General features: G+C 42.1%; 1 protein-coding gene across 1 annotated transcript; it reads left to right on the plus strand.

Moving 5' to 3' along the window:
* The first annotated feature begins 1554 nt into the window (after positions 1–1554).
* On the plus strand, positions 1555–46302 carry RAD23B (RAD23 homolog B, nucleotide excision repair protein). The gene is made up of 10 exons (XM_061426418.1): positions 1555–2038; positions 19224–19305; positions 22371–22450; positions 25296–25564; positions 29743–29798; positions 33877–34004; positions 37172–37304; positions 38881–39008; positions 39705–39875; positions 44482–46302. Exons 1-10 carry the CDS (start codon positions 1973–1975, stop codon positions 44593–44595), a joined length of 1227 nt encoding a protein of 408 aa, XP_061282402.1. The 5' UTR covers positions 1555–1972; the 3' UTR covers positions 44596–46302.
* Positions 46303–72089: the final 25787 nt, after the last annotated feature.

Here is a 72089-nt window from a genome sequence, read left to right on the forward strand (position 1 = left end):
CTGCCAGGCTCCTCCATCCATGGGATTTTCCAGGCAAGAGTACTGGAGTGGGGTGCCATTGAGCTATCAGGGAAGCCCCTAAATGTGCAGCAGGATACGTAATTAAGAGAGAGGAATGCCAGGCACCTAGGAGCATGGACTCTGGAGTCATTCTGCTTAGATTCAGATTCTGGACCTGCAACTTAGCAGGTGGGTGACTCCATGTACCTAACTCATCATCTCTATACTTCAGTTTTCTTATCTGAATTGGGCGTACTACAAACAGCTATGTACTTATGGGCTACTAACTCTGTGCGTTCCTGGTACAAAGATTTTACATACATTATTCAACACTCCCCTCCAATAATCAATGAAGTTGAGTGCTATTATTATCCCCATTTTACTGATGAGAAACCGAGCGCATTCATGGATTCCAAAAATATTTACTGTGCCTGCATTACACGCCAAGCTTGTTTCTTCGTGCTAGGGGTGCATCACGCAACACAACAAAATCTTTGCCTTTGTGCAGCTTGCCTGTGATTTACTGAAGGGAGAAAGATGATAAACCCAATACATATGTATTAATGGGACGACAGAGGATGAGATGGTTGGATGGCATCACCGACCCGATAGACTTTAGTTTGAGTAAGCTCCGGGAGTTGGTGATGGACAGGGAAGCCCGACGTGCTGCAGTCCATGGGGTCGCAGAGAGTCGGACACGACTGAGCGACTGAACTGAAGTGCTACAGAAGACACAGCAGGGTAACGGAACTCGGGAAGTTGCCGTTTTAAGTCGGGTATCCAGAGTCGATCTCCCTGAGAAGGCGACATCTGAGCAAAGATTGGAAGTGAGAAGTCGAGCCACCCAGGTATCGAGGAAAAGACTCAGAGCGGAAACAGCAAGGGTGAAGGTAGACTCTCAGGTTGAGAGCATTTGCTGAACATCCACCAACAACGTCTAGTGCAAGCCGAGAGAATAAGATGTAAGAGGTAGGGGCTGTGTATCCAGCTCTAGGAACTTTGACTTTTACTCATGAGACGAGGTGCCATTGGACAGATCTGCCTGGGGAAGTGATATAACTTGATCTTATATTTAGGCGCAAGGTCCATTAACGTGGTCTGGCGCTGAAGTCAGTGATCTCAGGGTAAATGAATCCCAGCATAAGGGTTCAGCCACATAGAAAGCGCCCTGCAAGCGCTGGCCCACTACGCTGGTTGCCCGCGACCCTTTCACTTAAACCTCGCCCCGACCTTCCACCCTCTAGTTCCCTAGTTCCAAGGCTCGCCAGCCACTCTGTCGTGTCTCCACGTAGCGCTTCCCAGGCTACGGATTGCGCAACTCAGGCAACCGGGCGGAGTCTGCACGTAGGCGGAGCGACAGCGGGCGGGAGAAGGCCCCAGAAACAGACGAGACGAGGAAGCCCTGAGCGCCCCCACAACAAGACGCCCACTGACTGCGCCTGCGCACGCGCCATCCAGGCGGCCGGCATTCCAGAGCGGCAATCCACCCCGCCCCAATTCCGGGGCGGAGTTCTTGGCTGCGCCTGCGCACAGCCTCGCCGCACCCTACGCCTGCGCGCTCCGCCAGCCCGGCCCCATCCCCCAGGTTTTTAGGGTGGTGGGGGGAGGGTGCGTCTCGGCGAGTCACGATGATGGCGGCCACCAGCCTGTGGTGAGCTAGCGGATTCTCTGCTGCTTTCGCAGAGCCCCTCGCGCTTCCGACAGACCCACTGGCTGGTAACCGGGCGCGTGAGGAAGCACGGTGGCCCGAGCTCGCGAGGAAGGCCGCAGTCGCGGAGGCAGCGGCGCGGCCGGGGGCCAGGGCTGGGGGAGAGGCCGCTCTGCAGGGCGAATGTGACAAGCCCCCACCCCCACCACCTTCCTCCCGAGTGCGCGAGGAGCGCGGGCGACCCCGGGGCCCCGCCAGGCCACAGACCCCGCCCAGCGGCCAGCACCCGGAGCAGGCCCGGCAGCGGAGCTGCGCGACGGCACCATGCTGGTCACCCTGAAGACCCTCCAGCAGCAGACCTTCAAGATCGACATCGACCCCGACGAGACGGTGAGTGCGGCGGGGCGCGCTGGGCCCGGCCCGGAGCGGGGCGGTCCGCGCGAGGGGCCGGGAAGGCCTGGGCTGGGGATGGCGCGGCGGGACCGCGTGCGGGGCCTCGACCTCAGCTTCGAGCGGAGCTTGAGCAGGTAGAGCCGCGGTGCACCCGAGAGGGCATGGCGAGCGCAGGGTCTAGGGACCCGGGCGCTTATGAGGCCTGCGGGCTCCGGGCGCGGGTAGGGCCAGGGACCTGGCAGCGTGCGGCCCAACGAACCTTCAGAGTGGGCTGTGAGTTTTGTGGCAGGAGTGAGGGGAAGCAGTGGTCGGACACCGAAGCCCGGGTGGCATATGGCGTGAAGCACACGTTAGCGGGGCACCGGAGGCCTCGGCCTGGGCGCTCTCGGTGGAGGGGCCAGAGGGGGAGGGGAGGTCAGGGTGGCCTGGGCGATCGAGCTGGGCTCCCGGGTGTGGGTGCACAGGTTAGGGAGGGAGAGGTAGGCGTCGCCACTATACCTGCGTGGACCTGGTTAGGCGCTGAGGTCTTGGAGGTGGTAACTGGAGATAATGAGCCTTAAATAAAATGGTATCAGGTTCCGTCAGCCGCAGAGTGAGTGTGAGGGGTGGTGAAAATGCATTTTTTGCCCTCTTCGCCGCGGAATTGGTGACCCTTTTATTTGCATAAATGTTGAATCGTTTCTCTGCAGTTCTCCCGCCACCCAGCCCACACCCATACGTAGATTGCACTTGGAGGCCTTTTTGGTGGTGAAGGTTGTTGCATTAGAGCCCTTCCAATAAATCCAGGCGCAAACTTAACTCCAGATTAGCAAGTTCCCTGTGTTAGAAGCCTTGAACTTGTAGCATCGGAAGTCTGCACCCAACCTCCAAATAACAGCCTTTCAGAGGAGAAATAAAATAAAAACTCCGAATCTCTTCTGTAAACTCTTGGACGACTCGAACTTCACGTGTTAAATTCTCATGTCATCCTCTGTATTTGTGACTGCAAAAAGCCACTGTGTTGAAATCAGTACAATTTTATGCCAAGATCTAAAAATTGCCATTCAGTGTAAACTTCTTGTGTTCTGGAAGTGTGAGTCTGTACACCTTTGAGGTTGTCACAGTGTTGTATTTACAGCAGCAACTTTCTGCCCGTCTGTATTTTTCAAAATAATTGATTCAATTTTGGTGGATGTCGGGGACCTTCAGTTCAGTCGCTTAGTTGTTTCCGACTCTGCGACCCTATGGACCGCAGCATGCCAGGCCTCCCTGCATCACCAACTCCGGGAGCTTACTTACTCATGTCCGTTGAGTCAGTGATGCCATCCAACCATCTCATCCTCTGTCGTCCCCTTCTCCTTTTGCCTTCAATCTTTCCCAGGATCAGGGTCTTTTCCAGTGAGTCATTTTGCATCAGGTGGCCAAGTATTGGAGTTTCAGCTTCAGCATCAGTCCATCCACTGATATTCAGGACTGATTTCCTTTAGGATGGACTGGTTGGATCTCTTTGCAGCCCAAGGGACTCTAAAGAATCTTCTCCAATACCACACTTTAAAAGCATCAATTCTTCGGCGCTCAGCTTTCTTTATAGTCCAACTCTCACACCCATCCAGGTCTACTTGGTGTTGGTTAATTAAATAAACCTGAGCTCCTATTTGCAGCTCTAACATAATTTGCTATATACCTGTTCTACAAAGATGTGAAGATTAAATAGTATTTAATTGGTGGTCAGTAAATGGAATTGATTATTAATCAATGGGTGCCTTTGAGGGAGGAAGTTTTCTACATCTTGAATTATTTAAAAATGTAGTTCCCAAGCTTTTTGAAATTGTGGCACAAAATGATTTTAGCTCAAGGCACTTAATTATATGTGTAAATATGCTACATGATAAATTCTTAAAAGGTGCAAGAGATACCAAGTTTCAATGAGAAATTCAGTGTCCTCAAAATTGACAACACCTGTGGATCGCTGTTACTAACATCAAATTCTTCCTGAATATTCCTTTACTGCTTATTGTGTACTTATAAGTTACAGGATGGAGGTGAAAATGCAGCTGTTTAATTAGTTTTCAGCCAAATTTTTCCATAAAATAGCTATTGACTTTAGTTTTTTGTAATGTTGGTGCTGCAGGAACTTTACCAACTGGTATTCACAATTAGTTCCAGAATTATTGAAACCTAAAGGTTTGGGGGGGGGGCAGTGTTTTATATTTCTGGTTTATTGAAGATATGCAGTGACTTTCTACAGCTCCACTGAAACATTTATGTTCTACTAGATTTGTATTGCTCTTTAGGCATTTTATGCATTCATTATCTTAGAGCCAATATTGTGTTTGTATAGATAATTAGCTAAGTTGCTATTTTCCAGTTTATTTATATGAATTATAAACATATACTTCTGAAGGTAGATTTTCAGAAAGCTTAGTTACAGAGTTGCTTCTTCAGTTTTTTGTTGCTGTTTGTCCAAGTATAATTGTGCTGCTGTTTATATAAATGTAAAACCTAACATTGTTAGTCTGGGACAAGAAATGAAAACATTTAATCAGGATATTCTGGAACATTTACTTTAAAATGACTTGTGGGTTTTTACTTTAATGGACTTAAATTTCAGAAATGGGGAAAACATTAGAGCTATTTTAATTGCATCTTTATAGTGATTTTTAAATTAACATTTATTTTTAATACCGTATTTGAGAGCATTCCAGTAAGAAAAGACGCAATGAAAATTATATAATTATCAGCAGACTGTAAGTATCCTGTTTGTGAAAACTAGATAGCCAAGGATATTAAGAAAATAAATTTAAAATAAAGGGGAAAAAATAGGATTTTAGTGAGACTTTTAGGGAGATTCACATAAAATGAACAGATTTTGGTGTCTGAAACCTATGTGTTGGCCACTCAGAGGTTTGATTTTTTACCTAGAAGTAACTAAGGAACCTTAAATTACTTAAGTAACTTGAAATGGCTGGTGTAGAAACTCTTGTGAGCTTGAGAGGAGTAGGAGCAAAAATGTGTGAAAGAGGACTGAGAGATAAGAGGAACCATGGGAGTGATTCGTTTGCTGAACAAGTAAATGTTCAGTGAGCTTTGACTGGCAGAACCAGAGGAAGGCAAGGACACGGGACACATGGTCTGGGGCTTTTGGGGAGACATATTTACATAGTCTTAGCTCAGTCGGTGGCTATAGCATAGGAGACGGACACAGTAGAAAAAGCAAGATTTGTTTTTAAGGTGCTCTTATTTGCTTTAGTTTTTGAATGTTGAAAGTCCTCCCCTGCCTTTTTGTTTAAAACCAGTGAAACCTTAACATTGCCATTTTGTGCCATTTATTTGACCGTTACCGTTGCACTGCCCTTAGTGTTAACCATTACAAAAATCTTTTTATTATTAGAATAATAATTCATCTCCTCTTATAAAATAACTGGGGGAAAAACAACAGTGAGTTTGAGGCGAGACATTAAGTGCACAAGCTGAAATACTACATAAGTCACAACAAAGCTATGTGTATACATTGGAAGTTTTTGATAAGACCGTTGCTAAAGTACAGTAGTTTTAATTAGTATAGACAGTGTATTTGATCTGTACAGTAATCTGCAAAGAATTATCTCACTTGGTGATACATTTGTGCTGCAAAATACTGCTTGAGTACTAGTTCTGTATATAGGATTTACTAGCCATCATTTTTTAGCACATTGTTCCCATCATGACTAATTGTATTATAATAGAGTTGTGCTGGAGATAGTGCCTTATTATGGAAGTTTCCTAGATTATTAAAACCTTTAAGTAGTTAACGTATTAAAATACTATATCACAGAGGTAAAACTAAGGTTTCTTGGCATTTTGGTAAAACAAAATACTGGAAGTACCTGGGAAATCTGGCATGGCTTGCATCTGTACTTAGCACACAGGAAGCATTTAAGGGAGCTTTCCAGGTGGCTCAGTGGTAGAGAATCCATCTGCCAATGCAGCTGAGCTGGGTTCAGTCTCTGGGTCAGGAAGATCCCCTGGAGAAGGAAATGGCAACCCCTTTCAGTATCCTTGCCTGAGAAGTCCCATGGACAGAGGAGCCTACAGTCCATTGGGTTGCAAAGAGTTGGATATGACTTAGAGACTAAACAACAGCAACAAGAGTTTGGTAAAGATCTTTTGAATGAACTAAATACATTTTTTGGTGAATTGCCAAGTCAGTGATCCCTCAATCTTTGCATGTTAATTTATTTAGTATTGGTTGAATACTTACTAAAAATGTCAGGTTCTGCTCTCATGGTGTGTACGTTATAGTGGGATAAATCAGTTGAAAAACAAGTTTTCAAAACCAGATAATGGTAAGAGTTATGTAGAGAATTGAAATAGGGTGAGGTAATGTGATAGTGCATGACTAGGTGGCTACTTTTAAATGGACTGGTCACAGAAGACCTTTCTAAATAAGGTGACATTTAAACTGAGATCTGAATAATAAGCACTCAGAGATGGGGAGAGTGTTTTCTTTAGGGAAGGACTTTCAAGGGTGTGCATTGGGAATCAAAAAAGGCCTGTTTTGTTGTTCTAGTAGGTGAGGGGAAAGAGAGGTGAGGGATTAGAGTTAGGCAAGAGGCCAGGGCCTGTAGGGCTTTGTAATAAGCTGGAGATTTTCATTGTAAAATAGGAAGCCTTTGGGGGCTTTTAAGCAGAGCAGAAAAAATATTTCTTTTATGATTTGGAAAGGTTACTTTGCTGTCTGGAGAACAGACAGTACGAAGAGCAGTGAGGCTTGCACAACAGTTTCAGGAGTTGAAGTTTTGACTAGGGAAGTAACAGTAGAGATACAAAGAGAATTGGAGGGATTTGAGATATGGTTGGAAGGGAAGAGCTGATGATGGGTTGTAGTGGGGGAAGTTGAGAAATAAAAGATTAAAGGTTTTAGTTGTATAACTTGTGTGAACACCATGTTCTTTGCTAAGACATGGAGGGTTGAGAGAGGAGCAGGTTTAGGGATTGGGGTGGGAACTCAAAGACTTACATTTAAGACACCTACTAAACATTTAGGTGGAAATGACAAGGAGATTTGCTATGAATTTTAATTCCAGAGGGAAATTTGGGCTGGGGTTAGAGACATGACAAGCCACATGTATGTTTGACCTCAGTCCATGGGAATGGATGAGATCATCTTGCCTCAACCTTTTTCAGTGCCCATTCTGGACAAAATTGAGCCCAAGAGCCTAAATTACCCGTTAGAGCTACTAGAGTTGAGGAGCCTTGGTGAGAATGGAATGAAATGGGGCTTAGGGCTGAAACTGGGGTGCTGTTCATGTGAAGACTGAGTAGTGAAAAGGTCAGGCAGTCAAGGTGCGACCTTTGAAGGAGGAAGAATCCAAGAGAAGAAAAAAGTTTAAAAGATGAGGAAAGGGTCAAGTGTATCTGCTACTTGCAAAAATGTAAGATGAAAACAAGGAACATGACTTGGTTTTGGCAACTTGGAGGTCATAAGTGACCCGGGTGAGTAGTCTCCTTGAAGCGGTGGGGCCAGAAGTTAGATTTGAGTGAATTGAGAAATGCATGGGAGACACATGAAAACAATCGCAATAATTCTGAGTGTCACAGCCTGTGGTAGGCATTGTTAAAAAAAAAAAAAAACCAGAATTGTGAAAAATATGTAATAATGTGTGTTTTAAAAAGAATTGGAGACCAGCATGATTAGTAACTTATCTGGGGTCACAGTCAATGGCCTTGGTAGTTTCACTGTCTTTGAATGATGGTCTTGTCCACAGTCTGATCTCCATTCATTAATTGCACATCCGGTGACCTTTCCTTCTACTTAACTCATTTATTCAGACCCAGGAGTGGTAACTAGCTCTTATCATGGCAAGTAACTGGAGCTCTTCCTCTTGTCCACAGTAATCTGTTTTTGGTACCTCACTTTAACGTTCCTCTGTTTCCAGTTCTTAGGAGACTTACAATCCATTTTATCCATACTGCTTTTCTCTGGCCCTCTCCTCGTGTTACTGCTTCCACTTTTGCCCAGCTAAAATAGAGCCAGTGGTTATAATCACTCCCTTGCAAGGGTCAGGTGTGGCATGTCTCTTGAGCCAGGCCGCCTAACTTTCAGTCCTGGCTGTAGCACTTGCCACGTGATGTGACCTTTGGCAAGTTACCCAGTTTTGTGCCTGTTTCCTCATCAGTAAAGTTAAGAATACAGCCACAGAAATACTGCCGTCTCAGGATCGTTTTGAAGGTTATGTGAGTTTGAGAAAATACACAGTATGTTTGGTGACAGTGCTTAACAACATGGTCCCACTCTCACTCCACCTGACAGCCTCTCTTGATTGTGGAGATAGCTTTGTATTGTGGATAGTGCTATCTAAGGCCAGTTCCTTCACTTTCCCACGACATCCTAAACTCTCATTTATAAAGGACGTCACTCCATTGGGTCTCCTTTTCTTCATCATTGATTTTTCCATTTCTAGAGTTATCTAAACACTCCTTGTTTTAATAAAACCCTCCCTTGTCTCCACATTTGTCTACAGTCCCGTTTCCCCCTCTTCCTTACAGCAGAACTTAAGGGTAGCTCTTGAATCTGTTTGCTTTTTTTTTTTTTTTAACATCTTGCTCTTTCAAATACATCATACTGTTCCTAAGCTAGAGGACAGCTTTTCCCCACTTTGTAGTTGCCTTGTGTCTTTGAGTGTGGCATACTTAAATCTGTTTTCTCATGGGTAAAATGGGAGTAATAGTAATTTACCTTCCTCATAGAGTTGGTGTGAAAATCAGATGAGATCATGGATCTGAAAATTTGGGTAAATTGTGAAATCAGAAATCTATGCAATTTTTAGAAAAACAAATCCTGTTTTTTATCAGTGTTCCATTCATTGTGATCTGTGTTTTCACTGTCCTTTTTGAACATGGTTTGTGTGAGATATCTTTATTTTCTCAGCTTGATGTAGTCAGCAACTTCAGTGTTGAGAGAAGTATTCTGTCATTTTAGTCCTGGAAATTGAGATTATTTGATAGTATATAAAATTTCTTTTGCTTTTGGAAAGAAATGTTATAAATTTAAACTTGGTATAGAACAGTGAATCCTGCTGCAGGACATCACACGTCTGTTCCCTATAAGTTTGGATAAATACATTCCTTGTATTTGGCTCTCTGACAGCTAATTTTATAGGGGGATGAACTTTATAAACCCTTTAACATATACCTATTCCAGCAGAGGAAGTAGACCAGCTACAAATGACTAATATGTATGCATAGGTCTTCGATACTTGAGCAGGTGGATAACAGTTGTTGTCTCTCCCTCTGTCCTGTCCTCTGCATGTCTGGTTGTATTAGGTGGGTGGCTTTATTTGTCGTGTATTAGATCCGTTCTCTGCCTGTATAGGGACTTTAAAATTTACAAGTAACTTGGGAATTTCTGCTTTACTGTCTTCAAAGTCTGTGTCCGTTTTGATCTTGATGAGACCATACTGTTAGGAATGTATTTATAATATTGTAGAATAGATTAAACTGGCGTAAATAGATAGGCTTTTTTTTATTTAAAAAAAAAGACAGAAAAGAAATTAGTAGCTGCTGTTGGTTACCAGGGGCTTCCCTGGTGGCTCTGACAGTAAAAAGTCTGCCTGCAACGCTGGAGACGCAGACTGGGAAGATTCCCCTGGAGAAGGGAATGGCTGCCCGCTGCAGGATTCTTGCTGGAGAATTCCACGGACAGAGGAGCCTGGAGGGCTATAATCCAACAGCTCTCGGTTGTAGAGTTGAACGCAACTGAGCGACTAACACTTTGAGTACTTTGGCTTTAGGAGCCTAATTATCATAGTTTCTGTTGGGGGAGAATGGATTATGAATTTCAAATTATACTTAAAATAGTAACTTTTAGATTGTAACCCTAATTTGAAAATTATTTTTTCAGTTAAAAAAAAAAAAGATTGTACCACATTTTTTCTTTCCTTTGGTCCAGTGGGAAGAAGTTTCCTGCTGCATTAATGTCAGTTGACATCTTCATAATCAGTTCTGTTTTTAGAATTACCTGAAACCCGCTTTGTGGGAAGGATTCAGGAAATACTCTCGGGTGCCTGCACTAGTCTCCCAAATGGAAGGATACCGCCCAGGGAACCAAAAAGGAAAAGTTTTGCCCATAAACTGTATGGAATCCTTTTGTAAATAGATTTTGCTTTAGGTCTCTGTTTCCTTTTGCTAATGGGGGCTTCACTGGTGGCTCAGATGGTAAAGAATCTGCCTGCAATGTGGGAGACCCAGGTTCGATCCCCAGATTGGGAAGATACCCTGGAGAAGGGAATGGCAACCCATTCCAGTACTCTTTTCTGAGAATTCCATGGACAGAGGAGCCTGGCAGGCTACAGTTCATGGGGTTGCAAAGAGTCAGACTTGACTAAGTGACTAACACATACATAATGGTTAATGGCTAAAACTTACTTGCTGTTACTAATTTTTTAATTTGCTAGGCTATGTAGTGTTCGAACTATCCAGAATTTTCAGCTTTAATGAGATCTCATAAATTGCAGTGTATTCTTGTATAATATTAGTAATGGTTGGAAGAGGGTACCATGAGGTGTTTTTTCTTTTAAACTACTTACATTTCCCCTCATTACTAAAAACAATCGAGACTTGTTATAGTAAGTAAAGTGTATAAAGAGCAAAAGGCTTTAGGCCCCTGGTCTAAGTAACCATTGTTGAATTCTGTCTATGCTGCTTGTCTTTTTTTTTTTTTTTTTTCAGAAAAATGTGTGCATATAATACATAAAAACAACAACACTATGTATTTAAAAATCCATTGCTTTTGTCCTTAAGGTGAAGGTGAAGACGCTCAGTCGTGTCTGACTCTCTGCGACCCTGTGGACTGTAGCCTACAAGGCTTCTCCGTCCATGGGATTCTCAAGGCAAGAATACTGGAGTGGTTTACCATTAACTTCTCCAGGGGATCTTCCCTACCCAGGGATCGAACCCGGGTCTCCCGCATTGGAGGCAGACGCTTTAACCTCTGAGCCACCAGAGGAGCCCTTTGTCCTTAAAGATAATTGTAAATATTTCTTCCAGTCATTTTAATGTACATGCATTCTGTTAATTTCTTTATATAGTCACTGTTCTTATTGAATTGTTTAACAATACAGCTATATGCATGAGCAATAATGTATTTTACCATTTCACCGTTGATGGATATTTAGGGTTGTTTGCAGTATTACAATAAGTAGTGTACTACACATATTTCGTTCATGTATCTTTGAAGTATTTCTGTGAACATCCCTTTAGTATTGATTCTTAGAGGTGGAATTTTTGGGTCAAAGGATGGCAGATTGCCTCAAAAATGCCTGCATCAGTGTTCACAAATCTCAACAGTATTTGTTGTTTTCAAATACTAAGTCTGTCTGAATAACCAGCCAGGATTCAAATAGAGATCTAACACAGAGTAAATGAGTTAAATATTGTGAGGCTCTTTGTACACTGCCTGACACATGGTAAGTATGTAGCACCCATGAACTAAGTGATGTGTAGGAAGACTGACTTGTAAAACATTATACTACTATGGAGATAAGATTTAAAAGACATTACTTTTATATCTGAAACATACAACTTTAATTCGTGGAAATAACTACTTTTAATGGTGGTTGGCCTGAACTAAGATAGTGTCATGGGATACAATATAGCGTTCACATTTTTCAATGTGATAAGTTAGATGATAAGTTGGAACCACTGGATTTAATGTGAGGAATATTGGAGAAGTGAGAGACAACTACCTCAGAACAGAATGGGATGAAAAGGATAACTGATCTGCTTTTGTGTTGGCCTTTTTCAATAAATTATTATGATTGTCTCCTTTTGGGTAAAAAAAGCAATGTTAGCTATGTCTAGTAGGTGTTGAGTATGTTTTTCTTTTAAAATGCACAATTTCATAAAAGAGAAGTATGTGGCTAGGAAAAAAAACTAGATTTATTGAGTCTTAACCATATTCTGTCTCTAATCAGTGATAAACTAACATCCTTTATCTAGGGGGAAATAAGCAGCAAAATGAATATCCCTGCTTCAGCCAGGAGAAACTTGTTGTTTACTCTGATCGTAGTGCTTAGTATTAGGCCCATCTTTTGAGATGACTTAGTGGAAACATTGACACGGGGCTCAGCACAGTTCAGTTCAGTTGCTCAGTCATGTCTTACTCTTTATGACCCCATGGACTGCAGCATGCCAGGCTTTCCTGTCCTTCACTGACTCCCAGAGCTTGCTCAAACTCCTGTCCATCGAGTTGGTGATGCCATCCAACCATCTCTTCCTCTGTCATCCTGCCTTCTCTTTCCCAGCATCAGGGTCTTTCCCAATGAGTCAGTTCTTTGCATCAGGTGGCCAAAGTATTGGAGCTTCAATTTCAGCATCAGCCCTTTCAGTGAATCTTTAGGACTGCTTTCTTTTAGGATGGACTGCTTTGCTTTGCTTTCTTTGCACTCCAAGGGACTTTCAAGAGTCTTTTCCAACACCACAGTTCAAAAGCATCAATTCTTCAGCACTCAGCTTTCTTTATGGTCCAACTTTCACATTCATGCATGACTGTTAGAAAAACCATAGCATTGACTAAATGGACCTTTGTTGGCAAAGTAATGTCTCTGCTTTTTAATATTCTATCTAGGTTGATCATAGCTTTTCTTTCAAGGAGCAAGTGTCTATTAATTTCATGGCTGCAGTCACCATCTGCAGTGATTTTGGAGCCCAAGACAACTACAGTCTCTTCAACTCTTCCCATTGTCTCCCCATCTATTTGCCATGAAGTGATGGGACCGGATGCCATGATCTTAGTTTTTTGAATGTTAGCTTGTAAGCCAGGTTTTTCACTCTTCCTCTTTCACTTTCATCAAGAGGCTCTTTATTTCCTCTTCACTTTCTGCCTTAAGAGTGGTGTCGCCTGCATATCTGAGATTATTGATATTTCTCCTGGCAGTCTTGATTCCAGCTTGTACTTCAACCAACCCAACATTTCACACAATGTACTCTGCATATCAGTTAAATAAGCAGAGTGACAATATACAGCCTTGCCATACTTCTTTTCCTATTTGGAACCAGTCTGTTGTTCCATGTCCAGTTCTAACTGTTGCCTCTTGACCTGCACACAGATTTCTCAGGAGGCAGGTAAGGTGGTCTGGTATTCCCATCTCTTGAAGAATTTTCCACATTTTGTTGTGATCCACACAGTCAAAGGCTTTAGTGTAGTCAGTGAAGCAACAGTAGATGTTTTTCTGGAATTCTCTTGCTTTTTCTATGATCTGATGGATGTTGGATCCATTAATTTGATCTCTGGTTCCTCTGCCTTTTCTAAAACCAGCTTGAACATCTGGAAGTTCACGGTTCCCATACTTTTGAAGCTTGGCTTGGAGAATTTTGAACATTACCTAACTAGTGTGTGAGATGAGTGCAATTGTGTGGTAGTTTGAGCATTCTTTGGCATTGCCTTTCTTTGGGATTGGAATGAAAACTGACCTTTTCCAGTCCTGTGGCCACTGCTGAGTTTTCCAAATTTGCTGACACATTGAGTGCAGCACTTTCACAGCATCATCTTTTAGGATTTGAAGTAGCTCAGTTGGAATTCTATCACCTCCACTGGCTTTGTTCATAATGATGCTTCCTAAGGCCCACTTGACTTCACATTCCAGGATATCTGGCTCTAGGTGAGTGATCACACCATCGTGATTATCTGGGTCATGATGATTTTTTTGTATAGTTCTGTGTATTCTTGCCACCTCTTCTTAATATCTTCTGCTTCTGTTAGGTCCATACCATTTCTGTCCTTTATTGAGCCCATCTTTGCATGAAATGTTCCCTTGGTATCTCTGATTTTCTTGACGAGTTCTCAAGTCTCTCCCATTCTGTTCTCTATTTCTTTTCATTGATCACTGCGGAAGGTTTTCTTATCTCTCCTTGCTATTCTTTAGAACTCTGCATTCAGATGGATATATCTTTCCTTTTCTCCTTTGCCTTTTGCTTCTCTTCTTTTCTCAGCTATTTGTAAGGCCTCCTCAGACATTTTGCCTTTTTGAATTTCTTTTTCTTGGGGATGGTTTTAATCACAAGCCTCCTGTACAATGTTGCGATCCTCCATCCACAGTTCTTCAGGCACCCTATCAGATCTAATCCCTTGTATCTGTCACTTCCACTGTATAATCATAAGGAAATTGATCTAGGTCATACCTGAACGGTCTAGTGGTTTTCCCTGTTTTCTTCAATCTAAGTCTGAATTTTGCAATAAGAAGTTCATGATCTGAGCCACAGTCAGCTCCTGATCTTGTTTTTTGCTGACTGTATAGAGCTTCTCCATCTTCAATTGCAAGGAATATAATCCATCTGGTTTCGACATTGACCATCTGGTGATGTCCATGTGTAGAATCGTCTCTTGTGTTGTTGGAAGAGGGTGTTTGCTATGACCAGTGCATTCTCTGGGCAAAACTCTGTTAGCCTTTGCCCTGCTTCATTTTGTACTCCAAGGCCAAACTTGCCTGTTATTCTGGGTATCTCTTGACTTCCTACTTTGCATTCCAGTCCCCTATGATGAAAAGGACACCTTTTTTTGGTGTTAGTCTTGGAAGGTCTTATAGGTCTTCATAGAACCGTTCCACTTCCTCTTCTTCAGCATTAGGGGTTGGGTCATAGACTTGGATTACTGTGATACTGAATAGTTTGCCTTCGAAATGAACAGAGATCACTGTCGTTTTTGAGGTTGCACTCAAGTACTGCATTTTGGACTCTTTTGTTGACTATGTTAGAGAAGTTGTAACTACATTGGCTGCTGGACATAACCTTTCCCAGAGAAGCCATGTGCAAGAGTTGCTACCTTTTCCTCCTTCACGACATCTGAAAAGAAGGCTTTTCTGTATAAGCTGTTTCAAAATGGTGCTCAGCTTGATTGGGTTATAGAAGACTTAAAGTAGTCTAGAAACCATCCTTCAGCAAATACATTCTGGTTGAAATGCCTATAGTATATCCGGTGAAGGTTTCTAGTAGAGAGAACTGGGCTAGAGATACAGGTGACATCCGATTGGTCCTTAAAACTAGAAGTAGATGAGGTAAATTATCCTGGAAGAGTGTGTAAAAGAAAATTCAGTCAAAAGCATAGCCTTGAGTAACACTTAAAGGTCTGGGCAAGGGAGGGGATTTCAGAATGGAGGGAATCGAGGTAGGAGGAAACCTGGAGGAGTTCAGTGTTACGGAATCCAAGGTAAGACAGTGTGAAAGGGAGAAATGGCTCAGTGCTGTCAGCTGTGACAGAGATCAAGGAATCCTGTAGAGAAGGATTAAGACGTGTCGGCTGCTGATGCTGCTAAATTCAGGGGTACTGGGGAGGGCCACCTTACTGTCAATGTAGGAGTAGCGCTGCTGCAGAAAATAAGCAGCAAAATGAGAACAAAGTCTATGCTTCAGTTTATCCACATTGTATTGCACTCTTGAGTAAGAAGTATGCAGTTGTGAGTAAGTAAAAGCAATATGTAGTTAACTTTTTTGAAAATTGCTTGAGTCTAAGGGGAGGAGAGTGTAACTAGCAGGGGACAAATTGGGGGAGGGGGTTGTTTTTAAGATGATAGAGAATTAGGTCTGTGTAAATGTGAATGGAAATGAACTGGCCTTGAGGGAGAGGTTGAAAATAAAAGTGGATGAGGGGATAGGAAACAGAATGAATCTAGCAAGGTACTGGAGAATACTGGAGGGACAACAGGAATTAGATTTGAAGAGAGGGATACCTTTCATTTAGTAGAGAAGAAAACGGAGATTAGTGAATGGATGGGAAAAAACCCCATGTGTCAGTTTGGAAACAGCCAGTTGAGAGTGTGAGCTCCTGGGGTGTTGTCTTGAATGTGTCTTGAATGAAGTAGGATTCAAGTGGTCATCTGCGGGGAGGGTGCAAGTGTTGGGAATCAGATTTAGAGGAGAGTACAGATTTGAAACAACAACGTCGTGGAGGATGGAAGAGAGGGCTAACCAGGGGAACAGAAGGATTGGGGATGTCTTTCCTTTTCTTCAGTAACATTTAGAAGACTGTGAATGTGGATAGGTAGCTGGTTAGGTGTTAAAGGTGAGATTTGTTAGCTAAGTAACGTAGAAGTGTATGACACCACAGAGTGGTTGAAGTCAATTTTGAGTACTGAAAACTTCAGCTGTGTTGGCCCACATGTGGAAATGTGCCTGGCAGGAGCAGTAGGAAGACAAGTGTGTGATGTTAGGAAGTGACAGAAGCAGTGGCATTATTGTCTAAGCTGAGCAGAGCTGGAATGAAAGGAGAGGCTCAAGGGACCAGAGTCGTAATGAAGTGCAAGACCAGGTGTGGTGAGCAGTTACTGAGAGAGTTGATGGGAAGAGATTAGCACTTTTATTATAATTTTGAAGAGCATTTTGGGGATGATGAGATTCAACCTGTGTTCTAAATGGCTGTGAGTAGATGACTTAAATGGATTGGAAGTGAAGATCATTGGGTTGAGGTAAAGGAATAATGCCAGAAGCTTGGATGGGTCAGTGAACCTGGTTCCAAAGTCTAGCTCTGTTTTCTTTGATGTATGACCCAAAGTGGTATTGCCAGGTTCAATCTACACACGCAATCCCACACACCCTCTGCCAAAATACTGAGACATTTTGGCAGATTGTCCACAAAACACTATATCATTTGATGCTCTCATTCTGAAAGTTTATCCCTCTCTTCACACTTAACACCAAAAATTATTCAAGACAATCTTTTCCAGTGTGACCGTTATTGGATTAATGATAATCTGACATTAAAATTTGTGCTTCTGGTAATTAATGAGGTTCAGCTTTTCTTTTTATTGGGTGTATAGTTGTGAATTGCCTGCCTTGTCATTTGTGCATTTTTCTATTGCTACAGGAACCATTTTCTACTATTTCTCTTAATTTGTTTTATGCGCATTTTCCTTTTGGTATGTGTCTTGTTATTTCTGTTTGAATTACATGCTTCAGTTCAGTTCAGTCGCTCAGCCGTGTCTGACTCTTTGCGACCCCATGAACTGCAGCACACCAGGCCTCCTTGTCCATCACCAACTCCTGGAGTCTACCCAAACCCATGTCCATTGAGTCAGTGATGCCATCCAGCCATCTTATCCTCTGTCATCCCCTTCTCCTCCTGCCCTCAATCTTTCCCAGCATCAGGGTCTTTTCACATGAGTCAGCTCTTCACATCAGGTGGCCAAAGTATTGGAGTTTCACCTTCAACATCAGTCCTTCCAATGAACACCCAGGACTGATCTCCTTTAGGATGGACTGGTTGGATCTCCTTGCAGTCCAAGGGACTCTCAAGAGTCTTCTCCAACACCACAGTTCAAAAGCATCAATTCTTCGGCACTCAGCTTTCTTCACAGTCCAACTCTCACATCCATACATGACCACTGGAAAAACCATAGCCTTGACTAAACGGACCTTTGTTGGCAAAGTAATGTCTCTGCTCTTTGATATGCTGTCTAGGTTGGTCATAACTTTCCTTCCAAGCAGTAAGTGTCTTTTAATTTCATGGCTGCAGTCACCATCTGCAGTGATTACATGCTTAGTTTGTTAATTTTCATTCAATAATAAATGTTTAGTGTTAGTCTGTGATTACTTTTTAAATCATGTCATATAGGTATTAATGTATATAGAGTTCTCATTGTTATTGCTTAATATTCTTAATCACAGTTTTGATTTCTTTGAAGCAGTGTTATTTAGTAATAAAATGATTGGAAGGGTGTTTTGTTGTTGTTTGCCCTACTTTCCCTCTTGTACTCATATATATTTAGTGGTTGAGATTCTTGTGACTGGTTTCCACTTTGGGAAATAACAGAATAGCAGTGATGCTACTGACCCACTTCAGGAAGATAAGTATAGCAAGGGTGATTTATGTGACATTTGCAAAATACTCTGCTCTAAAGCTTGGAGTCAGAAGATCTGGGTCTGGATTTCAGCTGCTGCTGCTGCTAAGTCGCTTCAGTCGTGTCCGACTCTGTGCAACCCCATAGACGGCAGCCCACCAGGCTCCCCGTCCCTGGGATTCTCCAGGCAAGAACACTGGAGTGGGTTGCCATTTCCTTCTCCGATGCGTGAAAGTGAAGTCTCTCAGTCGTGTCCGACTCTTAGCGACACCATGGACTGCAGCCCACCAGGCTCCTCCGTTCATGGGAGTTTCCAGGCAAGAGTACTGGAGTGGGGTGCCATTTCCTTCTCCAGTGCATGAAAGTGAGAAGTCAAAGTGAAGTCATGTCTGACTCTTCGCGACCCCATGGACTGCAGCCTACCAGGCTCCTCCGTCCACTGCTTATATTACAGTAACAGTGTGATTTGGGGAGGAGCCCTCCCTTTTGTATCCATGACAGTTTTCCACATAAAGCTCAGAACTATCAACTTGTACAATTTTCAGAAGTATTCTGGGAATTGAAAGAAATGAGATTTTCCCCCTTGATTCTTGGGCATTAAGAGAAATTTAGTTTTATGGTGTCTCTCTTTTTTAACTTCTATGCCACCCTACTTAGGAAATAGTTTACATTTGTTTTCTGAGTACTTTATGATGAACCTGTTGTCATGTAATTTTAGAGACAGAAAACCATAAAGATCATCCGTTCCAGTCCCTCTTTATAGATGAGACTGGTGAGCAACTTGTTCAAGATCAGTTAAGTAATATAGTGGCTCTCAACCTTGGCCAAACTTTGAAATCATATGTGAAGCTTTTACAAAATAATGATGTCCAGACCCACACTCAGAAATTATGTTTTAATTGGTCTTTATAGAGTTCCCGCAGGTGATTATAATGAAACATTAGCCACTTTTAAGGTAAATAATTTGCTTTTTGACATTCACATTTAACTTACTTTTTATCATTGTAGACAAGACCACCTTATTTCTTAAACCTTTTAGATTAGAGAGCTTTTCTTTACTTTCCTACTCTGTGGGAAATAAACCCATAAACTTTATAATGAGAATCATAGTTTCTGCTTTTGAAACATTTATTTTGAATAGATTTTTAAAGTCAACTAAGAAAGTCTTTTAAGGAAAAAAACCTGTGTAACAGATGGTAAAACAGTTTATACTTAACCATATCTAATAGTATGGGTTATCAATAGAATTTTTTAAAATAGTATTATGAAGACATGATCTTTTAAGTTTTTGGAATCAATAATATGTATAAAATTTTTATGTTGCATCACTTGTTCAGATTCTGGATTTTCCTTTGTTTATATTTTTTTCAAATATTTTAAAATTTTTCCCATAGGTGAGAGCACTGAAAGAGAAGATTGAATCCGAAAAGGGTAAAGATGCCTTTCCTGTAGCAGGTCAAAAGTTAATTTATGCAGGTATGAATTAAGTACTGAAATTAACATGCCATTTTCATGTGTACTGTGATATCTTTTAGTTTTAGAAATTGCCATCTTAAGAATTGTAGCATATACAAATTGATTCTGTCAGAAACATTGTAGAGATAAAAGCAGAGAATGAACAGTCATTTGAATGTTCTTTTATAATATTCAGTCCTCTTATTTTTCACATTTGCTTTATGTATTTCTCCATCCAGTAATGTTAGTTTTGCTTGTTAGTTTTTTCTTCTGTAAGCATTGTGTAACTGGCTGTATTTGTTTTTCTTTATTTTTTGAATTAAAAAATGTTATTGGATTACTTTGTGTGACATTAAGTGTAAAGTGTACAAAGTGTTAACTCTGATACATATTGTAATATGATTGCTGTTGTAGTGATATTTACCACATTACAGAATTAACAATATTATTGTCTGTATTCATTATACTGTGCATTAGATCTCTATGGCTTATTTAATACTCATTACACATTTGTACTCTTAAACACAATAACTCTTATCTCCCCCATGCCCCAAACGCTTGGTAACTACCAAGGTAAAATAACTTTTTTTTTAACAGTTCAGAGTTTTAAATTCCACATGCATTTCCACATATAAGTGATATCATACTGTGCTTGACTTATCTTGCTTGGCATAATGTTCACAAGGTCCATTCATGTTGTTGCAGATAGGAAGTTACTGTCTTTCTCATGGTTGAATAATATTGTATATACCCAAAGAAGTGAAAAACGGGATTTTGACAAGACATGTACACTCCCATGTCTATAGCAGCACTATTCGCAATGGCTAAGATATGGAAACAATCCAAAATGGCCATCAAGGGATGAATGAATAAAAAAGACATAACTCATACACACAATGGGTCATACAGTGGATCTCTTTTTAATTTTTTAAGGAACCTCCATATTCTCCATAGTGGTTGGACCAATTTACATTCCCACCAACAGTGTATAAAGATTCTTTTTTCACCATAACCTCACCAGCCCCTCTTGTCTCCTTCATCAAGCTATTCCAACAGATGTAAGGTAGTGTCTTGCTTTGGTTTACATTTCCCTGATGCTTAGTGATGTTGAGCATCTTTTCATCTGTCTCTTGACCATTTCCACATCCTCTTTGGAGAAATGTTGATTTATATTTAATCTGCCAGTTTTTAAACAGATTGCTTTTTTTGTTATTAAGTTCTTTATGTATTTTGGATATTAGCCACATAACTGACATGGTTTTTGAAATTTTTCTCCCATTCTGTAGAATTCTTTTCATTTTGTTAATTGTTTATTTTGCTATGCAGAAGCTTTTGAGTTTGATGTAGTCCATTTGTCGAATTTTGTGTGTGTGTGCTTTCTTCGTGATTCCCCAAAAATTGTTAGTAAAGCCACAATTTCTGGCTTTCTTCCCTGTGTTATGGTAACAGTCCTTATGTTTTAAGTTTTGATCTATTTCAAGTTAATCATTATGAGTGGCACAAGATAGGGGTCCAGTTTTATTGTTCTGCATGTGTTTTCTTTAGTTTTCCCATCAAACTGAGCACCTTTTGTAATCTGTTGAAATGTTGTTTTATTTTTCGTCTATGGGGTCTTGGTTTTGTGCGTGGGCTTCCTCTGGTTGTCGGGAGCAGGGGCTGCTCCTCGGGGTGTGTGGGCGTCTCGCCACAGTGGCTTCTATCATTGTGGAGCACGGACTTCAGGCTCAGGGGCCTCAGCAGTTGCGGCGCTTGGGCTCAGTAGTCGCGGCTCGCAGGCTTAGGTGCTCCGTGGTATGTCGGGTCATCTGGGACCAGGGATCGACCCAGTGTCCCTTGCACTGAAAAGTGGATTCTTAACCACTGGACCACCAGAGAAGCCATAAGTTTATCTGTTTTTAAATAAAATACCAAAAATGACTGAAGAATATAGAAAACCTATGTCAAAAGACACTACAATAAATGACAGGGGGAAAAAAGATTATTATTCAGATTATATGAAGAGCTCTTGACAAATCAGTAGGGAAAAGGATGACCCAATTAAAAAGCAACAAAGGATATGAATAGGAAGTTGCAAATTAACTAGCCTCACTGGTAACCAGGAAGATGTATGTTAAAAATAGACTTAATAGGTGAATTTTGTGGAGAAAATTCTTATCTGTGTTCTTTAGAAGAAATACTGAGCACTTTGAGTGCGGATGTCAGTAAGATGGATCTTGACTTACCCTGGATTCTTGTCTGTTTTTGGATAGAGATTTTGTAGTACTTTCTTAACTGAGGTAGTTTAGAGGAAAATACCAGCCCTGTGATGAGGACTCAGAAGCCTGAAGAGGCATGGGTAGTTGGTGGCAGATATAAAACTAGAATTTCTGGTTCCTACTCTTGGCTGTTTTTTTCATTCCTATGCAGACAGAGACACTATTCCCTTTTGTCTTAATGCTTGCTGCTTTTAAGTCAATAACTTTTAAAATGGAAAACTAATTTCAAGGAAAAGGAAGCCTGAAGGAATCTTGACCTTATGTCTGTCATTCTGCATGACTGAAGTCATACAGTCCATGTGGCTTACTCAGTTCTGTATCTTGACATTTCTGTGTCCCAAGTCATTATGAGTACTTACTTTTTATGGCAGTGAAACATTTCTGTGTTGCAGGTATCCAGTATTTGTGGGAGTAAGAAGTACTTTTCTCCCTCCATCAAGAAGGTTTATAGGTTATTCCCAGTCCGGGTTGGGGGTAGATCTTTGAGCGTCTCAAAATTGAATTTTATTTGTTTTCATGATCTCCTGTTTCTCAGGACCTAGTTAATATCTCCTTACCTAGCAAGTCTTTTTTTTTGAATTACAAATAATTTTTAAGAAGTGCTTGGGATTCAGATATCTACAGACAATGTATGTGCTTGCTGTCTTTTAGTCAGATGCTCATGTCTTCTTAACTAATCTTGTATCCATTTATGTATATCTTGGCTGATTGGTTAATGTTTCTCTTTGGGGAAAGTTTTAATTGATAAAATTAATGTTTATGATTGTTTTAACCTCAGTGTAAGACCGTTTATGGTGCCTTTAATAATATGTTTTTTTCTTAATGTACTAGGCAAAATCCTCAATGATGATACTGCTCTAAAAGAATATAAAATTGATGAGAAAAACTTCGTGGTAGTTATGGTGACAAAAGTAAGTTTCAGCCTCCTTGTATATATCTTTATCCATGTGAGTTTAAAAAAAAAGATCCCAAGTCTTTCTTTACACTTACTTTTTAAGTGAAAACAGTATATATACATCCATAGTGGCATGCACTTAATAGTTATTAAGTGTGTTAACAGTTTGCTTTGAGTCAACCATAATGTTAATAGTTTTATGTACTTGCAGTTTGAGCATAATTTTAAATATGTTGAAACAGTTGATACATGTGAAATGTCCTGTTAAGCATTATTAGGTATTGTTGGATTAGTAAAATCACAAAATATGTAGTTAGAGAATGTGATTCTTCAAATGTTTCGTATTTTATAGTTTTTATTAAGAATGCCTTAAAAGGACTTGGCTAAATGATGTACTAGACCTAACAAATGCCTGAAGGCCAAAAAGGCATATAGACTAAAAATTTCAGTGATATTTTTTAGTCAATGAGATAGATTTTTAGAAACTAGAAAAAGGGAAAGACAGAAAGATAAATAAATATGCAGTAGAGTGTTAAGACAGTAGAGGAGTGGTGATACTTATGACGCTCATTTTTAAGATTGAATTATGATCTAAATTCTGAGCTCCTAATAATCTAGGGATAATGCTACTTGCAAGCACCCAAACTAAATTTAAATAGGTAATTGCAAACCAGTTTGTCAAAGACTTTTTAAGTCTCAAAGGAATATATGCAGTAGAAAATAAAGAGTTGAACAAACGGATTTTAATTACTGCATACTTTTGTAGTAAGAAACAAACAACAGCTCAACATTTCATATGTATTGGGGTTAATTTTTTAAATAATTTGTTATATATATTTAAGCACTTAATTATTAAAATATTAAACATTAAATACAGATTAACAGAATCATATGAGGAAACTTTGTCTCAACTAGTTTTTTCAAAAACTGATAAAATGCACAACATAAAATGTACACATTTAATCATTTTTAAGTGTATGGCTCCTTGGCATTAACTACATTCACATTGTTATGTAGCCATCACCACCATCCATTTCTAAAACTTTTTTCATTTTCCCAAACTGAAACTCTGTACCTGTTAAAGAGTAAATAGCCATGCCGTGCCCCAGCCCAACACCACTGTTACCTTTTCTGTCTGTGTATTTGACTACACCTTATACCTCATATAAGTGGAGTCATACAGTATTTTTCCTTTTGTGATTCCTTTTGTGACTTGTTTATTAATATTTTCCTTCATAAAATGTCTTCAAGGTTTGGCCGTATTATAGCATGTGCCAGAATTTGTCCTTTTTAAGGCTGAATAATACTCCCTTATTTAATTTTATCATACATAGTATGTCTGGTAGCCACAGACATTTGGGTATGTATTTGTTATGGTTTTATTTCCTTTAGTATTATGGTAACCTTGACTGTTAAGAGCATAACTAAGTAAGCAGGCTGGGTCTCAGAATAGGTGCATGCGTTTGAAAAACAGCTACTTGGAGCCAAGCAGATTCTTATTTTACATAGGCCAGCTTTTAGAAGGGGAAGAAGACTGCTACAGTTAAACAATTTGGAAGCAGTGAGAAATTCCCTTATTACAAAGAAGAGAGAAAAAACTATTAATATCAAAAGTTAAGCAGAGGACCTTTGAAAAGCAGATGGGTTTGGTACTATTTAGAGTGAGGTTTGAAAAGCTGTTTGTGGCAACAGAGACCTTGAGGACATGGTATATTATAGTATTATATTAATCACTATACATATATATATATATAACATATATATGTATAATCAGTATTATATTGATCTTAAGGGAAATAGTAAATGGACATAATGCATTTAAATTACATTCTTATCTAGTTGGAGTTATAGAACATTAATAATTTGCAGGAAATTACGTTGGCAATAAAAATCGCAGAGCCAAATTCAAGACTCTTACTATAGGTAAAAGAGGGGGGCTACGTCCCATCCCCCTACCTGCCCAAGACGTTTTTCCCAATACACTCTATACCAGCTCAGTTAGAATAAGACACAAGTCCACTCTTTTACAGTTTGTTGATTTATACCTGGGGCACTTATGTTGAATTTTAATCTCATCTTCCAGCAAATCAGTTACCTTTTTACCTTAGGAAAGTTATGAACTAAGTAGGTCGTGAGCATTGATAGGCCTTCGGAGAAAGATAAAACTCATATAGTGTGATTTTTACACATATGTAACTGCTTTTTGCTTGGTGGGAATGCTTATGGCTCTGATTTTAGTTCAGAAAGTGCTGAGCGTGCAGTTATAACGTTACTTGGCCTCTGTTTAACTATATATACATCTCAGAAGTAATGTTAGTCTCTTTGTACTTAAACCCATTGGCTTCTGGTCAACATTGGGATTTTCTTCCCTCTTCTAAAATACAGCAGATTATCTGGCATGTTCATTAATCATACTTCTGTTTATACTTTAATTTCAAGGGAGTTATTTTCATAATGCTTTCAAATGAGGATAAATACTTGAAAGTTGTAACCAAGAAACTTCAGTTATGAAGTTTGGGGGGTGAATTATGTGTTTCTTTTATTTATTTTTTTGGATACACACATTCTTTATGTTTTAAAATATTTGCTTTTTGGATTCTTTTTCATAATGATGCTAAGACTGAAATCATTGGCTAGAACTAATTGAGATTGATAGTTGATATATATATGCTCTTAGCAGCTTTGAATGTGTAACGTAAATAATGATTCAGATTGCTGCTGTTTATCGCTCGTTATGTCACCTTACAAAATTGCTTTCAATCTAAAAATTTGTATTGTTATGTTTGTTTATAGCATCCAGAGGTCAGGTAATAATGTAGTATTTTATCATAATGCATGATTTTGCTTTGTAATGTGTTTAGCCTAAAGCAGTGACAACACCAGCACCAGCTACAACTCAGCAGTCAAATTCTGCCGCCACCACCACAGTCAGTTCCTCCACAGCGCCAGCTGTGACTCAGGCCCCAGCCCCTGCCCCCGCTTCGGCTCCCACTCCCACACCTGTGTCTGTCACTCCAGCACCGACGACAGCATCTTCTGAGCCTGCGCCTGCTAGTGCAGCGAAGCAGGAGAAGCCTGCGGAGCGACCAGTGGAAACCCCAGTGGCCACCACCCCAACGTCAACCGACAGGTACGAACGGGGCTCCAGGAAATTGCATAGGAGGGTGTTCATAACAGGTACTTCGTGTGTGTATTTATTTTGATTATTGTGTGGATCAAACAAACTTTCTATCTAAACTTTGAACCCTGACTAAAATAGTATGCTTTTTATGTCTGTTTAAATTTCCATAATCTGGATTTTTTTTTCTTTCTCTCCCAGGGAGAAAGGAAAAAAAACTTCTGTATAGAAAAGTTAGGAAATACAAATGATGCAAAAGAATAAGAATCATAAAATAACCTGACAGTATATTATAGCTTGACATACAAACAACTTGACATTGTCCCCCATCATTATTTGTTGTATATTATTTTACTATGGTCACATCTGTCATCTACATCTTTCCATATCAGTAAGTTTTTCCAGTTGCTACATAGTATTGTGTTCAGGTCTGACATTTGTTTGGTCTTAACCTTAGAAAAGAAATTAACATCTTTGGATTTTTCCTCATCTGTAAAGTGTGGATGGCAGTAAAAACTACATATTACAGTGCAAATTCCACTCCTTAATATCTACTGTAGAGAAACCAAACTTGTGCACAGGGCTGTATTGCTTGTGATTGAGGACAGATTGGAACTAAGTTAAATTCCATTAGTAAGAGCATGACTTGACTTGTTATTTGTTCATATTAGAGAACTGTGCTTATTCATATTGAGCGATAGTTGCTTAGTCATGTCCAACTCTTTGCGACCCCATGGATTATAGCAGCCAGGCTCCTCTCTCCATGGAATTCTCCGTAGTGTGGCAGTAAATAGGCAGCATCAACATTACTGGGAGTTACTTTGAAATTAATTGTTAGGCTCCACCCCAGACCTCTGTAAATCAGAATTCTCGACTTGAGGGTCCTAGAAGTCTGTTTTTTAACAAGCTCTGCTAGTGAATTCTAGTAGAGTCCCCTAGGGAGATAGTGAAAGAGAAGCCTGGCCTGCTGCAGTCCATGGGGTCTCAAAGAGTCAGACACGCCTTGAACGACTAAACAGTAAAACTGGTGAACTCTTAGGCTTCCTAAAGTTTAAGAAACTCTAATATCCAGTACTGTAGCCCAGGTAAAGTATGCAGTATATATGCATATTAGATAAATGTGGTTTCAAGGCTTTGTTAATCGAGTGAAAAGAAGCAGATTGCAGAACAGTAGAGTCAGTAACCATAAACCAAACAAAAACCACATGACAGTATTCATATTGTCTGTGGGTTAGCATGTTAATGTGTAGAGAAACAGTAGCAGAGGGACCTCACGCTAACTGATAAGATGGTTTCCTCTGGGGAGGGGGAGGAGTGTGGAGTTAGAATCAAGATTTGAGTGGTGGTTAAACGGTATCTCCGTGTTATCTGTAAGGTTTAAAAAGAAAAAAATGTGCAAAAATAGCACAAATTGTTCTATAAAAGAACATTAATGAAGGGTCTAATTAATTCTGCCACGTAATAAAATGTATTATGCACGGTCAGTCAGTCAGTCAATTCAGTCGCTCATTCGTGTCCGACTCTTTGCGACCCCATGAATCGCAGCACGCCAGGCCTCCCTGTCCAACACCAACTCCTGGAGTTCACTCAGACTCATGTCCATCGAGTCAGTGATGCCATCCAGCCATCTCATCCTCTGTCGTCCCCTTCTCCTCTTGCCCCCAATCCCTCCCAGCATCAGAGTCTTTTCCAATGAGTCAACTCTTCGCATGAGGTGGCCAAAGTACTGGAGTTTCAGCTTCAGCATCATTCCTTCCAAAGAAATCCCAGGGCTGATCTCCTTCAGAATGGACTGGTTGGATCTCCTTGCAGTCCAAGGGACTCTCAAGAGTCTTCTCCAACACCACAGTTCAAAAGCATCAATTCTACAGTGTCAGACTTTATTTTTGAGGGCTCCAAAATCACTGCAGATGGTGACTTCAGCCATGAAATTAAAAGACGCTTACTCCTTGGAAAAAAGTTATGACCAACCTAGATAGCATGTTGAAAAGCAGAGATGTTACTTTGCCAACAAAGGTCCATCTAGTCAAGACTATGATTTTTCCAGTGGTCACGTATGGATATGAGAGTTGAACTGTGAAGAAAGCCGAGCGCCAAAGAATTATGCATGGTAGTGATTGCAAATTTAGAATGGCTCTTATTAGAATGGCTACTTGATGAAATAGTAGTCTAGAAACAGACCAATATACATACAGGGACTTAATATAAGATAAAAATAATTTCAGACCACTCTGGGAAATGCTGTTGGGGTAAATGTCTAGTTACCTGGAGGTCATCTTATAAAAATAAGTTTTATGGACTTCCCTTGTGGTTTAGTTGTTACGGCTCTGCAAGCAGCATCGGTTTGATTAACTGGTAGAGGAATAAGATCTCATATGCTGCACAGTGTGGCCCAAAGAAAAAAGAGTAAATAGATTTTAAACAGAAAGATTTAATGTAGAAGTGAAATCGTAAACTAGAGGAAAACATGGGAAAAACAATCTTAACACAAAAAAGTCATGAAAGAAATGATTAATAAATTTGAGTACAGAAAGAATTTAAAGATTGGAAACCAAACAGGTTCTTATTAGTTTGATTTGATCAATTAAATGGAAAGTCATGCCTCTCTGGGAAAAATTGAGGCAGTTGTAGTTCTTCTGACATGCAGTTATTCCAAAACATAACATTAAGACACAAGTCAGTATATAGAAACTAGTGGTGGTGGTTGTCTCTGGGTAGGGTCCAGGGCAGCAGAGTTTCTTTCCATATATATGTGTGTGTGTATAGTGTTGAACTATAGTTCAAAAACTTCATTTTGAAGTTTTACCTTCTAAACATTAGTTAATGGAGGTACATTAAAAATTATACCAAGTGCTGCTGCTGCTGCTAAGTCACTTCAGTCGTGTCCGACTCTGTGTGACCCCATAGACGGCAGCCCACCAGGCTCCTCCGTCCCTGGGATTCTCCAGGCAAGAACACTGGAGTGGGTTGCCATTTCCTTCTCCAGTGCATGAAAGTGAAAAGTGAAAGTGAAGTCGCTCAGTCGTGTCCGACTCTAGTGACTCCATGGACTGCAGCCCACCAGGCTCCTCCGTCCATGGGATTTTCCAGGCAAAAGTACTGGAGTGGGGTACCAAATGCTAGTTTTACGCTTACCAGTTATGTTGAGTGTTAGGATGCCAGGCACTTGGGCAGAAGTAACCCTGCCCACAGCACCTGGGGATACAAGGATACTCTAAGTAATTTATGAATTCAAAGTGGGGTATTTCCGTTGTCTTGCTGTGCTGTAGGGTTTTCTCAGAACTGAAGTCTACTGAGTTTTGTTTGTAAAATTGGGACACAGGTATATGTGTATATTGTCTCTGTGTATGTTGTAATTTAAATTGCTAACTGCTGTCTTGACCAGTTTTGTGAACCTCATTTTTCTTTGGCCTTCTCTTCCTGGTCTTTCATCATCGTATTCGTGTCTACTTTGTTTTCTAGACTCATCTTCTTCACTTGCCTAACAAAAACTTAATTTTTTTGTTTTTTTTTTTTAATATATTTGGGAGATCAGGAGATGCCTCCTCTGCTTTTTTTTTTTTTTTAATATTATTTGGCTGCAGCAATTCTTAGTTGTGGCATGTAGGATCTTGTTCCCTAGCAGGGATCAAACCCAGGCCCCTTACATTGGGAGCATGGAGTCTTGGCCACTGGGCCACCAAGGAAGTCCCATGAAAACTCAGTCCTTTTAAACTGGTTTAAAACTTGGTTATAGCTCGGGTCTGTCCTGCCTCTGCATTTTTTTTTTATGCTATGTTCCTTGCTTGAATACTTTCTTGCAGTTTCTGTTTTCGGAACTTAACTATAAGATCTAAGTGAAATTCTACTATATAAAGACTTCCCAGGCCTTTCCAGCCAAATACAGTTTCTACATATGCTGTTTATCATGTACAGCTTTTGGTATTTCTTTGACTGTGATTTGACTTACAGATTATTTGTAAGTTCTTTAAATGATGGATTTTCAGAACAGAATGAGTATTAAAATTCTTCCCAATCCATAAATGTTATGGATAAAGCTTTGGGTTTTAATCTGGAAGCCTTTTTAAACACTGTAGCCAGATTTATACATTTAATTAAAACCAAGAGTCTGTACAAATTGGACAGCTACTAAGCTTTAAGGTAAATTTTACATACTTTCTGATACATGATTTTCTAAAAACATTTTACAGTACATCAGGTGATTCTTCTCGGTCAAACCTTTTTGAAGATGCAACAAGTGCACTTGGTAAGTATCTATATGGTGAATTACTTTTTAAGAGGGAAGAGGCTTCATTTCTCTAGATCATTTTCATGGTTGCTTATAATCAGGTGGTTAAATGATTTAGATAATTCGGTGTTACTGAAGACTTTGTAAATTAATGTTCTATATATTGAATCATTTAAATTGTGCTGTTAAGAGTTAAGCATACTTCTTTCCTTAAAGCAGATATATTTTCCACTTTCCAAATATGGGTTTTAAAATGAAGTTTAATCTGTGTATACATTTATTAGGAAGTGTCTTTGAAATGAGTATAAGATGTTACTAAATCTGTCTCACATTTCATCTTTATTCATTCACCTCCAGCCTTTACTCCAGGTTGTAGCCCTGTAGGTCCCCATCTGCATCTTGTTGCTTGTATTGTACTTACAGTGAAAATGCCGTTTTATCCTGACTTTTTACCTGTTGAGTAATGTCTTTCCATCTTCCCTTCACATGTACATCTGTCAGAACCAGTTTGGGTGTTTTGTCCGTTTCCCATTGTAACTGTCCCTGGGTTACAGTTGTAACTGGGTTACGCTGTGACTGCCCCAGGACAGTGCCTGCTGTAGGTGCTTGTTGTCGGTGGTTAGCTGGCAGCCCTGCTCCTGCCCTTTGGTACTCTTCTGTACCACAGGAAATGGTGGGGAGGTGGAAGACTGGAGCAGGTGGGGGTGCAGCTTCCAAAGAGTATGGGCTTCTGGATGCCCTGTGTAGCTGCTGCAGCAGCAAGGTTCCAGCAGCAGTAGTATCACGCAAGATACGGGTTGGCCCTCTGACCTAATTGAGCTTGAACTCTATGATGCCCTGATTGCCATGTAAAAAGCACAAGGTGCAAAATAGTTGTTTAATCAACCTAAGATCACCTGGGTGTACCAAACCCACATTCATACCTGTGAGGACTTTTTTCTGGGATTACCCTGCTACCATACGAGTATGAGTCAAGTGTCTAGTAAGCAGGAAAACAGAAATCACTCTTATTTCAAACAGTAAAAGCTTAATCTTAGGAAATTGTTACACAGGTTCTGGAACAGCTCAAGATTACCCAGGGATGTGTAAAATGCTCTGTAGCCTCAGAGCTGGAACCAGCCTACACTCCCCCTTGATGCTGTTGGAGGCTCTGGCTGTCGCTGTTAGGCTTCAGTTGGAATGCATTGATGCTGCCTGGCAGGAGCCCAGGAATGCACAGCTGTAGTTCCTCCTGCTGTGGTCTCTGGTGGTGATGTCTTACCTTTTACATCTGCATCTCTTAGAACTGCTATTATGGTCTCAGGATCCCTCAGCCCTTTAATCTTTAATTTATCCAGTCTTTACGTCGATACCCTGCTTCTTTAAATGTTTCTTCTTTGGCTTCTGTGACGCCTCTCTTTTCTTGAACTGTATCTCTGATTGTTCCTTCCTCAGGCTTCCTGGTTAATTCTTTGTATCTTTCCTGGCCCTTAAATGTATGGGTTTTTTCTAGGGTTCTGCTCTAGGTCATTGTTCAAAGTTCAGATCATGGGAATAGTAAATAACCACCCATACACAGTTGACCCGTGAATAACACAGGGGTTAGGGCCATCAACTCTGTGTAGTCAGAAATACATCTATAACTTTACGGTCAGGCCTCTGTCCATGGTTCTGCATCTGCAGATTCAACCAGCCATGGATCATATAGAAGTACGCTAGGAATGCAGTTATCCAATTGTTTGTGGACCTACACAGTTAAACCTACATTGTCAACTGTACTTTTAAGGATTCTCAATGTTAAAATTCCAGTACATATATCCCTCTGACTTCTGAGACTCATTCTTTAAGCTGCCAGCTGGAAAACCTAAAACCTCCATAAACTCCTTAGATTCAAAATTGACAAATTTTTTTATTCCTCCATCTGATTCTTCTCTTTTGTTCCTTTCTTGCTTCCATCATCATCCATGCTCTACCAAAGTATTAGCATCAACCTTGACCTCTTCCTCTCTTGACCAGTGAGACTAGGAGTCCTACCGATCTCCTTCCTAAAGTCTCTGGAATCTTTGTTTCTACTACCACTTAATTGCCTCAGCTGATGTCCCTCCCTTCCTGATGCTCTAGTATTACTCTGTTAACTGGTCTATTCCTTGCCACAGTGGAGTTTCTAAAAGGCAGGTCTAATGAGGTCATTGTTCCTTTCACAACACCTCCTGTCCTAGATGATAAGTTCAGAATTCATTCTTAATCACATTTTCTTCACTGTTTCTTCTGTCTCCTTAGCTCTGTCTGATGCTGTCCATTGTCCCTAATTTTCCTAGGAGTCATTTCCCTTGTACCTTTAGGATCTAAAATGTACCAAGCCTGCATGTAGACACTTCTATTTGAGTTTTTATAACTTGACTAATTAGGAGGCATGGCATTAAGGATTAGGTGTGGGAGCTCTAGGGTCTAGACAGCTTGTGTTTGTGTCTCTGCACCGTGGCTTAATAGCCATTGATCAAATTGTTAATCTTTCTAATAAGCCTCAACCTCATAGAATTCTTGTGAGAATTGAGTGAGAAAAACACTGTTAAAATAGTATAGTTCTGATACTCCACAGCACATAATTTTATTATTGATAATGTTTTCTTTATCTGAGAACTAGATTACAGAAAGTATACTGACACTTGAGTGCTTTGTGCTAGAATTGTATCAGTGGGTAATTAAAAATTTGAAATAGCTTAAGTACTTAATGGAATAGGAAGGGAAAAGTCATTAAACAAGATACCAAATGTTGCTCAGTGATACTTAGTTTTTTAAGCTATACTTTCATAGCTGTTAGAACTTGATTGAAAATTTTGCTATCAACAAAGTAAAAAGACAACTTATGGAATGGCAAGAAAATACTTGCAGCCATATATATGTATATGATAGGTTAACATCCTTGATATATAAAGAACTCATACAACTCAATAGTTTAAAAAAAAATGGGCAAAGGAATTGAATAGATACTTCTCCAAAGAAGATATACAAAAGTCCAACAGAAATATAAAAAGATGCTCATCATCACTAGGGAAACTTCTTAGGACAAATTGTTATTAGGAAAACTTGCTTTAAATCAGAGTGTTGTCTGATATTTCCATGAAGAGTGAGTTGGGGTTGGAGAGATCTCTGGGAAATGATTTACAGAGATAATTTACCATTTTATATGGTATGAGACATTCTGACTTTCTCGCTTCCAGCTCGTTTTCCCCTCTGCTTTGATAATAAAAGGTGTCAAAGGAAAACAACTTATTACAGCACAATTGATGGCTTGAAATATCCCCACTTCTTGCTTTCAAAAATCATTTCATCCATCTCCTCTTGCAGGTTGCCAGCCTCGACTTCTAATTCTGTTATACGTTTGTGCTACCTTTGTGCATGGTGTTGCTATTCTGTGTTTAACGTACTGTATTACTTTCCCACTGCTGCTCTGTATCACAGCTTAGTGGCATAACACAACATATTTATTATCTTACTGTAGTGCTGGAGGCTAGAAGTCTGACGTGGAGCTCACTGGACTAAAATAAAGGGACTAAATCATTGGGCTAAAATCAGAGCTGCATTCCTTTCTGGAGACTCTAGGGGAGAATTTGTTCGGTGTCCTTTCCAACTTCTAAGAAACTGACCACATACCTTGGCCATAGCGCCTTCCTCTGTCATCAGAGAAGCACATAGCATCTCTGCCCCTGCTTTTTTCTCTAACTTGCCCCCACTTATTTCTCTGACCCTCTCATCTGCTTCCCTCCTGCTTTTAAGCACCCTTACCATTACATTGGATTACCCATCCAGGTAATCCAGGATAATTTCCCTATCTTAAAGTCAGCTGATTAGCAACCTCAATTCCCTTTTGCTTTGTAACCTAACTTACAGTTTCTAAGGATGGGAGGAGGTGGATTATTCTACCTACCCCATGTATGTTGTAGTAGTTGTGTATGTGTTTTAGTTACTCATCGTTAGGTATTCCTAACACTGTAGTGCCTGACAGTGTATACATACGTACATACACACTGAAATTATGTGGGGAATGTTTGTTTATTAAATTTTCTTTCTCTTTTCCTCTTTGCCTTCCTCCATCCACACACACATCTCTTTTTAGTGACAGGTCAGTCTTACGAGAATATGGTAACTGAGATCATGTCAATGGGCTATGAACGAGAGCAAGTAATTGCAGCCCTGAGAGCCAGTTTCAACAACCCTGACAGAGCAGTGGAGTATCTCTTAATGGTGAGAAACATTTTGCTTTCTTTGTTCTAGTTGTTTAAGGATGAAATCTCAAAGAAACAAATTTTAAAGAAACAATAGCAGTTCATAAGATAATGGTGATGTATGCTCATTTGCATAATGCTTTTATTGGGTTGGTTTAATTAATTCTTTTATTGACATTTATTGGGTTTTCTAAAAGTTCTTTTGGGGTTTTCCATTACATCTTACGGAAAAATCAGAGCAAACCTTTTGGTCAACCCAGTATTTTTCTCAGTGAATTAACATTTTCTGTTAATAAAGTATAAGTGAAAGTGAAGTCACTCAGTCGTGTCCGACTCTTTGCGACCCCGTGGACTGTAGCTTATCAGGCTCCTCCGTCCATGAGATTTTCCAGGCAAGAGTGCTGGAGTGGATTGCCATTTCCTTCTCCAAGGGATCTTCCCGACCCAGGAATCGAACCTGGGTCTCCCGCATTGCAGGCAGACGCTTTATGGTCTGAGCCACCAGGGAAGCCCCAAACAAAGACCATAATGCATTGGCCGGGAAACGAACCCAGGTCTCCCGTGTGGGAGGCAAGAATTCTACCACTGAACCACCAATGCTGCTAATAAAGTATAACCTCTTCTAAAAGACTTGTGGTAAGACTTTGAATCAGAAAATGTGACTAAATGGATTTTAAAATTGGCTATCCACTTGGAGTAGTAGTGTCTAACCTAGTTACATCATCCTCTAAGGATGAGAGCTGTGTGTTAAGAGGGCTAGGGGTGGGGCAGGTTTTAAAACTAATTGAATCCAACATTTTAGTAGCTCTTTTTGCCTGCCGTTTGATCCTGAATGTACTATGTAGAGTGAAAGTTTCAAGTTGGAAGTCCAAGTCAAATTTTGTAATATGTAAATTTTTGTAATTAGTTGCTAGCTTTTAAAAATTGGGAGAGAGTGCTGAAAAGTTCAGATAATCTGATTTATCTGGACAACTCAGATCCCAGATTTTCACAAGGGTTTAGGGAAAATTTTAGGTTGTAGACTCCTCTACTAATAAAAGTTTTTGAGAAATAGATTGTTATGGGCATGAACTGAAACCCTTGATATTTTATGACAATGAATGTCTGTTTTACAAATGTGACACAGATCTAAAGCAAATTGTAAAAGTTTGTAGTAATATTGGATTAATTTTTTAGTCCTAAGATTTTATTCTGCAATTGTCGTTGGTGTGTTAGAATATTATCATAAGTCTGAATCACCCTAACCATCATCTCCGATCCTAACTCCTTGGAGAATACCATCCACAGTTGAGTCCATTACCTTGTTTCTAGTTGCGCTTCTGGTAGAAACTCCTTTTCAGAGAGTAGTTTCCGAAGAGTCCCTGTCATGAGCAGATAATTGCTTCTCCTCCGGTCATTTCCTGCTTACTGGCATGAGGTTCAGAAAATCTTAACATATCATTTTATCTTTTGAATTCTTTTTCCCATTGTCCACTTGAAAGTCTGTAAAATACTGACAGTTCATTTAATTATCAGTTTGAAATTGAGGAATCATACTGGATTGAGAGTTATTGTGGATCGGTTTATGGTTGCCCCTCATTCCTCCCCAAAAAATGTGTATTACATAAAAACATTGCCTTTCCTTTTATAGAAGGGCTTTAATTTATACCTGATTTTGGAATTCTGCATAATTTTAATGGTGTCATCAAATATTTTGACCCAGTAGATTTAAAATTTTGAGGTTTAAAAAAAATGAATTACTATTCTCACAGTTGCTACTATTTAGCATCAAATGCAAATAAATAGATGAGAGGTTCATGGAAACAGTTTATCCTTTACTTTCAGTTGAAGCAGGCACCTGTTTTGAGGCTTTGAACTGTTGCTAGTTTTTGATGAATCTATATAAGTGAAAGTGAGTATGTAGAAAGAAGAAGTAATGATCTAACAAAAAGCTAAGTCCTGTGTGTGAGAATTTGAGGTAGATCTGTTGCAGTGGTGATTAACTTTTACTTTAGCTAACTTGTTTGAGAATTTGATGGAGGCTTTTGGACCCTTGATCTGTATATAGTTTGTCCACACTTGATAGCTCCTCATTTAAGGGTTTGAATTGGGTGGTTCGCAGTGCCTAGAGGGAACATCTAATACAGCAATTATTATCCTGCTGTTTAGTGTCCTTCATTCTCTATATGTTTGTGATTTTGGCCTCAAATTTACTGGGAAGTGGAAGTGATTACTAGTACCATCTCATATTTATATGCAGTTATTTTCTCCTGTATTCCCTTTCCAAAACCTATAAAGATTACATAATTTGATAGCTATATGTGAGAAGTCTTATAAATCATTTTTATCAAAATAGGGTATTCCAAAAATCTTAGTGCAGTTTTAAGTTATAACAATTTCAGAAGATAATGTCACAAACTTAGAAAAATCATCACCCAAAACTTGAAGATTCTTTTATACCCATTTACTTTTTTCTTTCTTTCTTCCTTTGGGCCATACCACACAGCTTGTGGGATTTTAGTTTCCTGACCAGGGATTGAACCCATGCCCTTTGCAGTGAAAGTGTGGAGTCTTAACCACTGAACTAAAAAGTCAGATATGTCCTAATAAGATTTGTGTTGATATTTTGAAATTTTAAATAATTAGCTTTTTAATGTTAGACAGTATTATATGTAAGTTTAGGATCTTGCCTGATACTTTGGTGTTAGATATTAATATGTGTTGCCGTATAAACATCATTTCATGACTTTTTTTAATTAATAAAATTCCTTTATGTCTTACATCTACACTCTCTAGTTGGGTAGCTGTTGAGTACTATTAAGTATAAGTAAGTTAATACTTAACTCTTTTTTAAGTGTCTTAGTACCATTAGCCACATTTCAAGGTCTCAGTAGCTACTTGTAATGGGTATTTTTATTGGACAACATAAATATAGAGGTGTTCCAAAATGGTAAGTTCTGTTGGGCAGTGCTGCTGTATATAATAGCAATATGTATCCATCCATACCACATTGAGGCCATTTCTGATCTTGAATATGTGCAGATTTTGTTTGTCTTTATCCTTTGCTTTGAATGAAGCAGACATCTGTTTGATGCTTTTAGAAATTAGACAAGGATATTGAATAGACTTATAAAGTCTCTTATTCTGTGTAGTATTTAACTAACTTTGAATGATGAGCTATTCTAAAGCTTGGGAATTATGTTACAGGGAATTCCTGGAGATCGAGAAAGTCAGGCTGTGGTTGACCCCCCTCCAGCAGCTAGTACTGGGGCTCCTCAGTCTTCAGTGGCTGCAGCCGCAGCAACTACGACAGCAACAACTACAACAACAAGTTCTGGAGGTAAAGTGGCATCTTTTGATGGGGAAGAAATGGCTATGAGTCTTCAGTGTAAAATAATTTAACCTGAAGTACTTTTGAGGTGAGGTTCATTCTCAGAGCATCATAATTCTTAAAATCTCTTTTAGTGTTAGAGAAAGGCCCAGAAGAAACTATACTACGTGGATATAAAAGATACTCTTATATTAAACTTCATCTCTGCAGTTTTGGTAAAGGACATATTCTGTTTAGCTCATTCTAAGGAAGAGATGCTTCCCAGCTTGCATTTAGTGTTATATTCCGAAGCCATTCGGAATAGTTTGCGCACCTTGTCTCTTTCTCTGCCTATAAATATCATAAAATATAATTCCAAAGCCAGTAGGATCTTAATGGTTATTATAGAACCAAGAAAATGAAACCTAGTATATTTAATATCTTATATCTAGAGGTGAGAGCAAAGCTTGAATTCAAGTATCTTTACTGACTAGCACCCACACTTGGGTTGGCAAAGGTTTGACTAGAAAGCAAAGCCTAGAGCCTGTGAGAGGCCTGGGAATGTTCACTTTCATTCTTTCTTCTGTAAAATTGATAAAGTAATTCAAACTGTTAATTTTGAAGAGATCATTCCTTTATGTATTTCCTAGCTCTAATTATGGCAGTCAGTTCTGGTTCATAAAAATCCCTAAGCACTTTGTGTACAGTCTCCCAGAGGATAAGCTTTCATTTCCTGAGATTCAGCATGGAAATGGAGGAAGCAGAGCTGTGGTTCAGGTTTGGGGTACTGTCCCGTTCAGTGGCACTTACTGGATAACTTAGTTTCTGAGTCTTGTTTTCTTCTGTAAAACTAGTGTTACACAAAGAAGAGTAAATAACCCTGATCTGTGGCCATTTTAATTTGAATGATTGTCTTGAATAATTCAGGAGATAAGAATGTACATCAGAAAATTCTCACTAATCTTCGTAACCTCAAAAGCATAATTCTTTTGTATGCAATTAAAGAGGGTAGGTTTTTTTGTGTTTCTTAGTTTTGGTATATATATTTCTTAGGAATTTTTGTGCATCAGAAACAACTTTTAATACTTTTTATAGAGTATATGCAGGGCACAGGTTCTCAGTATTATTTGATAAATCGAGTGCCCAAGGCAGTTGTAGGAAAACTTCCTTCTTTGAGTGGTCTGTTTTCTCTACATTGTGTGCTGTGCTGAGTTGCTTCAGTCGTGTCTGACTCTTTGCAACCGCATGGACCGTAGCACGCCAGGCTCCTCTGTCCATGGGATTCTCCGGGCAGGAATACTAGAGTGAGTTGCCATGCCTTCCTCCAGGGGATCTTCCCCACCCAGGGTTGAACCTGCCTCTCTTACGTCTCTTGCATTGGCAGGCAGGTTCTCTACCACTAGTACCACCTGGCAAACCCACTCTCTACCTGAGCTAGTAGGAATAATTTCTGCAGTGTAAGACTTGCAAGTTGGTACAATTTGAAGATTGTCATTACTTACTTCATTTTATATACATCTTAGAACTCAAATCATTTTTTTTCTTCACAGTGTTTGCTGTCTAAATTATGTTTGTTATTGTTTAAAAATATCCCTGTTTATTTTAGGACACCCTCTTGAATTTTTACGGAATCAGCCTCAGTTTCAACAGATGAGGCAAATTATTCAACAGAATCCTTCCCTGCTTCCAGCATTGCTACAACAGATAGGTCGAGAAAATCCTCAGTTACTTCAGGTGACTGTTTAATCAGTTTCAAAAATGGTTAGGATGTATTACATTTTGTAGAAGTCAATGGGCACTCCTTCCCCTCTACCAGGTGTATAAACTGTTCTTCCAAGCTACCCTCAGGAGAATGTTATAGAGGTACTGATAAAAAGAGAATTGCGGGTGGGGTGGGGTTAATTTAGTCAAATACTAAGTTTGGGAAACACTTTATTAAAGAATATGAGAAACTCTTGCAAAAAGAGATGTTTAATTTTCTAAATCTCTCTTCCTCAAGCTTATTACTAGAGGTGCAGTGCCTCTTAGAAAATACCCCTGTGGGCTTGTCTTAGTGCTCAGGCCATGAAGTGTTTGAGTTTTGTGTAGCATTCTAGTGCCTGCTAGTTGTGGAAGATAAAAATAGATAGACATTAATATAATTTTTCTTTTAGCCATCAAGTAGTTTTTTTAATAGTAATGGGGGAATGGAGTGTTTCTGAAAGAGAAATTGAATTCTTTTAATTTTTCACTGTTTACCTCCTTCAGAAATACTGAGTTTCTTTAATGTACAAGAAATTACATCCTTCCAAAGACCAACTAATCCAGAATCATTCTAAAATAATGCAATTGCAGAGTTGTAGCTTTCCTTTTTATTTGTATTAGAGTTTTTATTTTCCTGGAGGTACTTTATATCAACGTGTTGTTCTTTTGTTCTTTAAATCACTGCAGCAAATTAGCCAACATCAGGAGCATTTTATTCAGATGTTAAATGAACCAGTTCAAGAAGCTGGTGGTCAAGGAGGAGGGGGAGGAGGTGGCAGTGGAGGAATCGCAGAAGCTGGAGGTGGTCATATGAACTACATTCAAGTAACGCCTCAGGAAAAAGAAGCTATAGAAAGGGTGAGTTTAAGTAAAACTTAAAAATTCAGTTCTAGTCACACTAGCCATGTTGCAAATGCTCAGTAGTCACTGGGGCTAGTGGCTCCTGCATTGGGTAGCCTAGATACAGAGTATTTCCATCGTGGAGGATAGCTCCTATTGAGCAGAGCCAAATAGAGCGTTATTCATGTAGGGATTGCAGTGGAGACAGTCTCTTCTCAGCCCTACTCTCCATCATGTTCTTTGTGAAGCCCAAGGACCAGCATTAAATACCAGTCTAGCATGAAATTGTTATAAATAAATCAAGCTAAAGATTTCATTGATGTTTTAAAATTCAAGAGGAAAAAAGTATATGCTCAATTCAAGATTATCCTTTTTTAAATTTATATTTCAAATTTTATTTCACTGTTGTCTCTAAATGTAAATATATGTGTGTGAATTATATACAATATGTATAGTGAATATCAGAACCTGATACTTTGATTCTCTTTCACCCTTATCAGGTCAGCCTGTACAGGTCGTGCCAGTGCAGTAACCTGGTTTCCATGATACGGTGACTAGTCAGTCGTCTGCTCTGGGCCCCATGTAAACAGAGAATCATAGTGCTTGCCCTGTCTTATCTCACAGAGTGTTTTGAGGTAGAAATCAGAGAAATTGCATATTAAATAACTTAATACTTAGAAAAGCATCTGAGCTTTGTCTTTATGACATAAGCATATAAGTGTTCAAGGTTTATAACTGGTATTTCTTAAAAGATACTTTATATATTGTGCTGTTTTACCCCCTCAAATAATAGAAATGACAGTAGACAATTGCCTCACTTGTTCTATAGCAACTTTTTTTTTTTTTTTTTTTTTGAGCCTGTCGGTTCTGGATTTCTGTGTTGGAGAAATTTTCTTTTTGTTGCTTCTGCTTTTGGTGTTGTACAAGAGAGCATTGCCTTACCCAGGGTCAGAGGACCTGAGCCTGTGTTTTCCCCAAAGAGTTTTTATAGCTCTTATTACATTTACGTAATGAAAAATGTCTGTGCTCCATTTGAGTTAACTTTTTGTTTATAGGGTGAGGTGTAGGGGTCTAGATTGATATGTTTCGCCTATATGATATCCAGTTGCCCAGCACCGTTTATTGAAAATACTTATTTTTATTCTTTGACACTGTTACAAATAGAATTGTGTTCTTTTTATTTATTTATTTTTGGCCACACCAACACATATGGGATCTTAGTTCCCTAACCAGGAATCAAACCCATGACCCCTGCATTGGAAGCACAGAGTCTTAACCACTGGACCATTGGGGAAGTCCCTAGAATTGTTTTCTTAATTTCAGTTTTTGGATTGTTCATTGTTATCTGGAGATACAATTTTGTGTATCATGCAGTTTTGTATACCAAAACTCAATTTTGTTTGCCTTCCTGAACTCAGTTGTTAAATCTTAATTTGTTTGTGTTCCTTAAGATTTCTATATGTAAGATCATTTGAAGGTAGACATAGTTTTACTTCTTTTTCAATTCAGATGTCCTTTGTTTATTATTATTTACATATATACTTACTTGCTTCATTGTCCTGCTAGAACCTCCTCTATTATTGAATAGCAGTGATAAGAGCCAGCATGCTTATCTTGTTCTAGATAGTAGAGGAAAATGAAATATTAAGTCTTTCACCATTAAGTTTGATGTTAGCTGTGGGTTTCATTAGATTCCTTTTATCAGGTTGAGGAAGTTCTCTTCTATTTCTATTACATTGGATGTTTTTATCACAAAGGATGTGAGGTTTTGTCAGATTGTGTGTTGAGATGATCATGTGACTGTGCCCCTTTTTCTGTCAATATGCTTTGTTGTGCTGACTGATTTTTCTGTGTTGGCTCAGCCTTGGATTCCTGAGGTGAATCCTCTGGTCGTGGTGTTCAGTGCTCTTTATATGTTGCTGGAGTTGGTCTGCTAGTGATGTGTTGAGGATTTCTGCATCTTCATGCGTAAGGAGTATTGGTCTGTAGTTTTCTTGTGGTGTCTTGGTCTGATTTTGGTGTCAGGCTAGTACTGGTCTTAGGGAGTGAGTTCTATTCTCTTCTCTCGTTTGGAAGAGTTAATGAAGAATTGGTGTTAATTTTTCTTTAAATTACTGGTACAGTTCACCAATGAAGTTATCTGGGCCTGGCTTTTGAGGAAGTTTTGTGATTACTAATTAAGTCTCTTGTCATAGGACTTGTTCAGGTTTTCTGTTTTGTTTTTTCCCTTGAGTCAGGGTGGTTTTTGTTTTTCTAGAAATTTGTCTGTTTCATATATGTTGTCTAATTTGTTGGCATACAGGTGTTCTTAGTATTCCCTTATTGTTGCTTTCATTTCTATAAAAAGTAATAATAATGTTCCCACATTTATTTCTGATTTTAGTCATTTGAATTCTCAGATTTTTTTTTCTTGTCAATTCAGTAAAGGGAAAAAAAGCAAGAGTTTTTGGTTTTGTTGAGTCTGTGTTTTTCTAGTCTCTATTTTATCTCCTTCAGTTTGCTTTAGTTTCCCCTTTTTCTTCCCCCTAGTTTCTTAAGGTAAACTTAGATTATTGGTTTACTATCTCTTATTACATAGGCATGCCTTGTTTTATTGTGCCTCTCTCCGTTACATTTTGCAGTTAATTCCTTTTTTACCAATTGAAGGTTTTTGACTGTCAAGATGATGGTTACTTTTGACAATGAGTGTTTTTAAATTAAAGTATATACATTGGTTTTTAGATGTCATGCTGCTGCACACCTAACAGACTACAGTATAGTGTAAACATAACTTATATGCATTGGAGAATCAAAAATTCTTGTGACCTGCTTTATTGCCATATTCGCTTTATAGCAGTATTCTGTGACCGAACCTGCAGTATCTCTGAGTTATACCTGTAGATATTTACAAGTAGAAACTTCTGCAAGAACTGCTACAGCAACATGCCATAAATTTTAGTGTATTGACATTTTATTTTCATTTATCTCAGTATTTTCTGATTTTGTCATTTTTTGATCTGTAGGTTTTTTAGGGTTTTATCAATTTCCACATTTATGAATTTTCCGAATATCCTTCTTTTATTGATTTCTAAGTTCATTCCATTGTGGTCAGAGAACATAATTTGTGTAACTTTAATCCTTATAAATTCGTTGGGGCTTGTTTTGTGGCCTGACATGGTCTTTAGAGACTGTTCTGTGTATCCTTGAGAAGGTGTATAATTTGCTGTTGTTCGGTGTTCTGTAAATGTCTGTTGGGTCTGGTTGGTTTATAGTATTTTTCAGGTTTTATACTTGCTTGTCTTCTGCCTTCTCTTATCTATTATAGAACTTGGGGATATTGACGTCTCCAGCTATTGTTGCATTTTTCCCTTCAAGTCTGTCAGTTTTTGCTTAATGTATTTGGGGGCTTTGTTGTTCTGTTTGTTTATAATGAAGTCTTTTTGATTGTTTTATCATCATAAAATGTCTTTGTTTTAGTAACACTTTTAATCTTAAAGTCTGTTGTCTGATATTAATATAGCACTTGAGCTCTCTCTCTGATGGTTTGCATGGTGCGTGTCCTTTTCCGTCCTTTCACTTTCAGCATACTGTGTCTCTGAATCTAAATGTGTGTCTTACTGTAAAGCATATACAGTTGGATTGTGCCCTGTTTACCTTTTACTTCAGCTAGCCCAGCTTTAATGTGGACAAGACCTAAGTAACAAAATCATTTTTGAGTTTCTTGTCCTTATATGGATGAGTATAATCATGCTGAATTAGGAGTTTTGCCTAGTTTTTAAAGGCCCTTTCTTGATAGAGTCTAATGCAAGGGACAAATGTATGGCACCTGGGGAATTAGATTAATTCACCTGAGTGTATTTAAAGGCTTTTAAAAGCAGTGATTATTGAGTTGCAAGTGATTTTCAATAGACTAGGAAAATAAAATTAAATGGATCATATCACCTTTTAAAATGCTATAAAAATTAAGCAGATAAAAACAATATTGTATGTCTTGATTTCAAAAGTATGTCATGTAATATTACTAATAATTGACCACTCGTTTTTGTAGTATGAAGTGTTTCATAAAGCAAGGAGGTTAAGATTGACCCTAATTAAGGATATGGCTTTTTTTTTTTAAACAAATAATTGGATTAGGTAGTTAAACTCACCTCCACCTCCGGTTGCTCTCATCCATAGCTTCACCACTTATGTACTAAAAGCCATCTGATTTACAGATTTCTGTAGGGTCATTTATTTTTAAACTACCACAGCAGCTAACGTTTAGTATTAATGCCAGTGAGTGTTATCAAAGTATCTATTTAGCATCAAAATTTTAACTAGGAGCAAAGAATTTTGTAAGTGGTTACAGGAAAGGGCCCCAAGTTCTATCTGCTGCTGCTACCGCGAAGTCGCTCAGTCGTGTCCAACTCTGTGCGACCCCATGGACGGCAGCCCACCAGGCTCCTCTGTCCATGGGGTTCTCCAGGCAAGAGTACTGGAGTGGGGTGCCATTGCCTTCTCCAAAGTTCTATCTAGCTCCTTGAATTGGACAGCAGCTCCATAATCAGGGATGAATTCATGTAAAATTCTCAAGGTTTTTTGCATCCCTTATAGTATGTTTTCAAACAATGATGACCTCATAATATGTTTTCTTTCTTTCTTGCAGTTAAAGGCATTAGGATTTCCTGAAGGACTTGTGATACAAGCATATTTTGCTTGTGAGAAGAATGAGAACTTGGCTGCCAATTTTCTTCTACAGCAAAACTTTGATGAAGATTGAAAGGGACTTTTTTTTTAATCTCACACTTCACACCAGTGCATTACACTAACTTTGTTCACTGGATTGTCTGGGATGACTTGGGCTCATATCCACAATACTTGGTATAAGGTAGTAGATTGTTGGGGGTGGGGAGGGAGGGATCTAGGATATAGGGCAGGGATAAATACAGTGCATGTCTGCTTCAGTTAGCAGATGCCGCAAATCCACACAGTGTGTAAAATATTATACAACCAAAAATCAGCTTTTGCAGGTCTTTATTTCTTCTATAAAACAGTAGGTAACTTTTCCTAGGTTTCACTCTTTTTAGTGTACTAGATCCAGAAATTTAGTGTAATGCCCTGCTTTATATTTCTTTGACTTAACATTGGTTTCAGAAAGAATCTTTGCTACCTAGAATCTACAGTCCCTATTTTATGGCAACACTGGATAATGGCTTTGTGAAATTGGGGGAAAAAAATGGGAGTGACTGTAAACAGAAATGCCAAATTATTGATGGTTATTGTTGCTGCTTCAAATAAGTATAAAATTAATGTGTAAGAAAGCCCATTCTTTCATGATAATACTTGGGGTTGAAGGGGGGAGATGGGGGAACATTTTCTTAAGATGAAAATAATTAACTGCTATTTTAAATTTCTTGATCATTGAATGTGAGACCCTTCTAACATGATTTGCGAAGCTGTACAAGTATAGGCAGAGTTATTTTTCTGTTTACATTTTTTTTTGGTTTATTTTGGGGGGTAAATTGGTAGCTGCCTAATTACTGTTTACTTCATTGTTATATTGCAGTAAAAAGTTATAAAAACCACGGTTGCATGTTTGCTTTTGATGTATCCCTTTGTGGAGTTAGCACTTTGGGGCCAATGAAGAAATGCAGCATTCACTCTCCCTGTCTTCCCCTTCCCTCAGCAGAAATGTGTTTGTCAGCAAGTCGTGAATTCCAACTGCTGCCTTTTTTAAAACCCACAAAATGCTGATTCAGTTCAAGATTAATGCAAATGTCTCAAAACTGGGTTTCTGATATTTGTAAATGTTTTTTCCTTATTAGATAAGAATGTATGACCATTAAAGTTGTTAGGATTATTTTGCTTTTGAAAAGAGAAGGTGGACAGAACTACAATCCAGCATCTTTTATTGCATTGGAAAGACTGGCAAAATCTTTTGGAAGGGTTGGGAGATGCAGCTGGAATAGTACTTTGGAAAATATACAATCAAGATATCTCATGGCATATTAAAAGAAAAATCTTAATAGCAATGTTGGCTTTTATTTGGATTTTTTTCATCTCAGCTTTTTTCTTTGGAATCTCCTTTGTTGGCATTGTTATTTGATCATGAAGAGGGGGCAGGTGTGTCTACTTGTTTTATTTTTTTCAGCTCTCTTCCTGAGTATTAAAAAGACTAAAGAAATAATTTTTTTTCTACCATCTTATACTGAGTTAAGAAGATGAATTTGCACAGATTTTATCCTACATAATCTCTTAATCCTTAGCACAGTTTGGTGATGACTTTTAAGCTTTTACATCATGCACTCATAACCTATCTCTTATGAAAATAAACAAAATTATGATTTTTTTCCCATGTTAATCATGTAGTTTAATCTTCATGTGTTTATTCCATAAACACAACAAGACCTTTGGACTTTGTATTACCTGTATGTTTTATAATGGATTGTGCAAAAATGTCTCAGAATAAAATGAGGATTTGTAAATATGTTCATCTTTCGAGGTAGAGCAATGAGTTGGGAAGAGGGATGGCATTTCTGGTGAGATAATGGAGTATTCGTTTATTTTCATGATATTTTATCTGCTACTTAATTGCTTAGAGCATAGTGAAAACTAGAAAAGGAGAGAAAAAAACAACCAGCAGCCACCTCTTTTTTTCTCTGGAAAGTGACAGCAGGACGTGTTCGATCACAGGGAGCTCTTGTCCTTGGACAGCAAAACTACAAATAGTGGGATTAATAATCAGCAGAAGACAGCTCAGGCCACGTTTGGCCATTCTTTGCAGTGCTCTGTTTATCTGTGGAAAGAATCAGCCATGACACCATGAAAGAAATAGGCTTTATGTGGCCTTTTGCTGTTATCTTTTAATTTACAAACATTTTGGTAAATCTCTTAATCTTAAGTGGCTACATGACTTCGGAATTTTTGCGTTGGAGGTATTCTGTCATCTGTTTCTTGAAATCTGTTGATTGTTTAGTTGCTCTGTGGAAGACCTGAAGAAGCTTAAGTTTATACTTGTTAAATTCTTACTGCCGTCTAGTCAAATATATTTTTACATTGTTTAAAAATACTGAAGTGTTCCACCATATGATTTTTTTCTCCTGTACTCGATGGCTAGGATTCTAGAGAATTAATTATAAAATATTTTCAATATATCCAACATGGCATTTCTCATTTTTTAAAATGATTTTACCGTATAGAATCTTAGATTGGAAATGGACAGTGCCCCATCACTGATCCTTCTGCTTTCTTTGTTGGTGGTGAATTAGGGTGTGGAATGCCCAGCACTAGGTCGGTTTTATTGGGTCTCCTGTTTGTGTTCACAGTGAAAACATCAACACAGAGATGGGACACTTCCTAGAATGTATATATCAAAGTCCATGGGGGCTTTAGAGATGTCAGGGAGTTCTCCCTTTTCCAAACCTCTTTTTTTTTTAAAAAAAAAACATCAGCCAGCCTGAGATAGCTAAGTACTCAAAAGCAAGCAGTTTACAGGAGTCCTTCCTGACCACATCTGTGTTCTGCTGAACTGTCTCCTGTGCGGCTCAGGTACAGTGTGTTCTTCCAGTTGACTTCCCACTGTCCTTTTTGTTCCACTTTGTTCTAAGCCAGGGGCCAGCAAACTGCAGTCTCATGAGCCAAATCTGGCTCACTGCCTGTTGTATGAGCCATGAGCTAAGAACGGCCTTTACAGTTTTCAGTGTTTTGTTTACAAAAAGGCGGAAAGATTCGAATTCCAGCGTCCATAAATAGTTTTGTTGGCACACAGCCATGCTCCTTTATTTACATATTATCTATAAGCAGCTACTTTTGTGCTAAAGAGGTTTGCTGTTGAATAGTTGCCACAAAGACTGTGGCCAGCAAAACCTAAATACCTTCTGGCCCTTTACAGAAAGCTTTCCATCCATGTCTTAGATTGCACCCAGCCCTATCATATGTTAAATTATGACGCTTTTCCCCCTTTTATTTGTCATTCTGGGCCTCTTGAGGTCTTAACTTCAGTTTGCTTTGCTTGTGACCATCATGGGGTCTTTCAGAGGTGTGGTATCACCCCCACATATTCATTATCAAAGGGAGGAGCGCCTGGTGTGCTAGTCCGGCATGTATGTGATGTCTAAAATTATTCTTTACTATTGCTATACTATTTCTTGTGCTTTAGTAAGATAACTAAATAAAGCACCAAGTGAATAAGAAAGTGCTATTCTCAGTTGTGTCCAACCCTTTGCTACCCCGTGGCGTGTGGCCCACCAGTTTCCTCTGACCATGGAATTCTCCAGGCAGGCATACTGGAGTGGGTAGCCATTCCCCTTCTCCAAGGGAAATCTTCCCGACCCAGGGGGCCAATCCTGAATCTCCTGCATTGCACGCAGAGTCTTTACCATCTGAGTCACCAGAGAAGTCCAAAATTCAGCACTAAGCGGTGTCAGAAGCACCTTGTGTAGTGATGACTCAGAACAGAACAGAAAAGTCAAATGAATGCATCTGGGAATCCTTGGGCCCTGGGATCAGACTTGGGTCCGTAAGAGGGAGCATCTTAACCACAGCTGGAAGAGTGGACGGAACCCTGGAGGGAGGGGGAGAGCAGTTGGGAGCAACGGTGACAGGGAGGTAGGGAGCAAAGCTTGGACTTGCTAGGGAAGGGCGCTGTGCACTAGCATTTGGGGAGGCACACTAAATAGTGATAAATTGGTTATAAAAGATCTTCCCTATCATATATGTTAATATATGTTAATATGATAAACCTGGTCCCTCAAGAAGGGTTTGCACTGAAGAGGAGGCTAGGAGGACCAAAGAAGCATCACTGGTGACGAATTTGTTTCACATGTGGTGCTGTGGATTCCACAGGGAATGGGAACGTGATGATCTTTGCCATTGAGCTCAGTTTACTGTGACAGAGACTGAATGCTAATGGATCCTTCAAAGGTACAGCGTAGCTGGAGCACAGACTTCTGCCTCCTGTCTCACGCAAACTTTTTCTAATTGCACTAGTAGGCTTTCGTCCTCTCTCCTCACCTGGCTCAGAATGAGTTACAGATGTTTGTAGATAGTGTTCTCTTCAGACCATGTGGTCTTCAGGTACCTGGCGAGGTTGGCCTCCCAAGGAGCCATGCCAATTTTTTCCAGTGTTTCAACTGTTAAGGTTTTCTGTGATGAAAACTGAGCACTTCTACACTTAAACCAGCTGTAGATGGCTTCCTGTCAGTGGTCTTTCACACCTAAAGCCTGCGTCTGCCAGGACTGCTTGTTGGGCTGCAACCTTAAGTCTCAAAGGATATTTGAAGTGGATCCTGAGTTGTTATTGACATCTTCCATCTCTATGACAAAGTCCACATTTGTCTCAGAATTCTTAAGAGTGTCTGGCAGTAAATCACAGAAATCAGCTGGGTTTTATCTGCCAACAGATTAGAAGAACATGATAAGTTACCTCAAAATTGGTTAAAAATTGGATGAGAATGAAAGGGGCTGGTGAGGCTATGCCTTAGAACAGCTTAAGGTTAGAATTTGTATGTGGCAGGAGATGCATTTATGAACCCTGAAGTGACTTTTTTGTTTTTCTTTGCAGCTTTTTTGCATTTTAGTCCTATTTGTTGATGGCATTTTGTGGGGTTTCCTTTGGTTTTGTTTTTGTTTTCAAATTTCTTTTTGGTCAATAAGGTTGCTTCTGCTTGTTTGATATTCATTTAAGGTAATAATTTATCTCCACTTTAAAATAATTTTGTATCTTAAATTTTGGGGTTATAAATTTTATATGTTTGCATTTTTGCGAAGAACCTTAATTTTTTCATCCTTAAACAGTTTCAGACTTACAGAAAATTGTGGGAACAGCACAAAAAGCTCCCAGTTAAACCACCCACTACTTCCCACACCCACTTAAGTTTTGCAGTTGTCCTAGTAATGTCTGCCATAGCAGAAGGCTTCAGTCAAGAATAATACACTGCATTTAGTTGGTTTCCAGGCTATGCTCTTTCACAGTCCTTCCTTGATGTTTGGGAGCTTAACTTTTTTTTTTTTTTTGAGATTACAAGGTGCTTGTCTTATGCAATGTCCCTCAATTTATGTTTGGTGTTTCCTCATGACTAGACTCAAATTATGCATTTTTGGAAAAAGTACTGCTATGCCCTTTCCAAATGACATGGCTTCTTCATCTTTTTTAGCCTTCACTTGTATTCTGGCATTCTCTTTCCCTCATTTGTAATCTGCATTCCTGTATGGACTCTATTCCTGTTTTATTCACTAGTATATAATCCATCATCATATTGATGCTCAAATTATCCTGTTTTTTTCTAAGATTTATTTTTTTGGACGTGGACCATTTTTTAAAGTCTTTAATTTGTTACAGTATTGTTTCTGTTTTATGTGTTGGTGTTTTTGGCCACGAGGCATGTGGGAGCTTAGCTCCCCGACCAGGGATTGAACCCCCACCGCCTGCACTGAAAAGTGAATCTCAGCCACTGGCCTGCAAGGGGAGTCACTGTCCTGTTGGTTTTGTTCTTAAAGCTAGCGTCTGTGTTTGGCATGTCCTTATCACTCTTTTGAGTATTTCCTTATTTTCTCACACAATAATATATTTCAGGCTCTTGTACTGGGTTGGCCAGATAGTTTGGGAAAACCGGAGTGAACTTTATTGACACACACGGTATTCTCTGTGCACCAGCCCTGGAATTTGCCATTTTCTGCAGGAAGCTCTGGTTCCCTTTCATGCAGATTGTATGTAGAAACCAGCTTTGTTCTAGGTGTGCAGAGTTGTTACTAGAGTCTCAGCTGCTCCCAGGCATTTCAGTAGACACATAGAAAATAAATACACATACGCAAACATTGCATCTGTATTCCTGTGCCTGCACACAGATACTGAACCTGAGTTCACACTGGTATTGCCTTCCCTTTTTTTGTTAACAAGTTACCGTCTTTTATTGAAGTACAGTTGATTTACAGTGTTGTGTTCTGGTGTACAGCAAAGTGATTCTGGTATATATGTATACACACATATGTAACATGTTTTATATGTACTTTTTGATATTTCCCATTCTACTATTTTCCAAAACGTAGTAGTTGTATCTGTTTAGTTTATCCCTGCCCCCCCACCCACTGCCCCTTCCCTTTTGGTAAGGAAAACTTTGTTTTCTATGTCTGTGAGTCTGTTTCTTTTTTGTGAATACCTTCATTTGTATCATGTTTTAGGTTTCACAATAATATGTCTTTTTCTTCCTGACTTCCTTCACTTAGTGTGATAATCTCTTGGTCCGTCCATGTTGCTGCAAATGGCATTATCTTTTCTTGGACACTGAGAGACTTAACTGCCGTTATGCTCAGTATGTTTGCTTACCTGTCACCTCCTCTGTATATAAACAATCTGCTTAGCCACTCAGCTGCCTAAGTGTGTGTTTGCGGTGCTAGTGGTGGTCGGGGAGACAGCAGGAGGAGCAGACGAGTGGAGGGGAGTGCATCCCCAGGCTGGGTTACTCACGGCTCCCCCAGAACGTGCTCTGCTGTGTCTGTCTTGGCACATGCTACTCTCCTTCTCATGCATTCAGCAACTAATGAGCAGTTGCCTAAGGCCCGGCAAACATTCGGTTTGACATTGTTCCCACCTCTGTTACTGATTCCTCAGTGGTCAAAACCATGCAAGACCCCATTTGACCATGACTCCCTTTTCCCTCCAACTTGAGCCAGAGACCTGACCTCTCTATTCCCTCGGCCACTTGTATCTACTCTGAAGGTGGGAATCCTGAGTTGAAATCGTCTATTTGTGTCACCCATTAAACTATACACTGAATGAGCAAGCATCTGACGGGCTCTTTAAAGTCAACGCCTGTGTCTTTCATCTCTGTATCCTCAGAACGAGTGAAGGGTGGAGGTGCTGGCAGCACTGCACGGATCCACAGGCAATGTACAAATAATTGGGACAACCTTTGTCGTTTTTACTAGGGTTCCAGGTTCTCCTTCCCAGGTCTGTCATCCCTTCAGTTCTAAAAGCCAACTTAAGAAGTTTAGGGGCAAAGGACAGAGTCCCAGAGTCTGCTCTGTTTTTCTCTCCTCAGCCCAGGGACCTTGGCACCAGATTCTGAAGACCTGACACACAATACTGTCAGCTGGCTGGTTGTAGGGGCAGCAGAATTCTGTTGACAGATTCCAGATGGGTCCGCATCTGAGACATAAACAGAGCAGGCCGACAGCTGCAGTCCCAAGAATCTCAGGCTGGGGCAGGTCAGAGGGACCTGAAGATCTGGGCTTGGAGTTTGGCCTGGATTTCTGTCTTCACGCCCCATGCCAGCTCTGTGACTTCAGCCTTGTGTCCAGGTTTCCTCCTCTAAAGCAGAGCCCACCTCAGAGCTTGCTAGTAGGGGTCAAGGGAGAGAGTAGATTGGAAAACATCATTCCCAAGGCCAGGATTGTTTGATGTGGTTGCAGACTGCCTGTCCTGGAGGCTGGGAGTTTTTTGCCTTTCTGCAATGTGAGGAGTGGCTGAATGATTATCAGTGGTGCTGGGTGCACCTCCTTGATCCCTGGGCGCCTTGGTCCTCTCTCCTTAGCTGTTAGCAGCTCAGCATTCCCAGGGGGGCTGGTGGGCTTCCCATTCAGCTGGTCAGCGTGGCACAAACATTGGCAACACCACATAAGCTTTTCATGCCTACACACTTTCTGAGCAACGCTGGCTTTTCTCCTGTCAGTTTCTAGGCCGAGGAATTGGCAGCTATGTCTCTGAATCGAATTTGGCAGAGAACCCAGCACAATTGCCTGACAGAAGACCCGCTGCCCGTTTCACCCATCCCTCGGGACACTCAATGTGCCCTTTAGATTTCCTCTGACAGTCTCCAGTGTGCCAGAGGCACGGGAACTCAGACTGGAACGGGCCTGTGGGTGCCACCCAGTGACCAAGCACCCGGCCGCTTTCATGCCTCATCTCTAGCCTCCACTTGAACACTTCTAGCGATGTGGCCCTCACTACCGCCAGCTCAGACTTCCTACATTTCAGACACTCCAGGATTGTCAAGCTCCCCTCTCCCCTCTTCCTGTCCAGGTAGTAGGCCATACTCAGGGCCTGGTTCACTTCTAGGGGTTACCCTGAGTCAGTGTGCCAACCTCTCAGGTCTTTGAGAAGAGTGATTGTGTCTCCCAGACCACCTCCCACCCTTACCCTTTGGCCAAGTCTCCATGCTGAAAAAAAATCCCTCACTTGGAATGAGTTACGCCAGTGTTAAAGATTCTGCCTGCAAAGTGGGAGACCTGGATTCAATCCCTGGGTTGAGAAGATCCCCCTGGAGAAGGAAATGGCAACCCACTCCAGTATTCTCCCCTGGAGAATCCCCATGGACAGAGGAGCCTGGTGGGCTACAGTCCAGGGGGCTGCAAAGAATCGGACATGACTGAGCAACTAAGCACAGAACACGTGACAATGTTATGCTGATGAATACAATACTTGAGGGAGGGTGTAAGCGGTGCAAACTGCTAGAGGAGCTCTTACCTCCCTTGTTCTATGCATGATATCTCCATTAATGCTGCCTGAATTTGAGCTTGCTGGTTTGACAGGCCTTGGGTTGAGCAGCTGTGCTAATAATACCAAAGTTTTCAAGATACCCATGTGCTTGGAGTCCACATCTGACCCATGTTACAGAAGCATAAACAGCCTCCCCAGGCGTGTATATGTGTGTGTGTATATCTCCTAGCTACTGAACAAAAGCTGTTTTCACAGAGTCCTCTCTGGGCCCAAGAGAAGGTGGCTAACCTCTACAAATCCAAGTGTCTCACTCTGCTGCATGCTTTACCTATACTAATGTTACCGCCAAGTTACAGACGGATTAACTGAAGTTTCAGGGATTCCCTGGTGGCTCAAGATGGTAAAGCGTCTGCCCGCAATGCGGGAGACCCAGGTTTGATCCCCTGGTCAGGAAGATCCCCTGGAGAAGGAAATGGCAACCCACTCCAGTACTCTTGCCTGGAAAATTCCATGGATGGAGGAGCCTGATGGGCTACAGTCCACGGGGTCGCAAAGAGTTGGACACAACTGAGTGACTTTACTTTCACTTTCACTTTCACTTTCACTGAGGTTTCAATCAGGCCAAAGCTACAGTTACTAAGTGGCAGAGCCAGGAGGCAAACACAGGTCACCCTTGGTGATGTTGCTTTGTTTTCATCCCGACCTCTTCCTATCTCCTGAATTAAGTCTCTTTCCTTCCTGTGATTTTTTAAAAATTCCTCCTTGCTGTTTCGACAGCTATTTGCTCCTTTGATGATTTGCTTAGCAGTTCTTAAAATGTGGCTTGAAGACTGCTTTTGAGGCGTCTATGACATGAGAACCATTTTCATAACAAACAACACTGACTCTGCTTGCTATTGTCACCCCCCTGCCTCCGCCACACACACAGGTACATCGTGGAGTTTCCCAGAGGTTGCACAGAATGTGACATAACAGCAGATGGAATGAGGGAGCAGCTGTGGGAAGCAGCTGCCTTCCACTAAGCCAGATAACAGGTTTGTGAAAATCAAACACCACCATTCCTGTCACTGATTTCTTCAAAAGTTATTTTTCACAAAGATTAAAAATAACATGTAGTAGGTTTATTTTAAATGAATTAACTTTGGGGGACTTCCCTGGCAGCCCAGTGGTTAAGACTTTGCCTTCCAATGCAAGAGGTGTGGATTTGATCCCTGGTCAGGGAGTTAGGATCCCACACGCCTTGTGGCCAAAAAATCAAAACATAAACAACAGAAGCAATATTGTAACAAATTCAACAAAGACTTTAAAAATGGTCCGCATCAAAAGAAATCTTTTTAAAAAATCAGCTTTTAGAAGTTCTCAATTTTAATTTCTAATTAAGTATTGGTAGATCTAACCAACCCAAAGAAAAACTCTTGAGTTTCTCAGTTTTTAAGAGGGAGAAGAGGTCCCAAGACTAGAAAGTTTGAGAACTGTTGTGTTAGATGGTGGTTTTTCCACTTTAGTCTTGTTAAATGACCCCAAATACACGATATGGGATAGTCACTGGTGCACTGGCGAAAGATTTCCTCCTGTCTGCTGCAGACACGGTGGGGATACTGATATCTGGAACTTGTTGCTGGCTCTCTGCCAAATGCCTTCCACTCCTGCTCTCAGGGTAACAAAGGCTGAACTTCTCTGATTGGCTTTCCGTGCCCTTTACAGGCTTGCTTCAGCAAATGCCTTCAGCCCATCTCCCCGCCTCTCCACCACATGCAACACGACTCCATTACCCAGGCCTTTCCACACCTGTACACACATTTACATGTGCTGGTCACTCTGCCTAGAAATTCTCCATATTCCTCTCTCCTCATCTGAACTCCTTTCCCACCTTTAAAACCCGCTTCAGCATCACAAGCTCCGAGAAGGTGTTCTTGCCCAGGAGCCCGCAGAGGGCTACTCACTTGTTCTACTCTGAACGTGCAGTGCACTCATTGCATATCTGACCATAACTTCATTTGCACATTTGTTTTATGGACATCACGTCAAAGCCAAAACAAAACTTGCCAAGTCAATCATCAGCAGTAGGAGCTCGGCACCCACGACTTACAAGGGAACTGGAAGGAACTGTGCTTTGGAGCCGTACTGCAGGTTTGGGGTGGAAGGGTGGCCGCTCTAGCGTTGCAGGGGGAACTTAACATGGAAAGCCCAAGTTGAGAGATGGGGAAATGCCAGGACAGGCTCTCCACCATGCCCTGACACGCCCCCTTGTGGTGAGGGAGAGCTATGCAGTGTTTCAGGTGGGAGGATGGGGATGAACCCCGCAGGTTAGGGGGAACCAGCATCTCTGTGTCCTGGAAGAGATGAAGGCTCTGTGGGGAACCCAGCTCAAGGGAGGCTGGGGCAGATGCTGGTCTAGAAAAGCCATCCCCTAGTGGCCCTCTGTTGCCCTGAGGAACGCTGTGGTTCTGTTTAGGGGAAAGGACAGAAGGGAACTAAAGCTGCAGGACCATGGGCACTAGGCTTGATCTACATTGACTCATTTAATCCTGCCGTGTAGATGGGAAGCCGAGGCTCAGAGAAGGTGCCATAACTAGAATCTAGCCCAGGGAGGATGGGGACCTGTCTCCAGGCCACCCTTGTGTCCCCCTTTATGCTGATTTCTGTGTGAGCACTGGGGTTGAGGAGACAGTGCGATTGTTGTCATGTGAGATGTTCTTGTACCTTGCCCTCCTATGGCATGCCCGGAGGGAGGAACCCAGGGAAAGCTCTTAGGATTTGGAGTCAGATGGGTTTTTTGTTTTTATATTTCTCTTTCAGATTTATGTTACAGTCAGTACATGGAGTGAGGTGGGGGTGGAGAAAACCCTCCCTTTAGAAGAACCAGCCTGTTCACCTTCAAAACCCAGCCACACACAGACAGGGTCTTCCAGCCTTCTCCTGGGTGCTGTGATGGAGACATCCCAGGCTGACCTGTGACACCACCTGAAGCCCTCTGCTCCCTGCCGTCTGGCCCTGACCCAGGCGATGTGTCACTTTCCAGCTGAGCTGATGGCCCTCTCTTAACCACGGGGATTCTTCAGCCACACGCCCCTGCAGCCATAAGTATTTACTCAGCACCTACTGTATGCCAGACACAAGGAGAAGGCTGAACAGACCAGTTGCCTCTAAAGCTACACTTTGATGTTTTACGTTTAAGGCACATAATAGAATCTGTATGATTCTATTATGGAAAAAGGTATAGTTATTATCTTTTTATCTTTTAAGTTATTTATCTTTCTAAAAAGAAACACAAAAAGAAAAAACAAGTCTGCACCCTATTGCTTCATTGGAGAACCACTGTAGGTTTTGGTATTTTTCTTAATGGGGCTGGTGAGGGGGAGGGTCTTTTATTTATTTTGTTTTTAGCAAAGGAGACAGCTGTGGTCAGATCTGTTTTCAAAGAAATGAAGATAATTATATGGCTTCTCAGCCCTTCCTTACAGCCACAGTACAGGAAGCCGGAAGCCCACTGCCCACTAATGTGGAAGCTTTCTCTGGGTCCCAAGCTTGGAACTGGTCCTCTTTGCCCTGCTGGGTCCTCCCAAGGGAAGACAATGGCAGATAAAGTGGCTTCTCTCTGGTTCCAGGAGCCAAAGGAAATGTCAGTTGCTTCTGGGAAGGAACATGACCTTCTCTGAGGTAGGGAGCATAAAATCAATGTAGTCAAAACACCATCCCAACCAACCCCTTCTGCTTCCTAGGAACTCTGAGGACAGCCTTGTGGAGTAAAAAGATCCCAATCTTTGAAATAATGCAAGTGAATAAAAGTCAGTCAGTCATGTCTGACTCTTTGTGACCCCATGGGCTATAGAGGCCATGGAATTCTCCAGGCCAGAATACTGGAGTGGTGGCTGTTCCCTTCCCCAGGGGATTTTCCCAACCGAGGGGTCGAACCCAGGTCTCCCACATTGCAGGCAGTTTCTTTACCAGCTGAGCCACCAGGGAAGTAAACGTGTGTCTGAATCCTGATTTGGCCACTAATTAGTCCTGTGATCTTGGCCAACTCACTCAAATATTCCGAGCCTAAGTGCCCTCATCTGTAATGATCATAATTATTATTTACACCGACCTCACTTAACAGGGATAAGCTGTATTACAAAGCCATAGCCTAAGAAGTAACTCAGGAGAAAGTAGACAAACAGAACAAAGCCAGAAATCCTGCAGCAGACCTAGGAACATAGGAGTGAGAGCTTGACACACGAGGGAAGACACCACAATGAGTGCACAGAGGATGGAGTCTTTAGTGAACGCTGCTGGGAGACTGGCTTCCATCTGGACAAAAATAAAGTCGTCTCACACACATGCGTGCCTGTCTTCAGCTGCGTGGGTGCTCAGTTGCTTCAGTCGTGTCGGACTGTTTGTGACCCCGTGGACTGTAGCCCTCAGGCTCCTCTGTCCATGGGATTCTCCAGGCAAGAATACTGGAGGGGGTTGCCATGCCCTCCTCCAGGGGATCTTCTCCACTCAGGGATCAAACCCAGGTCTCTTATGTCTCCTGCATTGGCAGGCAGGTTCTTTACCACTCATGCCACCCGTGAAGCCATCTTCAGCTAAGACCTAAATGTAAAAGAGAAAGCTGAAAATGAATTAAAAGATGTTTTAGGGACCTGTCTGAGCAAGAGATGCCATCACGGGAATGGACGTTTGCCCAAGGAGAACCAAAAAGCTCGTCCAGCCACACAGTTTCTGCCCCAGAGGAACCAACTCTACCTTCAACCAGCTTGTGCTAGAGGTTGTTCACGAGTGGCAGCAACTCACCACCACTGTCCCGGTTGCAAATAATCCAGAAGATGAGGCTCTCCGGCCAGGAGGACAAACCACTGTAACAGATGCTGTGCATGTGCAGAGGTGCCCACACTGAAGGCTGGCGCCCTTACGGGCGGCAGCCGCACCCCCAGGAAGAGGCTGGTGAGGGGCGCCATCCTCGCCATCACCCGAGGTAACGCCACGTGCCCCTGGATGGCAGCCCCTTCCCACACCCTGGTCCTCCCAAGGGCCCTGGGAACCCACGTGGCCACACCAAACCCAGCAAATGCTCCAAGGGCCAGAAGTTCAGGAACACCGGAGGCCAGTGCACCAGCTAAGGCTCTAGGAACTAACCTCAGATCGGCCTTGTTGTGAAAAAGATTTTGGATGTTATGAGGGGGATAAAAAACCTAGTAAAAGGAATGCGAGCATTGTTTTCACTAGGCAATCCCAGAAGGGTAGAGGCGCACGTGTTGCCTTGTAGGAAGGAGCCAATGTACTGCCTTGGGTGGAGGGGGTGGGCTGGACCAGGCTTCTGGCTTGGAGGATACCGTGGAGTCTGGGGACTTGAAACATTCAGGGCCTCTCTGCAGGTGTCCCTCTCCCAAAGGTCGGGACCCCAGGACTTTACCCTGGCCTAACTGGACTTGCCCTGGTGGAGCAGTGCACTGCCTTTGAATTTCAGCCACTCAGACTATTACGTCTCCCGGATAGAAGATGCACCTTGGCTTGTGTGCAACTGCAGAAGCCCTTCCGTTCCTGCCTTTCCACTGGCTGCCAGGAGGCCTGAGCTATTCATTATCTTTCAGTGGGGGAATCTGTAGTATTGGGTGGGCCTGAAAGTTCATTCAGGTTTTCCGAAAGACGTTCCGGAAAAACCCAAACCAACCTTTGGGCTAACCTTTACTTAGTGATAGCTGCTTAATACTGTCATCTTTTTTTTTTAATGTATTACTTATTTATTTTTGGCTGCGCTGGGTCTTCCTTGCTGTAGGCAGGCTTTCTCTCGTTGTGGTGAGCAGGCTTCTCATTGCAGTAGCTACTCTTCCTGCAGAGCACGGCTCTGGGGCACCCGGGCTTCAGTAGTTGCAGCGCGTGGGACTCAGTAATTGCGGCTCCCTGGCTCTAGAGCACAGGCTTAATAGTCACACCACACAGTCTTAGTTGCTCCGTGGCATGTAGGATCTTCCCAGATTAGGGAACGAACCCCTGTCTCCTGCATTGGCAGGCAGATTCTTAACTCCTGGACCACCAGGGAAGCCCTAATACTGTCATCTTTAAAGTTACGATTACTCGCCATCCCACCCCCAGTCTCACAAGCCCGTTACATTCATGGCCTGCCCGAACACTTCACCCACAGGTACAGGACCCATTCATCAGTCCATAGCCTCCTTATGTTGGCGCCTGCCCATGCTTCTCCTTCCACCAGTGATGGGCTCTTCCTTGCCAACGGAGTGGGGACTCAGGCAGTCCCGAGCCCCATTTATCTACCTGTTTTCTTGGACCACTCCCAGGACCAGCTGCCGCAGGTAAGGTTCCCAGGAAGCAAGCACTGAAATGGAGTTCAAGGGGCAAGAGATTTGTTGGGGATCAGCAGAGGAGGGAGGCAACTGCGAAGCAGCCTGATGAAGCCTCCACCAGTCCGCAGGGAGACCTGGAGCCAGCCTTGCTGGGCAGAGCTGTCCCACATCTGACAAGTGCCTGGGCCTCTGAGCCACAGTGCCCGGCCGCATCAGTCAGTCAGCAGGTGTGGCTGCCCCCGGGAAGGGCTGCTCTCTGCAGCTCGGCAGCAAGTCCTTCCACGAAGGGGAATCTGGGGGCAGTCCTGGAAATGTCGTTTGTGGGTGAAGGCAGACTGTGTGGATTGTTATAACAGCCCATGTTTGCTCCATGTTTATGGGGCCAGATGAGGCTAAGGGCTCTTTATACTCTAGGGCAGGGACCATCATTATGCCCAAGTTTGTGTGCCCACATGAAGAAACCAAGGCACAAAAAGCGGAAATGACTTAGGCTGCAGAGCATGCAATGGGGTTGAGAGTCCCTCTGGAGAAATTTTTTTTTTTTTAATTTGACAAAACTTCTTTGGAATAATTTTAAATTTTCGGAAAGTGGTAACTCAGCTCCTGTCTGTCCTTCTCTCAGTGCTCCCTGATGTTAACCTCGTACACAACCACGGTACATTGTTCACAACGGAGGCATTAGCACATTACGGATGCTTAAATCACTGGCTTTAGGCGGATTTCCACGGATATCCTTTTACGGCTCCAAGGTCAGATCTCAATGCCACCTTGCATTCAGCATCCCTGAGATTTGGACTCTGCCGTGTAAACTTTTGACCCAGCGGCCCTCCTGCCTGCTGTTCCCACAGAGGCTTTGTGGCCATAAGCCCTTCAGGTGCCGCTCGCCGCCCCAGGTGTGTGTGGGCAGGCTCGGAGTGCGGCGCACTGACTAGTTCACTGTTTTCTTGGTGAGTGTCTCTTCTCTTCTCTGCTGGTGAATGGAAAAAACTCCCACCAGGCCCAGCTCGGTGAGATGCTTGTTGTGATTTGCCTCTTGGATGGTTCCTGGTGCTCTCCGGTGTGTGTGGGGGTGGGTGCCTTATTGGGGCGCCCAGAGCTGCTTCAGGCTTGGCTCCAGGTGTGCCCGGCAAGCACACCCCTCTCTCTGACCCACCCGGCACCCGGCCTCCCTGGCCCTGAGGTCTGGCGTGAAGCACAAAGGAATTAAGTAGGGTATCCCTGTTCTCCTGCCCACACCACTCAGCCAGCTCACGGACCTCCCAGGTGCCTGCTGGCTGTCTGTTCTGGGTCCGGAGTCCCACAGTGGCTGCCCCCTGAGAACTGGGGTGCTCTGAGCACCCACCTTTGTACTATGGAAGGAAAGAGACTGAGCTTTACTGACTGGGAAGTGGGAAACGTGCAGATAACTTGCACTCGCTTCCAAAGCTTGGCTACTTACTGCTTCTGAGGCCACTGCATTATTTCAGGTCCAGTTTTCTCATGGAATTCACTAAAGCAGCATCTTGCTTGGTGGTTAAATACGGTAGGCCAAAGCCAGATGATTGGAGTATCTGCTGTTTATCAGCTCTGTGACCATTATCATGTTACTTAACCCCTCCGTGCCTCACTTTCCTCATCTGTGATGTGGGGAGAATAACATCCACTTTAGAGGGCTCTTGTGAAGATGAAGGGAATGAACAAATGCACACCATCTGCTGCTGCTGCTGCTAAGTCGCTTCAGTCGTGTCCGACTCTGTGCGACCCCATGGACTGCAGCCTACCAGGCTCCTCCGTCCATGGGACTCTTTAGGCAAGAGTACTGGAGTGGGGTGCCATTGCCTTATCCGGCACACCATCTAGAACCATGCATCCAGAACAATGCCTGGCATGGATAAACTCTCAACAAAATATTAGGTGTTATCGTCTAATTCACATGGAGGTTTTGTTTGTCACTGTTCAGTCGCTAAGTTGTGTCCAGACTCTTTGTGAACCCATGGACTAAGCGAGCCAGGCTCCCTTGTCCTTCACTATCACCCAGAGTTTGCTCAAATTCATGTCCATTGAGTTGGTTATGCTGTCTAACCATCTCATTCTCTGCCACCCTCTTCTCCTTTTGCCTTCAATCTTTCCCATCATCAGGGTCTTTTCTAATGAGTTGGCTCTTCGCATCAGGTAGCTAAAGTATTGGAGTTTCAGCTTCAACATCAGTCCTTCCAATGAATATTCAGGGTTGATTTCCTTTAGTGTTGACTGGTTTGATCTCTTTGCAGAGTGACTCTCAAGAGTCCTTCTCCAGCCTCACAATTTGAAAGCATCAGTTCTTCGGTGCTCAGCCTTCTTCGTGGTCCAGCTCTAACATCTATGTATGACTCCTGAAAAAAACATCGCTTTGACGATACAGACCTTTGTTAGCAAAGTGACGTCTTTGCTTTTAAATATGCTGTCTAGGTTTGTCATAGCTTTCCTTCCAAGGATCAAACGTCTTTTAATTTCATGGATGCAGTCACTGTCCACAGTGACTTTGGAGCCCAAGAAAATAGTCTGTCACTGCTTCCACTTTTCCCCCTTCTATTTGCCATGAAGTGATGGGACCAGATGCCATGAGCTAAGTTTTTTGAATATTGAGTTTTAAACCAGCTTTTTCACTCTCCTCTTTCACCTTCATCAGGATCTAAACATGAATGTGTAGAGAGAATCAAATGAGATCATTATTGTAAAGTAAAAGTGAAGTCGCTCAGTCGTGTCCAACTCTTTGCGATCCCATGGACTGTAGCCTACCAGGCTCCTCTGTCCATGGGATTTTCCAGGCAACAGTACTGGAGTGGATTGCCATTTCCTTCTCCAGCGGATCTTCCCAACCCAGGGATGGAACCCATGTCCCCTGCATTGTAGACAGATGCTTTACCATCTGAGCCACCAGGGAAGTCCATTGTAAAGGTGCATTGTAATTGGCAAAGCATGCTAAAAATGACTTGCTATTATTTTTCTTTCAGTTTTATTGACATAAGTGACGTATAGCACTTACAAGTTTAAGGTGTATAGCATAATGATGATTTGGCTTATATACATTATAAAATGATTGTCACAACAAGTTTAGTGAACACCATCTCATATAGATATAAAATTAAAGACAAAAAATCTTTTTCTTTGTGGTGAGAACTATTAGGATTTACTATCTTAACAACTTTCATATATAACTTACAGCAGTGTTAATTATATTTATCATGCTGCTCATTATATCACAGTACTTATATATCTTATAGCTGGAAGTCTGTACATTTTGACTGCCTCCATCCAATTCCCCCACCCCAACCTCCACCTCTGGTGACAATGAATCTGATCACTTTTTCTATGAGTTTGTTTGTTGCTTTTGAAGTATCATTGACCTACAACAGTATGTTAGTCCCTGGCACACAACACAGTGATCTGATATTTCTGTACATTTCAAAATGGTCACGATAAATCTTTGTCGCCATCTGTCACCATACAAAAATATTAGCACATGATTATTGACTATATTCCCACATTTCATCTCCTGTGACTCACTTATTTAGTAACTGAAAGTGTGTGCCTCTTAATCTCCATCACCTGCTTCTCTCTTCCCCCCAACCCTAGTGCTATTATTTTTTAAAACTATTGTATCAGGAGACACAAGTAGCCTATAGGAAATCATTGTCCATCTGAGTCAGATTACCATGGCCGAAAATGGATGAGTCTATGAAGTCTACACTCTTTTATGGAGCCCCTATGTCTTGTATTTTTAGGCATCTTTGCTTATATTTTCTCATCTAATCATGGCAGTCCAACTTGAATGGCTATTTTTATCCACACAATGGCTGTCCTAGCCTCAAATATGTTCCAGTCCCTCAAGAAACAGGAATCAACCTCAATCCGCTGATATTTACTGAGAGCCTCTCATGTCTAGAGACACTTCTAGGTGACGGGGAGCAAATATGATGGGTCCCCGCCCTAAAGGAACCTGCATTCCAGGGCAGGTTCAGTGAGTTGTGGACCAGTATGCCGGTCCTTTGCCTGTCTGCCCTGGATCCTTCCCTGTCCTCTCTTTGCTCCACTCTGGACCACAGAAGGCTTCCCTTGAAAAGTAAATTTCCCTGCCTGTCCAATCCGAGTGAGTCTCAGGGACTCTGGCAGCTGCGCTCAGACTTCCAGCGCTCTAGACTGGGTAATGGTAGGTCTGGAGTTGCCGCGGTGGGGAGCCTTCTTGAGTGACGTCAGCAGTTCCTTGGAGAAAAAGAGTCTTGATGATGCCTTCTTCATCTTGAACCCAGCCATGTCTGAAGCCGGGGCTCCCCCTGGGCTAACAAAGTCTCATGTTGTCTGAACGGTGGCCTGAAACAGTCCTCACAGATTCATTGCCTCCCAGGGCGGCAGTGAGGATTAAGTGAGAAATTCCACGGAGGGACTCTAGCCCAGTGCCTGCACCTAAGCCCCAGCCGCGGTCAGCTCTTAGGATTAGTTTCATAAAAAGTAACAGTTGTTGTCGCCGTGGCCAGCGTCGCTGTGGTTGTCGGCTGTGTTTGGGTGGAGCGGCCTTGCAGATGCGGCCCAGGCAGAGCTCCATCTGCAGAGATGTGGGGTAGCCGCGGCGGGGCCTCCCCGGGGCCGCGTTTGTTTGGAAGCTGCATCTCGGTGTGCGCTCACGGCGGCTTCGCTGTGCGCCTGTAATGCCGTAATTGCAGCCTTCCCAGCTGTCGGCCGTGGAGACAGCCCAGAAAATGAGGTTGGCTCGGTAAATATTGAACCAAATTATGCAAATGAGCTCCACGAGGGACTCAGCTGCCGAGACAGGGTCTGATTGGTGGGTCCTGGCCCAGCTTGCAGGAAAGCCCTTCCTCTCCCTCCTCTCCCACACTGCTTTGTCAGCTGGAGGCGGCCACCTGGGGTCCTCCAGAGAGGCCGGGGTTGGGACAGCAGGGGTCACCCCTGCCCACTCTTGCTGGCCATCAGGGGGTGAGGGCAAGCTCTGTTAGCGATGGGGTGGGGGGTGTCCGCAATAGTGTTTACTTGCTGCCACATCTGCATCTCACTCCCAGAGAGGCTGCCTTGGCAAATGAGTCTGTGAGGGCACACAGCTGGCCTCTCTGCTAGATGTCCCAGCTGCTGCAGGTGGAAAAGGGACAATTGGGTCCCCGTGCCCCTGGGAGTAAAGCTTCACAGTGGTTCTACCCTGCTGGCAGGTCCTGAAAAACCACTGTGGTGGCCCAGTTCAGTGTGGAGGACCTCAGGATTGTAGAAGCAGGAGTTAGGGTGCAGGTGGGGAAATAAAACTGGGACTCTTCTGTGGTCACGGAAGGGGATCTCTGTGGCCTTAGCAGGAATGAATATACACCTGGGTACGTCTGTCGAGAGTGGGCGTGTGTGCGGAAAGTCTGTGTGTAGAGGGAGGGGATTTGGCTGAAGGAACCAGGCAGGTGGCAGCGACAGCCTTGGGAGGGCCATGACGGGACAGATGGCTGAGGTGGGATGCTCTAGATCCTGGCCCTTCCCCGGAGACCACCCCCTGAGAGCCTGGGGCTTCCAGCGAATGCTATCGCAAAGGGACATGGGCTACACTCCGTGAGACCAGATGCCCGGGTGGAAAAGTTGGACTGTGGTAAGGAGGATTCTCTCAGCTCCTTCACGGTCAGCTTGAAGGGGGTTTGAAGGGCTGAGGGCAGCAGGAATAGAGTGTCGCTTTGGAAGTGTAAGCACCTGATGCTGTGTGTGTGCTGCAGGGATCCCTGGCCACGGGCCTGGGTGCTCTCAGCGGACACCTGCAGCGGTGGAGAGCATGGCCCAAAGGTAACAGAGACATCACATGTCACCAAAGGAGCTGGAGTGGAAGAATGTGGGGGCCGTGTTTACGAGTTCTCATGAGTCAGCCAGGGATGCCTGTCCAGAATAAACAGTGAGACTTAGGGTGGGTGGAGAGGGCTCAGCCTCTGGGTCAGCAAGCAAAGGTATTAGATTAGTTTCCCATTTCACCTGCAACAGATCCCCACAAGATTAGCAGCTTAAAACAACACAGATTTATTATCTTACAGTTCTGGAGGTCCAAGGGTCTCACAGATCTCAAATCATGGTGTTGGCAGGGCTGTGTTTCTCTCTGGAGGTGGCAAGGGAGAATCTGTTCCCCTTGCCTTTTCCATCTTCTATAGGCTGCCCACATTCCTTGGCTTGTGGCCACATCACTCAGGGCTCTGCTTCCATCGTCACATCTACTCCTTCAACTGACTCTCATGTCTCCCTCTTATCTGAACCTCCTAATTACACTGGGCCTGCCTGGATTAGCTCCTTATCCTAAAGTGAACTGATTAGCATCCTTAATTCCCCTTTGCCATATGACTAACATTCATAGTATCTGGTGATTAGGATGTGAACATCTGGGTTGGGGGGAAGGGGTGCATTATTTTGCTTATTACTGGCATAAACTTAAAAAATTAAGTTATCACTATTGAGTGTAACCCCAAGACTACCCACAGTTTGGCAAGGCCTGGGGAAACTAGGTTATGCTTAGAAGTATGTTCATGTCCGTAAAAATAAAATGAAGATGGCCTGTCAAAGTAAGTGCTGGTGCACATCATAAACATACAATTAGAAATTACGGGTATCATGTTATTCTTTTCTGTGTACCATCTCTTGTTTTGGCCACAGCACGCAGCATGTGGATCTTAATTCCCTGAGAAACTGAAAGTGTTAGTCGCTCAGTCATGTCTGATTCTTTGCGACCCCATGGACTATAGCCTGCCAGGTTCCTCTGTCCATGGAATTCTCCAGGCAAGAATACTGGAGCGGGTAGCTGTTCCCTTCTCCAGGGGATCTTCCTGATCCAGAAGTCAAACCTGGCTCTCCTGCCTTGCAGGCAGATTCTTTACCATCTGAGCCACCAGGCAAGCCCTATTAGGGATTAAAACTATGTCCCATGCATTGGGAGCATGGACTCTTATTAACCACTTGGACCATCAGGGAAGTCCCTGTACCACTTCTGGTTCATTATAAACTTTAGAGAATTTCTCTCCCCTGGTTTTAGTAAGAAACTTATTGATCTGTTTTGCTGTGTTGCGGACAGGCCAAGCTAAGAGGCAGCTATCTGTTTTGCTTTTTCTTATTCTAATCTAATCCTTCTTTCATACCAATAATCAAAACCTTTCTGACTTTACAATTGCATGTTCCTAAGTGTTTCTACTTTCAAATTCAGAAAAGATCATCTTCATCTGAAATCACCCTAGCAATGGGAAGGGTAGATGGGTAAATCTAGGGAAAACAGAATTATCCATAAGGAACTTACAATTGGGAAGAGAAACAGATGAGTTCACCCAACAACAAAAATATTGTTCTTGCTGCATATCAGTTGTGGGGTAGCTGGAAACACCCAGAAAGTTCTGGGTTTTTTTTCCATCCTGCTTAAAATAGCCTCAGATGTAGAGGTCTGGTTTGACCCCATCATGGACCCTCCAAGCTGGTTTCATCATCCATTCCTCGCTGCATGGGTCCCTCTTTACCTCTTTAGGCTTGTCTCTCCGTGCATCCCCTCAGGCCACCTGCAAGGTCCAGACACATGGGAAGAGCCATCATTTTTGGAAAACCCAGCATTCTCACACCTACCGGTCTTGGCAACCTCTCCCTTGCTTGTCTGACTAGTCATCCTGCAAGGCCCAGCTCAAAATTTCGACCATTCTGTGCAGAACAGTGCCCCACACTCAAAGACTGGGGAGTCTAGACCTGTTGGCTGAGAGCAAGGGAGGAGAACTGGATCTAATGAGGAAGGGTTTTTTTGTTTGCTTGATTTTTTTTTTTTATTTCTGGCCATGATGTGTGGCTTGTGGGATCTTGGTGGGGATTGAACCTGGGCCACCCTGCAGTGGGAGGGTGGAGTCCTGGCCACTGGAGTGTCACAGAACTCCCCAATAAGTGAGTTTTAAAATCATCATCAACAACCTGTACTCCTTACATCCAGTGCAGTCCTGAGACGAGTGTGCATGGCCTCATGTTCTTGTTTTGTGCTGTGACCTTTCATGGCCTTAGGAGTGAAATCTTAGCATCTCTACTTTTCAGCTGTGCAGAATTTAAAGCAATGAGGAACATGCCCTAAATGGTAGAGTTGGCAAGTGCAAAGCCAGGCCCCAAGGCCTGTCTGCTGATCCCCATGCCTAAGACCTCTGCATAATCCTGCTTGTGCACTGGAGGCAGAAGCTAAGGGCATGGCCATCCAGGAGGTGGCCTGGTACGGCAGACCAGGTATGAGCACTGGCTGGAGAAAGCCTTAGTTGAAGTCTCAGTGGAGCCATGTGGATGCTGCGGCATCTCGGGCAAGTCACTTGGCTTCTCTGAGCTGCACTCCACTTTCTCGGGCCTGTCTCATGAGCTTGTTGAAAGGACCAGGTGGATGATGCCCAGGAGCACCCAGGTGCTCTTTCTCAACTGAGTATCAGGGGATTTTTATCAAGGGGCAGCAGGAGGGGCTTGCCGGCTGAGATAGCAAAACAGACGCAGGAACAGGCAGCCTCTGTCCTGAAGCCCTGGGGGTAGGTTCCCGGGCAGAGAGAGTGAAGGCGCAGAGGCCCAGCTGCACAAGCACGGGCCTTCCCAGGAGCTCCGGCTGCAAGGACGTAGGCGGACAGTCCTTGGCTCGGCCACATCCCGCTGCTCAGGGAGTCAGCTCTCTGTGTTAAGGGGGAAAAAAGCCTCCAGGTAGAAAAATCCAGGCTTGCTACAGTGACACATTTTGCTCTAGAGAAGGGTTTCTGATCGGCTCCCTTTCACTGAGCCATGGGGAGAGCTCACTCAACCTGCAGACAGCCAGCCGAGTAGACCTGGGGTCTGACCCGCAGGGATCCTGGGCTGGGTAGTGTTCTGTCTCTGAATCTTGGCCTTGTCTTCCTCATCTGTAACACTGGGTGGGGTTTGTCCTACTGCTTTGCGTGGTGGAGGAGTAGATGGAATAAAGAAAATCAAAATTATTTCTAATTTGTTAAGTACCTATAGAAGAAGCCAGCAACTGTGGTCTTTGATGGGGTGAGGAACTGGATGACTAAGAGATAGGAGCTGGAAGGGGGTTTTTCACCGTGTGCCCTGTATATGTTTTGGAACATGAAAGACATTCATTACTGAAAAAATAAGCTTAGAAAAAAACCAATAAAATCAGTAAGAAAGTCAAAATCAATAAATGCAAATGACGGCCATTGTTGTCAGCGGCAACATCAACACTACCATTGTCTAAAAGGCTCTTTGCCATAATCTTCTTCGTCTAGCCTCACCTGGAACCAAGGAAACTAGTCCTCAGGTCCCCACAATTCCTGGGCTCCCCCATACCACGCTGTCTTCCGAATTCCTCTGGCTCTGCAAGGATCCACGTCTTTGGAGAAAGTAGGTGGAGAAATTCCAGCTTTACACAATTTGCCATAGAAGAGTAAGCAGCCATTTACGAGGAGCTGGAGCCCTTCCCAGTGACCCACAGGGATTTCCAAGAGTACTGCTGACAGACAGAAGATGCGAGGAAATGGGTGATCTCATTTTCTAAAACAAAGACCAGTAGAGCACGGCCACAGATAATAAACTGTACAGGGTTGTATGGGTGTGGGGGAGAGGAAGGCCATCTACCAGAAGGGGAACAAGGGTCACCGGTGGGGCGTGGATGGGTTGGGGGATGGCGGTGAAACTGGTTGATAATTTTAAAAATTAATGATACCTTCTCATTTATGAGAATTTACAGGTACCTGTGTGTATATGAATGTGTAAAGAGGTACAAGAAAACTAATCACCAGCATTAATTGTGGTTAGCTTAGAGTATGAGGTTTTAGGTGACTTTTTTTGGTCCAGATATTTATATGAATAGTTCCAATTATTAAAAGTCATCATGTTATTTATGTACTCAGAAAAAAAATCCAATTTCAATGTGAAAGATAAACCAGAACAAATAACTAATAGCTGGATTTACAAATAAAGTCAGAATTCTTTTTAAAATTCAAATTGAATGATTCCAAGGCTGCTTATGAAGAAGTCTCCCACTTCCTGGTTTCCCTTATTCTGATCAACTCAAAATCCCGGAGGTGGGTTTTTGACTCCACTGGGAGCCCGGGCATCCTTGCTGCCACCTGTGGGGAGCAGGCCACTACACTGTTGCTGCCTCTGTGTGTGTGCTTAGGGGAGGGCTGGCCGCTCGCGGTGACCCCCACCGGACTCTCGGTCCAGCACCATGTCGAAATTCTCAGTAAGAGTTGAGGCATGCAGCGTTAACTGCTGCTGCTGATACTAGATTCCCAGGGCGTTTCGCAGAATGGGAGGCTGTCTCTCTTCAGTGTCACCCCTGGGGGAGGGACACACTACAGAAGCCAGCTTCCAGAGGAGAGTGCTTGAAAGACGGGCTGTTTAATTCACACACACACACACAAACCCCACAGTACTCAGTGCTCCTAGACCAGCCCAACCTACCACCTGGGGATGCTCACTGTTGGATGTATTATTGTTTAAAATATTTGAACTCCTCCCTTAGAGAGCCCCTCCTTATGGAAGGTAGCATTTTTGACCCCACTGATGTTGGATTTGTCCATGTGACCTGCTTTAGCCAATGTAATGCAGGGAGAAATGGCACATGCAACATTCAAGTCAAAGTCTCTCTTGATCCCATTACCTTCCTTTATTGCTTTGCTGCACAAATGGCAACGTCTCTGATGGGGGCTGTTCCGTCAGCCTGGATCCCAGGGCTATGACCAAGAATGACCAGCCTAGGCCTGAGTACAAAACAAACCTCTGTTGTCAGCCACTGCAGTTTGGGTTATTTTGTGACCACAGCATAACTTAAGTCAACTAACAGAATCTCACAGCTAGGAAGAGTTAGGTGAGATTTAAACCCACACCAGTCAGGGCCCGGATGGGAGACAGAAGCCAGCTGGACTACTATAACAGAATGCCACAGACTGGGTGGCTTGAAAAACAAATACTTATTGCTCACAGTTCTGGAGGCTGGGAAGGCCAAAGTTAAGGTGCTGGCAGATCCCATGTCTCCTGAGAGCTTGTTTCCTGGCAGAAGGGGTTAAGGAGCCCTGTGGGTGTCCTTTATAAGGGCACTAATCCCATAGATGAGGACTCAACCCTCATGACCTGACCTTAAGCATCTTCCAAAGAGCCCACCACCTAATTCCATCATGTTGGAAATTAGGATTTCAGTATGTGAATTTGAGGAGGTGGAGGGACACATTCAATCCATAACAACACCTCAGATATGTGAAGACTGCATTTAACACAAAGAATGGTTAACTAGGTAATTAGAAAAGAAAAACCCTAAGAAATTACAGAGGTAGCAATTCCAGGAAGCAGTTACAAGAGTGGACCTCTAGAGTGGAGGGAACAAAAGGAAGATGCTGTAATTATTAAAACCTAAAAAATCAGAGGAGGTGGGACTTCCCTAGTGGTTCAGTGGCTAAAACTCCATGCTCCCAGTGAAGGGGGCCCAGGTTTGACCCCTGGTCAAGGAAGTAGAGCCCAGATGCTGCAATGAAGAGTAATGCAGCAACTAAGACCCAGTGTAGCTCAATAAATAGATAAATAAAATTTTAAAAGAACCTCAGAAAAGGGACCCCGTGGAGCTGCAACACAGTTCCCTGAGCAGGGAGTGCTGGCTAGTGCTGGTGCTGAGTTACCTGAGGTAGACACAATTACCTGTGAGTGTTAGGAAAATGCAACCCAAATTCTCTGGTGGCTCAGTGGTAAAGAATCCACCTGCAATGCAGGAGACAGATGCAGGTTCAGCCCCTGGATGGGGAAGATCCCCCGGAGAAGGAAATGGCAACCCACTCCAGTATTCTTGCCTGGGAAATCCCATGGACAGAGGAGCCTGGCAGGCTACATTCCATGGGGTCGAAAAAAAGCCAGACATGTCTTAGGGACTAAACAACAACAGCAACAGGAGGAACTGTCACCCCTGCCTTGCAGAAGCAAGTCTGGGTGATTGACCCCAGCAGGAGGCAGGCTAAAAGGAGCGGCCCCTCCCCTCTAGCGCCCCCTGTGGACAGAACTTGCCATCAAGAGAACCAACTGGCAGAGCAGAAGGGAAGTTTGCAGGCTCCCAGCCTCAGCATCATAAAGAAAAATGGAGAAGGGTAGGTGAAAGGCAACACAGTAATACGAAACCAAAGCACCAGCACTCTTTAAAAATTGTTTAAATTTCATACAATTTAAAAAGTGGCTCTCCATTTACCCCTATCACAAAATATTGCTATATATACCGGTATTGTCCTGCACCTGTCCTGCTCTATGTTGTACAACACATCCTTGAGCCTATCTCCACTTCCCCACCCTGGGATTGCCCCCCACCACTGGTTACCAGAGTTTGTTCGAAGCACCAGCACTCTTCATGATCCTCAAAGAGAAGGGATTTTTCCAAAGGCTCAGAGCTCCTGTGAGATACAACCATGTCCATCCTTAGGCAGTTTATCCAGAGCAGAGGTAAGGGAATGATCTTTCTGCCAGCTGTACAGACTGGGAAGGAGGAACGACCAAGGAGCAGCCTTGTCCTGCACCTGGTGATTGTTCCATCATCACTCTCAGGCCCTGGAGAGGGTGCCCTGCTCTGAA

Source organism: Bos javanicus, chromosome 8 (assembly GCF_032452875.1).
Source record: "Bos javanicus breed banteng chromosome 8, ARS-OSU_banteng_1.0, whole genome shotgun sequence".
NCBI classification, from domain to species: domain Eukaryota; kingdom Metazoa; phylum Chordata; class Mammalia; order Artiodactyla; family Bovidae; genus Bos; species Bos javanicus.

Excerpts from the sequence above, each read along its gene's own strand:
- RAD23B (XM_061426418.1), top strand. The coding sequence starts at position 1,973 with ATGCTGGTCACCCTGAAGACCCTCCAGCAGCAGACCTTCAAGATCGAC. Across the intron at positions 19,306-22,370 it reads TCAAAAGTTAATTTATGCAG|GCAAAATCCTCAATGATGAT; the intron begins GTATGAATTAAG and ends TTAATGTACTAG. Across the intron at positions 39,009-39,704 it reads AAAATCCTCAGTTACTTCAG|CAAATTAGCCAACATCAGGA; the intron begins GTGACTGTTTAA and ends AAATCACTGCAG.